A 68,049-nucleotide genomic window follows, 5' to 3' on the forward strand; every position below is an offset into this window, starting at 1 on the left:
ATTTCTAACTTTATAAATATGCTTACGGTCACTTTTGACCAATTTAAAGCAGTCTTGCTAAATAAAAGTATTAATTTCTCTTGAAAATCCCACACTTTTGAACAGAAGTGCATCTCAAAACTGTCTAAAACGGCCTCATATCAAGTACAATTTTAGTCAATTTTTATAAAGCTTTGCATTGGAAGAATATGAAATAACACCAAGCAACAATTTTCATTCAGTCTTAAAACTCTTTATTTATTATTTTCATTGAAGTTACAACGTTGTCCATACTTGTTAGATATTCACAATGAGCTCTTGACAGGAACTACAGCACTGCTGAATGACTCGGAGATGTTTGATGTTTTTCCACAGGGGTGTGTTAAAAACGAAACCTCAAACATTTCCTCAAAAACACTTCTCCCCTCACTCTCATATTGGCACAACACTGACAGTAAAGTGGATGACTGGTAATGATGCAAGGGTCTAAATAAACCTGACGTGATCTTTCTCTTTGAGCCTCGGCATCTAAACGCAATCCAGATCCCACCGGTGACCCAAAGGCAAGATGATGAGAGAATAATGGCTCCCTGAAACCTAGAAATCACAGTATTAATATTCTCCACAGTTCTGAGCAGGAAAAGCTGCGGTCTCAAAGTAACTTCCCACTGTTCTCCCTGTAAGCCTAATATCAAGAACCGTAATATTTGACAACCAAAGCTGCTTTCTGGATTTTAAACACATGCCGTATAGAACACAGCAAATAAACTCGTCTCATCAAATGATTTCAGTCCGACCTTCACCGCAGCAAATGTTCCTCAAGAAAGCAAGGCAGTCACGCTCGGTCTTGTGGAGAAAAGAAGGCAAAACAGAACCGGCTACTACAAACATCTGCAGCAATGTAATGACTAGCATTGAAATGTTCAAAAGGAATGTCTTCAAAAGCACTAAGAAAAGGTTCAGTCTCGAAAGGATATTTGCATGTCACAGGAACGTCACCACAGCACTTATTCAACCAGGAAAATTCCCAGGATTCCTGCACAAACATCAATTTTAGGTGGCCGCTTTTGGGCCGTCTGCCTGCATACTCAATCAATTGTTTGATAAAATTACAGCTTGAAATGAAATAAAAATCAACAACAAAAACTATCAATACAGTATGAAATATCAGAGTTGAAACACCCCCGGTCACATGATCATCACTCTTTTGGTCCGTGATTTTAGTTTAAGTCTTCAATCAAATATACCAGAAATTTTAATCTACGCGGGGCAAATGAATTCAGTCCGACTCTGATGATGGAGTGGGAGATGTTGAGCTGCGTTAGATAAGCTCCACGTAATTTGCCGGGAACATGCCGAAGTGGCCATCCGGACTGTTTCCTCGCCACCAGCCTTCATCAATCATCTCGATGCCGGTGATGATGTCATCTGGGTCAAATGAGATCTCTGTGTCATCAGCTGAGAAGACACGCATAAAGCAGATCAGATCACAGATTAAATGAGTAAAATTACATAAAAGCCATCTAAAGGCCAAAGTCTACTTCTGTTTTGACACTAAAGCTTAGCGGGATTAGAAAAATCAGGTTATGTGCTTAAAGTAGGTGCATATTATGCTGATGATCACATTTGTGCTATACCAGAGTATACATGTACAAAATGTGTAAAAAAAACAGGCCCTCACGTTATCGGAAATTTCCTACGTCCCACTTCTGAAGCTGTAATTATGAGTATGCAATATTCATGTGCTTTGTTGTCAAAGAATAGGAATCATGAAGGTCAGCTCATTCATTAGTTCATTTTTCCTGTTTTTGGGGAAATCCCAGCCAAAAGATATTTAGTCAATATCCAACAGGTTTTGAATAAAATGTAGCGTCCCATTCATTGAGAACTTTATAAACATTCACTGCGCTATCTGGTTTTCAGTATATACAATTTGAACTAAAATATAATTTACATATGTAAATATACATGACTGTGATGACACAAGAAAGCAATGTAGATGTTAGGCAGCCTTTTCTTAGTGCACACAAAGTATTCTCATAGCTTCATAAAATTACGACTGAACCCCTGATGTCACATGGATTATTTAACTGATGTAACTTGATCGTGTAAGGATCTTTGCTGCTTACGCAGGGTCAGAAAGCTCTCAGATTTCATCAAAAAATAAGTTGTTTTTTCCGAAGATGAACAAAGGTCTTACAGGTTTGGAACGACATGAGGGTGAGTAATTAATGACAGAAGTTACGTTTTTGGATGAACTATCCCTTTAAAGGGTGAAAGTAAAGTTAGAATTACCCCATGATTTCCTCACCCTCAAGCCATCCTAGGTGTATATTACTTTCTTCTATCAGACAAATATGTTCTGGCTCTTTCAAGCTTCATAATAGCAGAATGTGTGTCAAGATTTTGTAGCCCATAAAAGTGCATAAATCCATTATAAAAAGTGCTCCACAGGGTTAATAAAGCCTTCAGAAGCAAACTGATGCATTTGTGTAATAATAACATCCATATTTAAAACTTTATAAACCGTAATCTCTAGTTTCCGGGCGAACAGCCATTCACTGCCATTATACATCTGGCAAGAACCAATTTTTTTTTAGATTTTCTGATTTTTTCCACATTTTTTAATATAACTCAGATTGTATTGGTCTGAAAGAAGAACGTCATATACACCTGGGATGACCAGTCAATCGTGGGGTAATTTAATTTTTTCATTTTGAAATGATCTCCAAGTCCCAGTTTTCAAATACGACTTGAGAGGCCATTCATGTCCAATTTCTGACTAGAAAACTATTTAAATTTACAATATAAATAGATACAAAAAAAATCAAATAAATGAGCTGAACAAACCAGATTTGCAGTGATTAGTTAAGAAAAACCTGCAGTCTTGCAATAAACTCTCAATGCACCAAGAATTTGACCTTTTCACATATCAGTTCTGGGGGCAGTTGTAGTCTAATGGTAGAGAGTCAAATTTGTAACCTGAAGTTCATGGGTTCAATTCTCAATACCAACAGGAAATGTAGGTGGGGGGGTGAATGAACAGCACTCTCTTCCACCTTCAATACCCATGACTGAAGTAGCTGCAGTTGCTGCCCACTGCTCCAGGTGTGTGTTCACTACTCACTCACTGCTGTGTGTGTGCACTTGAATGTAAAGGACAAATTCCAAGTATGGGTTACCATACTTGGCACGTCACTTCACTTATTTTGTTTACGTATGTGATGCAAACATGTTAGCCAATAATGTTAATGCAGCATCCAAATCCAAAAAGAGCATTTTTTTGAGTGATTAAACAAACACACACTGGCCTAAATCTGATTTTGATCAGATTTTCTTAAAAGCATGACTGAGAATTCATGCTATGATGATTTTAGTAATAGCAGAATTAGTGCAAATGCAGATGGCAAAGCAGAAGAGAATTGTGTGAAAGGAATGTGCATCTCTATGCATATTCAGGATGCATTGTTGATCATGTATAATCAATACACACCAGCTTGGTAGTCATACAGAGCCCTGGCACAGACACCGCGATCATCTGTTATCTCATCCGTGTTCTGCTCCTCTGCCTGACAGACATTCACAAAACATTCAAGAACAGGCACATTCGAAAAGACAGCATGAAATACAAAATGGATGTCATGATATGAAAATCTTGTGGCTTTTGGTTCATATATATTAGTTTGAGCTCAAATATGCTAAAATAAGTTCCTAAAAATATACACATTTAAAATGTGCGATCTTTCACTTCTAGAAAAACAGACGAACAATAACAATGACTCAAACTGCAGCACACAGAATACTGTCCAATCAAAAGCTCTTTAGAGATGACTTTGTCTATAATTGCTGCCATTATTCAGAACTAGTTAGTTCTGGTTGTGAGTGTCGTACCTGTGCTGGATCCTCATAGATGGCGTCTTGTTCCACTACCGCTTCATATTGTGGCTGCTTTTGTTCTACGGGCATTTCATAATTATCAGCGACTGCTTGTACATCTGTGACATGAACGAAAACAAGAAATCATTTGCTAAGGGTCCTGTAATAGCACACATTCCCCACAAGGTGGTGCTGACAATCAGCTGATTGATTGATGATGATAATATGAGTGAGATGGGATAAAACAGCACAGAGAAACAAATGACAGGAGCTGATAATGTGTGTGTGTGTGTGTGTGTGAATCCCACCTTCATACTCTGGCTCGGGTTCTGGCTCTGGTTCCACATACTGAGATTTGGGTTGTTCCTCAAAACTGGGCTCTACTCAAAACACACACACACACACACATGCATGGAAACACACGGACACACACATGCATGGTAACAAGATTTGTATTCTGACAAACTGCAGGTGGGTAGAGTCAAAGTTTGAGAGCTGCATGACCAAAATATAATCACAATATGCGTGATTTTATATGATAGTAACCATATAGATAACAATATAGTTATTTTGCTGGGAATTCCACCCGAAAATATCAATTAGTAAAGCATTTTTTAATAATAGACTGCACTATATATTTACAAAAGATCATGTCCTTTGATTTTTTTTTCCTTTTGATTTGGAACTTGATTGATGAAAAACAAAAGACCAGATTATTAATAACGTGTAAATCAGTGCAAATGCTTCAACTGATTTAAAAGTAACAATTAAGAAAAGTATCAAAATAGCAATACGTTATAAATCTGAATGGATAAGCTACATTTAAAGCCAAGTAGACTATACAGTACTGCAGTATAAATGTGATATGTTCATGTTTTGGGTCAGTTTTTTTTTTTCCCTGAAAGAAATCAATACTTTTACTGATCAAAGATGCATTAAATTGATCAAAAGTGACAGTAAAGCCTTAAATTGTTATGAAAATGTTCAAATTAATGCTGTTCTTTTAACCTTTCTATTTATCAAAGCATTGATAAATTCCATAAACACTAAGCAGCACAACTGTTTTCAACTATTATAATAATCATAATATTTCTTAAGCATCAAATCAGCATATTAGAATTTCTGTAGGATCGTGACACTGAAGATTTTTCATTTTTAGGTGAACTGCTCCTTTAAGTGCACAAAGCAAACACAGTGTTCACTCACAGCAAACAGCATCCTGGAAATCCCGTTTATTTTGAGGTGTACGGCAGAATTTGACAGCAAGCATGAGGAACGTGTGAGTGGTTAGATGTTAGTTGAGATGCATGAAAACACCACACAAAGATTAGAGAGTGAAAGTGTGTGTGTGAGCATGGAGATGGACGACACACCAAACATTTCCAAGAGAGCGATAAGGAAAGAATTATAAGGTGCTTGTTTGTGTACCTCTGGCTCGTAAAGGTGAGGCCTGACGCACGGGAGAGCGAAATGGCTCTGGGTCACATGACTGCTTGGACAGAAAAGGGCTGTTCAACCGCCCTGAGACACAGAACAGAGAAGGACAAAGAGAGAAACCCAAGCTGACAGATGGCTGACGGAGTTATACAAAGCAGAACAGACCACAAACTTCGTTTTAGACAGAAGAAGTGCAGGCTGCTTAATGACAGTGTCGAATTTCAGACGGACGAACGGGGTTGAAATGCCGGGAGAACAATGGGAGAATGGGAAATACCACAAAACATCGAACAATCATGAGTTAGTTACTGCATGCGCAGGAAAATACGTTCTAATTCACAGACAAGGGCATTCTTTAAACGTGTTTGAACACATTCACTTACATGTGACCCACATAGCAAAAGGGAAGCTAAATATAGCATGCAAATAATGTGGCATCTGTAAATTGTGCTTGTAGAGATCTCATCAGGACATCAGCATGATGAATGTGCATATTTGGGATCTGTATTTGTTATTTATTATCCTGATGAGATATAAACCTTGATATTTATAACCACTAAATTATACTGGTAAATCATCTACATTTTCATGTGCATACCCTATAGTTTTTTATATTTGTAGAGATTTAAACACTACTGTTTATATACTGTTATTCAAATAGTGTCCAAAAGCTTGGGGTCAGTAAATTAAAAAAATATATATTTTTTAAGAAATTAAATATTCTATTCCGCAAGGATGCATTAATTTTGATCAAAAGTGACAGTGAAGTAATGGCAGCTAAAGATTCAGCTTTGCAATCATAATAATAAATTCGATTGAAAACTTGGGTTCTACAGCAGGACAATGATCCAAAACACACCAGCAAATCCACCTCTGAATGGCTGAAGAAAAACAAAATGAAGACTTTGGAGTGGTCTAGTCAAAGTCCTGACCTGAATCCTATTGAGATGCTGTGGCATGACCTTAAAAAGGCGGTTCATGCTCGAAAACCCTCCAATGTGGCTGAATTACAACAATTCTGCCAAGATGAGTGGGCCACAATTCCTCCACAGCGCTGTAACAGACTCATTGCAAGTTATCGCAAACGCTTGATTGCAGTTGTTGCTGCTAAGGGTGGCCCAACCAGTTATTAGGTTTAGGGGGCAAGCACTTTTTCACACAGGGCCATGTGGGTTTGGATTTTGCTTTCCCTTCATAATAAAAAAAACGTCGTATTCTCCTAAAGATGAACTCGAAGGAAATGAAGTGAACCCCTGGCCATATTTATGCTCTATAATTCAGTGTAAGATGTGTTTGCCAAGGGAGACCAAATTAGCAGCTTATAAAATCAAGACATCACCCCTTCGCAAGCAAGTAGAGATAAGGTAAATACTTACATTGTTGGTTAAAATTTAGCTTTGACAGTTTAGCAAAAGGTTTTGCACTAATTAACCAAAAAGACAGTGGTGCAGGGTGTGCGATATCGTAATTGTTGTTTTAACGATGTGCGATTTGACATTATCAGTATTTCGCCAAAAACCAAACAAAACTCTCCTACAGAGTGCAGTGAAGCAGGTTAGACTAGTGCGCGCACGCATTTAGAGTGCATCCGTTAAAATGCATTTAGAATGATCACAAAATTGAAGATATAGGGGCAGAAAATGTATATATTTATATAGTAAATCAATATCACACGAAGAGTGACGTTTATTCTCCAAAAATCAGCATGATTACATATAGATTTTTTACAACAGTTTAAAAAACAAGAAGTTAATTAAGATACTTGCATTTTAGACAACATATTGCCTGTTTTTGCTCTATTTCGACAACAAAAATAATTCCAAACACAGCCACCATAGCAGTTTTGCGTCTCTGAGCAACGTGACAGTGTCGTTCCTGAACGAATCAACCAACCGTTTAAATGATTCGGTTCAATTGCAATGACTCACTTATTAACAAGTGACTTGCTGACACCTACTGGCGGTTTCAATTTCACATTTAAAGTATCTTTTGATTTTTTTATTTTTTTTTATCATTTCAAACGAGTATTCAACCTTTTATGTCTTCTATATCAAAACATTATTTCTGCATTTGTAACTGCAGACTAAATGCATTCATGTCCTGCATTAAACAGTGTGTAAATACATCTAAATGCCACTTCAGATTAAGTTTCTGTGTGTCCTCTGCATTGCAAAAATGAATTTTGTTGATACTGATTTAATTTGCCTGGTAACAGCCCAAATGTCTTATTATTCTAAATAACTGATTCCTTTAATTAAAAACAACTAGTTTGAGATTTATAGGCCTATCCCAGGGGTGTCAAACTCAGTTCCTGGAGAGCTGCAGCCCTGCTCCAACACACATACCATCTAGTTTTCAAATAAGCCTAAATGATTAGATTAGCTGGATCAGATGTTTAATTAGGGTTATATCTAAACTGTGCAGGGCTGTGGCCCTTCAAGAACTGAGTTTGGCACCCTTGGCCTATCCCAGTTTTGCTTCCCTCCTGCTTTTACGCGAGTAGATTTTTAGACTGGTACATTTTCTTGTACTTAAGTAAAATTTCATTAATGTAATGGTACTTTTACTTGAGTAGAATATTTTTGTACTCTTTCCACCTCTGTATGTATGTATGTATGTATGTATGTATGTATGTATACATATATATATATTTCAAAATCATGTTTTTTTATTATGTTATCATATTTTTATTGTGTTAGTTTGCTGTATTTGTTTAGTTATTTTAACCTAATCGAAATAACCCAACTGCAGTTTGATTGAGATTAATTGGAATTGATAAAAACAGAACAAATCTGTTTTTGCAAATCAAATAATTAATAAGTAATAATATTTCTAAATATATTTGACTGTGAATTTAAATTTATATTAAATATAACATTTTAAAATACATATATTGTTGTTTTTGTTTTGACTCGTATAGTGTGTGCATGTGTGGGACACAGAGTATGTATAGATGATCGGTACCTGGTTTTGGACTGGACTGAGTATTGTCTGTGTTAGCAGGGTTGATGCCCATCTCTCGCTGTTTGAACATTTCTCTGGGATTAACGGAGCGCTGGGAGACAAGAGCCGCGGCTTCCTGATACAAATTACAAATATACACACACAGTAGCCATTACTACATCAAGTATCATGACTGATAACAGTACAAGGAGTCTTTTCAGAATATAAGAGCTAGAGATACAAAGTAAGTGGTTATATACTGAAAGAGGAAAAACAGCAAAACAAAAAGGCTGAATCTCAAATTGCATTTCTGTCCTACTGTATGCATGTTTAAAATACTGACAAAAGTGCCTGGATGATGTAATGGATGTCATCACTGCATTATGCGCGTTTTAGGCTAATACTGTACACAACATGTTCAATGGTTGCGACAGTTCTCTGATATGCTATATCTATATGTAATTTGATGACATTTTGCCAAATACTACTACTTCATACTCAACGGTACATACTCCAAGGGAGTATATACTATGAACACTGTCTTGATAAAACAGCATTAGTGACTGAAACCATTGCATTTATAAACTGGGTTTAAGTCAGGGAGAGAGAGAGAGAGAGAGAGAGAAAAAGCCTGTTCAAGGCATTGAGGCATAATGATAAAACAGACATTCATTTGAGCCACAGCAGAGTCAGCAGTAGAGGACACAGCCACACTGTATAATGAAAACAGTTAGAAGGTCATAAGAAAGTTGAAAGAGCCCTGTTGTCCAAGGCCAAAAGAGACGTCTGATGCTTCCTCTCACTCACGTTGGCTTTTTCCACCGACTCTCCGCGTTTAAAGGGTTTCTGTACTGGCTGCTTCCTCTCCTCTTCCTCCTCCTGATGGACATCAGCACACTTTGACTCTCACACACTTCATTCTATTACAAAACCTAGTTAGCTGCATTTGAAGGTATCATATTTGTCTTATTTTGGCTTATCAGAAAAAAATCCACCCAAGATGGCAGACGAGAGAAATGCTGAATATATAAATATTAGTGCTGTCAAACGATTAATCGCGATTAATCGCTTCCAAAATAAGTTTTTGTTTACATAATATATGTATGTGTGCTGTGTATATTTATGATGTATATATAAATACACACACATGCATGTATATATTTAAAAAAAAAATGTTATGTTTATATTAAATATATTATAATATAAATTATATGAATATAAATATGTAAATATTTTCTAAATGTATGCATGCATGTGTGGGTATTTATATATACATAATAAATATACACAGAACACACACAAATATATATTATGCAAACAAAAACACGTCATTTTTGTAAGGAATGTTATGCATAGAGTTGATGCCGATGTTAAATGTTTTAAATTGTTCATTTACAGTACAAAGTGTATATATGACAGCTGCTTATAAGCACAGTTCACAAGGTTTATCTCATAAATGAGGGCTGTGTATCAAATCCTGCTGAGATGCTAAGCCACAGAGCATGCTATCAAGGTAGGTTGGTAATCACAACCATAATCTTGGATTTAATCAGTTGTGGCCCTTGCAGATCGGGCCCTGAGATCTGTGTGAACTATCCATGTGTGGCAGTGTGCCCTGTGCATATGGCCTATATACAAAGCCACAGATTGTCTTCATTTCACTTCTTTGTTTCACAGCATGGGTTGTCAAGAATTTATTTTGGAAATGTGGTTTAAAGATTATCTATGTGTGGATAGAAGTGTTAAGATGATAACTAAAGAACAGGGAGTACAGACAACCACACTATGCTAGTATGTGTTGTCACTGTACACACATTAGCGTTGGCTATTGTGTTTATGCCAATGTAGATGTATTTAAGTGGCTACAAGTGCACCAGACTGTTTGTGAGAATGATAAAGAAACAGGGAGTAATCTGAAAATATAAGTGGCGGTGAGTAAGAAACCTATACATTTTCCTTTGTTCTCAGAATAATGATTATCTGCCATTAACATCCCAAAAAACAAAAATGCTTTACAATTGATCAAACAGTCTCTTCCTGTCCAAGTGTGTGATTTGTAGCGCAAGAAACTGCAAAATGGATGAGATTTTATTTTAATGTTTAAAAGTGTTTTCAAAGGGCTAGTAATTCTAAACTCCTCCCTAAATATTTCTTTGATTTGACCGGTAATTTTCTTGATATTTTACTAAATTTACATGCACGTTTGCAACAAAGAAGAAAAAAATAGCTCAGTGTGTTTTTGTGCTAGTATGAAGGCTTTAAACGCATTGTGGCTTCTCTACAGGAACTATGTCAGAACATGTCCAGAGCGGTGATATGTGGATTTAAATAACCGCACCGGTGTGTGTTTGTGTGTGTGTGGCTCACCCATTGCTGTTTCTGCTGGCCTCGATTTTCTGCCTCCTGCTTCTGCTGGTACTTCCTATAACACAAACACATGAGGTTTAAAATTAACACTCAGCAGACGCTATCCAGTTGGCAGATGACCTTACATCAAACTGCAACATGGTTTAAATCTAATTTTAAAAATGACAGTTTGACAGTTGGTGATCTCATTGATAATCCATCCAAAAATGAAAATCGGGTCATCATTTACTCATGTCATTCTGCTGAACACAAAAGAAGATATTTTTAAAATAATGATGGTAACCAAACAGTTTCAGGCCAATGCAATTCAGTTTTTTGTCAATGGAAGGAACCAAAACTCCAAAAATCAAAAAGTCTTCCACAGAACAAAAGAAGTCATACATGTTTGGAGCAACAGAATTTTCATTTTTGGGTGGACTATCCATCCCTTCAAGGACACTCAAATGCACAAGATGTTTATTTGTTCAAATGCCTCTGACCTTTGATCATCTATCTGTGATGCCCTCTCTTTTGATTTCTTTTCCCGTAATTCTGCCTCCTTAACCTCTCTGTCCTTCCTCTCTTTCTCTAGGCATTGCCTCTCTTCTGCCGCCCTTCTCTTCTCTTCCTGAAGACGCTTCTCCTCATCTTTCTGCAAAAGAGACAAAAGCATTAAGCAAAACAAAGACAGACTCAATCAATCATCGCAACTCAAAAGTGTAGACATGGTAATGTATATGACAACGTTAATGTATTTGGCCTTGGTGCACTAGATCTGCTAAACGCTGCTGCTGCAGAGCAAGTATGGACTTGACATTGCCAATAAATACTCAGACATGCTGCTGAAAGCACATAAGATATACTGCTACTGCTGCATGAATATGCATACATAAATCCAGTAGCAGACCTAGACAGGTGGTGCTGGGGGAGGTGGAGGGTTTCAGAGGAACTCAAATAGCAAATATTGAACCAGACTATTTAAATGTCGAGCAAGCAATCTCATGGGCTGCAGAATCTGCAGGGTCAATCTGCTTGTACCATGTACTAAATTACATGATTGCCAGCAGATTGCATGTAAATGAGCCTGTGCAATCTACAGTTTCATGCCTGAACTAGATACCTGTTTATGATTAATAATTTATCTTCTTATCTGTAAATAAATATAATTAAACAATGTTAAAACAACGGTTCTCAATCAGGGGGCCTGAGCAAACTTCTAAGGTGGCCTCAAGATGACTTAATTTAAATTAGGACACATCCACGGCCTCAACAACTTTTTATTCTTTGAAGAAACAGGATTCACATGATCTAGAAAAAACCTGGATAAATGAGGTAGCAAAATTATAATTTCTTTAAATTAACACCCTTATAACTATATAAGCATTTACAAAATAAATATATTTTTTATGAATGTACATTTTTCAATATGAAAGCTTGAGCATATTTTAATGGGTAGAGTCGTGAGTAAATATATTTTAAGTTCTTATACTTAATCATAAACCAGAAAGCTGAACACTGTTGTGGATCATGGGGAATCACGGAGCCAAAAGGTTTGAGAACTGCATTAAAATGCTTATTTTTCCTTAGGAAACTGCACACTATTTTGCAAGTAAAAACGTTTGACGCATATATGCTGTATTACCTCTGCTTGGGCCCAGAAAGTGTCTTTGTTGGTTCTCTTGATTTCAGACATGGCGTTAGTCTTCTGGTAGACAGATCCCTATATGGAAAAAAAAAACGAGGGGTAAATTATGACTAAGCCCAGAGAGGATATTTAGACTTTGCATTTTCTGTGCTTATTTTAGCACAATCAAACGGAACATGTTAAAATACAAAAAAAAAAAAAAGAGCTGAGAGTATGATACTCCTATAGTAAACGCCCATGCAAGGGGGTGGGGGATCTCCCACAGCTTTCTCTGGAGTCCATGTGGGCCTGATTATACTCAAAACAAGACTTGAAAACGACTAACCTCAAGCATACCAATATATGAAAATACATCAAAATTTATTGTTTTTAAATTTACGCATTCACAATGCACTATAGATAAATGACTCAACTGCAGTTTGTGGGTACATTTGGAGCTCAGCAGAGAAATTATTCCAAACCACCATAACAGTTTCCACATTCCGAGCATTCTAGCTCATTCCCTGTGAAATTCCTGACGCAGCACTCTGAAAGAGTGTTTGAGATAAACAAGCAGCATATTGGCACTGACCCTGGCACCACTGTGCCATCATAAGACCTGTCTGATGCCTTCTGCTGCTGACCACAAACTAAACTTACCAAAGATTTAAATAACAAAAATAGCAGTTTTTTTAAAACCAATGTAAAAGCCAAACTAGATGATTACATCTTCTGAAGAAAACATGCATGCATGAGACCATGCACAACTCATGAACTCAAAATAATGTTAGTAATAGTAATTATGATAACTGTTTTGCACCAAAAACTGCTTTAATAAATGTACATGCATGACTATTGCTACTGTACCTTTTAGAAAATGACCTCTGTTATGATTATCTAAGACTGCGTGAGAATTAGGATGCATGAACGTAACACATTTTGTATTCAAAGAGCAATTAAAGTCCCATTGTCCAAGATGAATGTACACTACCGTTCAAAAGTTTGGATTTAACTTGTTTTGAGGATTTTAAAATGTTTTTATGCTTATCAAAAGTCTCTTATGCTCACCAAAACAACATTTATCTGACCAAAACTGAGAAATATTATTTCAATTTAAAAGTACTGTTTACTATTTTAAAATATTATCAAATGTAATTTATTCCTGTGATCAAAGCTGAATTTTCAGCATTATTACTCCAGTTTTCAGTGTCACTTGATCCTTCAGAAATCATCCTAATATGCTGATTTGCTGCTCAAAAACATTTCTTATTACTATCAGTGTTGAAAACAGTTGTGCTGCATAATATTTTTCTGGAAATTGAAATTTATTCTGACATTATAAATGTCCTGGTAACATTTTACAATAAGGTGTCATTCATTAACATTAGTTAACGTATTAATTAAGATGAACAATGAACACTACATTACAGTATTTTAGTTAATAAAAATACAGTCGTTCATTGTTTGTTTATGTTAGTTCACACACAGTGCATTAATATTTTAATAATGCATTAGTAAATGCTGAAATTAACATTAACTAAGATTAATAAATGCTGTAGAAGTATTGTTCATTCTTAGTTCATGTTAACTAATGAACCTTATTGTAAAGTGTTACCAATGTCCTTATTGCCTCTTTTGATCAATTTAATGCATCCTTGCTGACTAAAAAACAGATTACAGACCCCAAAGTTTTAAATGGAAATGTATGTTTGATCAAGGACGCTGGACACTACTCTGTTGCAATATGGGCAAGGTATGTGTGTGTGAACGGACCACAGGCCCCTGCGGCCCGCTGTCTCTGAAGCGATTGGACTCTTTGTGAAAGCTGTAGTTGGCTCCTGAGGCTTTGGCCACTTTCTGCATGATGGCTTCAGGCTCCGCGTCCTCCTCCGCCCGTGCATTTATCGTCACATGAGCTCCCTGCAGAAACAGCGCTGTCAGTTTTTTTAGTCCCACACACATTCACATTCTCAAAACTCAGTTTAAATATGCATACGAAACCATCAGACGGAAGCGTCAAGATTCACAGATTTCAAGTGAAACATGCCCACGCACACACTTTTGTCAGTTTATATATTAGCAACCTTCGGCTGTGTGTAAGCTCGTACTGAAAACCGCTAGCTTAGGACGACTACCAAACAAACAAACACCTTCTAATGAAGAGGAGGCCTCCATCCATTTCCCTTGTTTACACCAATGCGTCTGATGCAAGCGATTGGCTCAAATAAACAGGAATCTTGATTCAAACATCTTTTCTCTTTCATCGTCTCTCAAACAACAACTTTAAGCACTTTAATGTCCAAGGGGTTGATTTTTATCTAATTCCGCATGATAAAGAAATTCAACTTATTTAATTTCTAAATGCATCTGTACGTGTTTAACTTTTTTGACCTCTTTTGGCCACTAAAATTGATACAAATGCACCAGAAATTTAATATATAAGGGCAAATAAAATAAAAACGTTCAATAAACAGTTGGTTTGGCCGATATTCCTAAGATTTGATATATCGATATATCTTTTAAAATTTTTACAATATTTTTGTTTTTGCTCTAGAAAAAGGTGATGTTCTTTTGCTGGTTTCTGATTTAAGACATGCTCTGTGTCATGACTTTTTTGGAGTGATTCTTCTTTCACACCCACATCGCTTGCTGTCGACATTTTGATAATGACAAGGTACGCTTTGTACTACTCGAGAGACATAAGGTGGAGAAGGTGGAGTGAAACCAGCGATTGGTGCAGTCTTTGGCACATTAATCTTAAAGGGGACCTATTATGCCCCTTTTTACAAGATGTAAAATAAGTCTCTGATGTCTCCAGAGTGTATGTGTGAAGTTTTAGCTCAATATACCCCACAGATATATTTTTACAGCATGTTAAAATTGCCACTTTTAGGGTGTGAGCCAAAATGCGCTGTTTTGAGTATGTTGCTTCAAATGCGAGTGAGCTGTTGCTCCCGGAGAAGATGGAGGAGCTTCAAGAGCTCACGCTCTGCATTAGCAGTGCTAGCCTTTGCAAATAAACATTCCACTATTAATACAAGCCTGTTATTGTTACAGAAAACTACTCGGTTTCGAAGCCAGTCATCTGAAGTCAGACGTTCGTGCACGAAGCGTTGGTATTAATTCCTAAACATATAGGGGACGTTACCGATTTTTTCCGGGATATTTCCTTCGAAAATGAAACTTAACCACAGTGTCTTTGGCTCAGATGGAGGGAGTCTATGGAGACTCCTATGTTCATTAGTGCATCCCAAAACAACACTTGTAAAGCCTCTTTGGTGCTGGCATTGTCTCCACTAATGGCGGACCGCAGCTTCTCACTCAGGGCTGTGTTTATGCTAACAGAGCAGAGAGCGTCACAAATGGGTGGGACTTTTTCCCCTCGGTGATGTGCACAGAGGGAGAATCTGAAACAGCTTGTTTTGAGAGACTGTTTATGATTTATTGGTTTTATATAAAAAAAAGAAAAAAAAAAAAAAGAAAAAAAAAAGTGTTGGTGGATTTTTTTAAATTATAGTCTGGTTGTTTTCACACACTGCGGCCACACAACTGTGTTCAAACAGCTTATAAAAGTGATTTTTGCATAATAGGCCCCCTTTAATTTTCAACAATATCTGATATACGTCGCCGCACTAACAGTGCAACTGTGCTCGCGGTGACCCGATTTCGATTCCCATCTGGCCCTTTGCCGATCCCACTCCTCTCTCTCCACCCAATACTTTCCTGTCATTTCTCTACTCTCCTAACCAATAAAGCATAAAAGTAGGGTGACCATACGTCCTCTTTTCCCCAGACATGTCCTCTTTGTGGACCTAAAGACAAATCTTTTTGGATTTCTAAATGGCCCAAAATGTCTGGGATTTTTGCTTTCTATAATTGCCATTCATTGAGTGCATTTTTGTATTAAAGCCCTGCGCGGGATTGTTTTCTTAATCCTGCTCCCAATTTCTGACCACTACCACCTGCTCCCGCAAACATTCTAATGTTGAATATAATTTTCAATAAGCCGCTATCAATATGCTGAGTATTTTTCATTTCATTTTTCCACAATATATTGCATAAATTACATTTGACTGAAATGGTTGTATTGAAACATTTTGTATTCTACCTATAACAACTGTGATAGATGTTACGTTTTGTGAAGGATGGCCACTGGTAGGAAGCCTTTTAGCCGTTTATGAACAATCTGCAAAATGGTGACTATAAAATATGTAATTTAAGTAGTCTGCGTCCTGCCCCGACTGTCCTCTTTTTTTGAAAACGAAAACACTCATCACAAAAATATAACTTTAAAAAAACAATATTCAATATTAATGATATTCTTTCATTTTATAGTGATTATCATGATAATATGGTTAATATTTGATGTATCATCCAGCTCCTAATAAACAGGAAATTAATATTAAGTGTTAATATAAATTTACATTTTAGACAAAATGCTGTCATTGTTATCTGTATTTTGCCAACAGTTCCAACCAAAGCCACAGCAGAACACAGAAGTTTTTAAACAAATAGTTTAGGTGAATTATTCAATGACTCATTTGTGAACAGTTACTTGCTTCATTTCTTAATAATCAGATGTTTGTTTCATATTTTAAAAATGAATGCAAGTTTTCCCCATATTTTATATTTCTACAATACCAATTTTATTTAAAAAATGAATCTCATACCATTACTAATGAAAATGTAATCGCAGTGTAAATGCCTCTGAGCTGCATTAAACAAGTCTGTCTCTAGTGCAAAGATGGATTTTGTAGAATTTTTCTCAATTTTAGTCAGTGTGTATGTTTGGGCATAAAATCTCAAAGTCCACTCCAAAGGGAGATATTTCGTTTTTAAAAAATCCCTTTTCAAGAACTACAACGAACGGCTCGTTTGGACTACAAAGTAGTTTTCCTGTATTTGTGACATCACAAATTGTAAATCCCGCCTACGGAAATTTAAATGGTTGGCAGGTGGGGAGAAGGCTTGGTTGAGCACTGCATGTTTCAAAATAGAGTGCGGGTGTTTTTATATCACTGTATTTCTGATGGAAACCAACTGTTTTCAGAAAATTTTGGATGTCATTTTCATTTCATCTTGCATATAATGTCTGATAAAGCAGTGTTTGTGAGCGGAGCTCTGTCTCCCGCTCCAACAGCGCCTCCTGCTGGCAGATAATTAATTTGCATATATATGCCGTCACAAATTGTGTAAATCTGTGGGACTATGATATAAATAAATTCAACTGTATAACAGTTTCAGTGCAATTCATGTTATAATGTTAGAATTAAAGAACAATAAACATAATACATATTACTGTTGCACTTATCTGTACATAGTCAATGCAGTTATTTTTAACATCCTATCTAAAACGTGATTTAGCAAAAAAAAAACAACAACTATAACATTACCACTTTAATATGTCTTGCAATATCCGTGTGTGCAAAGGTTCTGCGCGATCCTCTTGTTCAATATTCTCGAGGTCTGAACTGATATGGCAATATTGACGAACTTGCTGTTCTGGCAAGGGGGCGGGGCAATACTGAAACACCATATAAGCTGTTCACCAATCACAACGCACTGGGACAGCTAACCAATCACAACACATTTCGCTTTTCGGAAGGCGGGCCTTCATCAAACCCGGAACTAATCGAGTCGTTTGTGTCAGGCTGGAGAGAAAGGTATTGTAATAATGTAAATTGTGTGAAAAATAATGCGATTTTCCAACCACCAAGCATGAGAGCATGTTCAAGTACACCCCCCAAAACAAAATCAAGACTTTGTAAGAGCATAATAGGACCCCTTTAATTGATAACAGCCCTATAGTGTATTATTCTGATCGATTCACTTTAAGAATTTAACATGAAAGACTCATACATTTAATTAAAGCTAAAAATGCCATTATAAAGGTAAAAAAGCTCCTAGAAATCTATTTAATTTGGTAATTATCACTTCTCATTTCTGCTTTAAATTTGGACAGCCATAAGTCTTTTTTAGACACAGTGAGAGTTTGAGGTCGGATGTTGTCACGCTCTGCATAACTACCAACAAAGCCAAACCAAATGTGTCTGGATATAGCCCATGTCATATCCTGTTGTGTGAGTGATAGTCAGAGTTCACAGACCATTAACTCAATCACACAAGCAAACACACTGTTCACAACACACACACACTGAAAAGAACAACAAAATAGTACAGTTACCTTAAGGAAGTTGGCAATGGAGCTCACATGGTTCGCACACTGGCCTTTTCTGGCATCTTTAACACCCTCACCGGTCTGAAAAAAATGAAAAAAAGAAATGTCAATACCTGTAAACTTGAACAAAACATGGCTGTAAACATGCATGTTAAGGGTGGCTAATGACCAAAATATTTATTTAACATTATGGTAATGGCATTTATCACAATATAGTTATATAACAGCAAAAAAATAGTTTATAAATCAAATAGCCAAGTGGCAATACCCGATTTAAAATAATCGTGTGAATAAATAAAATATACCATCATGCCGTTTAGTCCTGATTAATTTTTTATATCGGATTTAGTGAATAGGAGCTAATATGAATCATATTTGACAGAGGCACTTTACTAGGGCAATATGGTCAGTAAATCCTAAGGGCACCTCTGTGGTTCTATACAGTCAAGAAACAAAATCAATGCGATGAGATACAGAAGGAACGAAACCCACCCAGTTGATGAGGACGTATTTGGGAAGGCCGGAGTTGGGGTCTTGAACACGGCAGAAAGCGTACATCACCTTCCCGCTGTTCAGCTCCTCGACCAATTCCTCCAGACCACCATCTGAAAACACACACACACAAGAAAACAAAAAAATCATGATGCTATCCTACTACAATCACTAACGAACTCAAGAAGAATTTTAGGTAAATGAAGAAATACAGTAATAGCATAGTACCATTCAAAGCGTTGACATTTTTGTTGTTGATCCAAAACAATATGGTTTTAGTTGAATAGATGTGTATGTATATATACATACTAGGGGTGTAACGGTACACGTATTCGTACTGAACTGTTTCGGTATGGGTCTTTCAGTTCGGTACGCATGTTTACCGAACGAATACATAATAAATGGCGTCTTTGATGTGGCATGACCGATAGCTGTATAAACGCCTTGGAGAGCCGCTTCAGAAACGTTCTGGTATAAACACAACACAAGCATTGACTTGAGCGGCCGCGATCAGCTCCTCTTTCTCACACGCTACATACCACATGATACTAATGTAAACAACTGTACTTCACTAAATGAGTCTCCACATGATCAAGAAAACCCACCTCCTTTCTCTGCCAGCCTGATGTCATTGGTGTTTCCCTCATAGGTGAAGAGAGCCCTGCAGAGACATCAAATGCATTACATAAGCATTAAACAGCCAGGTCAGTGAAGGCTAAGAGCAACACTGCTCTGGCATTCAAATTAAAGTCAACATGAAACGCCGTTCACAAGCAACTTGACTTCCCTAATCTGATTTTGAAAGAAAAATTAAATAGGGTGAGACTTCTTATCCATCAGGAACTGGTTGGATCTGTCATTTAAGCCAGAAAGGAAAGTCATTTTCTGAGGTGGAGCAAGTTATTACATTACAACACATACATTTGAATTCATATTTTTGGCACAAGCTTTTATCTAAAGTGACTGAAGGTATATGTTTTTATCAGTTCTCACATTACCTGGAAATCAAACCAGTTTGGCGTCCTAAATCAGACTTCTATCTTATCTGTTTAGTAACCATTGTGATTTTAGTTCATATTTCGGTTCCAATATCAAACTTTATTCATTATTCACCCTCATGTCATTCCAAACCTGTATACGATTCTTTCTTCTACAGAACATAAAAGCAGATATTTTAAAGAACGTTGGCAATCAAGCAATATTGGAACCCATGGACAAAAAAAAAAAAAACACTCAAAATATCTTCTTTTATCTTCCACCTAAGAAAAAACCTCACGGAAAAACATGAGGGTGTGTAAATGTTGCCTTTTTTTTAATCGACAATTTTTGGATAGTAATTCTGTAAAACAGCACCATCAAAATAAATTGGGCCAAATGTTGACCAGGGTTACTAACTAAAAATCAAATCAGAAAAAATATTTGTTACTTGTACTAAAATAAAATATAAAATCAAAAAAAAAAAAAAAACTGCCAATGCAACATTTCTCATTTTTATTTTATCTTGCAATGAAACTAAAATTTAAAATAAATAAAAACTATATAAAAAAACTAAAAATTAATAAAAACTATAAATGCATACTAAAAACAAAAATAAACTAATAAAAATAAAATATATAAAAAAACGAATTCAAAATATTAATATAATAGTATATCGATGATACTAAAATACACAGTTTGAGTTTTTTTCACAGTTTGAAGTGTACTGAGGTGACACTCTGTGTGTGATTCTCTCTAAACAAAGACATGTGTACAGCAAGGAAGCTGTGTCAACTTCCTCTTTGAAACACAGAGCCCAAGTCAACAGAAATCTGAAACAGGAAGTGCTGTAATGAGGAATAAGAACTTTCTAGAAGATCTCTCAGGTCAGATCCTCCTGTGACATTCATGCTCTGTTGTGGTTTGATATGGAAATGAAAGTCACAGTTGTTAAGACAAAGCTGCTTCTTTAATAGGAGATGATTGGTCGAGCCCGTTCCTTCCGGGGATTTGTGATGACTCATCAAAACTGTTGATTTTGTGACATTTCGTCTGTCAAAATACCCTCTTTAACAGCAAACATGCAGATGCAATATCTCTCAGCAAATTCCTTCAACAACAGCAGCAGAAGCACAAACCAATCTCAAGAAGTGCTTGACAGGGCTTTTTTTAAAATGCCAATTTCATATAGACCTGCGAGAACCGACGATGAGGTTCAATAATCCAACAGGAAGTCGACAGTGAAAGTGCTTCTAATTTTGAATTACAAAAAGCACAAGAGTTAGATTTGATGTTTATATGTAATCCAGCAAGATTTACAAATGTATCGAAATCGAAACAAAGATTTCGGAATCATTTGACAAGTTTTCTTTCATTTTATTTTTTTTTTTTTGTAAAAACCCTCGTTTATTTTTGGAATTATATGGGTTAAAATGAAGAGTTTAAAATCCAAACTATAGATGAATTAATAAAATTGAATGACAGATAAATAGATTTACACATTACTTAATTATCTTTAAAAAAAGAGGAAGTAAGACTAGCACAATATGATGTGGTCCATGTTTAAGAAGCCAAAAAAGTACAAAATATACCAAATTACAGCATAAATCTAAAGTGACAAAAACTGGCAGATAAATTTGAAAAAAAAAAAACAACAGTAACTACAGAGATTAAGTATTTTATGCTCACTGAGGCTGCAAAAACACAGTAAAATAGTAATATTATTGCAATTTAAAATAACAGTTTTGTATTTTAATACATTTTAAAATGCAATTTATTCCTGTGATGCAAAACTGGATTTTCAGCATCATTACTCCAGTATGCTCTCATTCTAATAAACATTTCTTCTTCTCACGGCTTATTATCTTGTTCAAATTATTAATATGTTGAATCTTCTATAACATGATAAAAGTCTTTACTGTCACTTTTGATCAATTTAATGCATCACTGTTAAATAAAATTATTAAAAATAATAAAATGTAAATAAAAAATAAAAAAAATACATCCTTTATGAACGGTAATGTACTGTTGCATCTCATTAGGTAATGTAATGTTATTCAGGAGTGCCTGGCACTTCTTGAAACTGAAAGTCACTTACACTTCTAGGTACAAAGCTACAGGACTTTGGTCTGGTGTCAACCTGTCAAACATTAATATCATTTCTCTATACAATTGGCATTTGACACTCATACTTGTGAGGTAACATTCTGACTACAAAGAGCAATTATTTTTGATAAAGACAATGAGATTGCATGTAAATTGAGTCACAAATAGTAGGCAGGGTTTGTCAGCCCCTGCAGCCATATATGGACAAAAACTACAGGAAAATAAGGAGGTAGGAGTGGTTCAACATGAGCACACTTCTCAAACCCCATGTTCTCCAGAAGTTGGGATGCTTATGATCTCATACATGCAAGCATGCAACACTGCACTGAGGTCAAAGCATGTGTATAATTTAATATAAACTTTCATCGTTGTCCAGAGAGCAACAGTGTATTACTGGGAGGAAATCATTTCTGGAAGATTCAGTGTTTTTGTGCATGAGCTGTTAATAGATGATGATCTCGCTAACATCAATAACGGTCACTGGATTGATTCAAATGAGGATTTATGTTGTGCTAAACACAAGCAGGGCGACTAAAATGCCAAATGAGCCGCTAACATGCTAAACATGAGGATGTCAGTGAGTGTAACAGAGACACTACCTTTGAGTCAATACTCACCAGTTAGTCTCTGACTTCTCATCCACCACCTCCTTATAGGCCGCGGTAAGAGCTGGGCCGTTTTTGCTCAGGTTCACAGCCATGATGGGGAAATCTGTGGGGACAAACGCTGCAGAGAACTCCGGGGGTAGATGGGGATCTCTCGGCTCTACGCAGACAGGAAGCGCGCAGCGCCACATCACGTAGCTCTCACTCCTCCCTGGAGCGACGTTACGAACCCTACTATGGCGAAGGCGTAGCTCATGAATATTAATTACGCAAAGCGAGGTTCGCCCAGTAAGCCTTCCTGATTCGCTGCAGAGCTGACGCTAGCGTGTGGGCGGATGTCAGCTGGCGAATGATGAATCGGCTGATGAATATTAATGAGGTTAAGCGACTTCTGAAGGTTACTTCGTCGTAGTAGACTTTTGTAAAGCAAGCGGCAGCGACATCTTCTGGACAGGCATGATAATAATAATTCAATGAAGTAGCGCTCCTAAACACAACTTTACACTTCAAATATGTTTTGACCAAAACAGCACATTTCTGCCTTTGTTTCTTAAGAGAAGGGATGGTCAGAATTAGAAATATGCATATAATTATAATAAAAAAAATGCCGCAGCATTTTTCTGCCCTTTTTCAGGATTCTGTGATGGACAAAGACCATTTTTAAAAAGACAAATCTTTGGAATTATTATTATTATTTTTTACTACCTTCATGGTAGTATTTTATGGTTTAAAAAATTATTTTCAACAATAGCAGTGCTGGAATTTTCTTTTTTTCTCTTTTTTGAGTCCATTTTTAAAAAATATAAATCTTTGGAAATTGTATTTATGTATTTATTTCTTAGTTTGTTTGCCCCAAAATTGTGAATGGTAGTATTTTATGCTTTAAAATATTAAAGGGCAAAACTGTATTTAACGCTTACAATATTAAGAAATGTTTCTTGAGCATCAAATCAGCATCTTTGATTCCTGAAGGATCATGTGACACCGAGTCTAAAACTTCATCATTGCATCACAGGAATAAATTATATTTTTACATTTATTGGGGAAAATAATATGTTTTTTTACACTGAACAAAATCTTAAATATCATAAATAAAAATAACAAATCTTTTGATCTTGGGGTAAAATATGACTGTACTTTGTGTGTGTGTATATGTGAGATTCCTCCATTAGATAATAAAATGTAATTATTATGTGAATTAAGTCAGTGGAGTAGATTAAGAGTAAATTCTGAAAGTCTGTGCTGTTGTCTAACAATAAATCCAAGAGAACGTATTAGACAAAAGGAGCTTTATTCACTAAAATGGACACCTTGGAGGTTAGTCTCAGCTGTACTGAGTCTGAGGAGAGAGCTGGTTAGATGAAAGGGTTTTCTAGCACAAACAGTTAGCAGGAGAGGTCATTGTGGCTCTGTGTACGTGTGTATGTGATACACAAAGTAGTACAGTACCAATCAACAGTTAAAACACAAAGTAAACAGTACAGTACAGTTGCTTATACATTGATGGTTAAGGCTAAGGTTTTACTGAGGGTCTTGAGGGAGGTGGGAGAATGGAAAAAAGATCCCTGATATCTTGCAAATTGCTGCGGAAAAAAGTTTGTAGCCTACCAGAGTGCAAAGCATGCTATACCGCCTTAGCACAATCTCAAAAAGGGTTGCAGCTCGACCGGCTGCTTCAGACGAAGCAACTCGTAATTCCCGGCTGATGACTGGAAGACGACAAATAAATAGCAAATAAATAAATAAATAAAACAAACATTCTACTTCCAGATGCACAACGTATCGTCGGTCTTTAAATCAAAGTTAGGAGAAGTTGGCATACGATTTTACATTCAATTCAATTTAGAAGAAAAAAGGAAGGATGAAAGAAAAATTCTATTATCATTTACACAATATCACGTTTTCCAAATCCAACCGCTGACTTTTTTTTTCTTCTGTAAAACACAAAAGGAGCAATTTTGAAGTATGTTCACGCTGTACTCTTCCACACAATGACAGTGAATGGTGACCACAGCTGTCAATAGCAAAGTTTTCCAATAAACAGATACTAAAAATTCAGTTAAAACAACTTTTATGGCACTTTTTATTCAGAGCTTGAAAGTTCACGGTCCCCATCCGCTATCACTGTATGGAAAACAGCAGCGTGAACATACTTCAAAATGTCTCCTTTTGTGTTTTACAGAAGAAAGTGATCAATTCTGTTTGGAAAAGTGAGTAAATGATTGCAGAATTCACATTTTGGGAAAAACTATCCCTTTAAAAGCATATCCAAAGCTATACTGGACACAAAATATCAATTCCCTTGGTGAAAGTACACGTATATGGTGCTAAATATAATTCTGGCAATATTTAGCCCTTTTCAGGGAGTCTTGAGCCATGGGCTTGTGAAGAGCAGCACCAGGAGGTGAAAGTGAGGAGATGTTCACACGTCCAACCCCCCCCCGAGCTCCAGTTCAGACGAGGGGAGAAATATTTTTTCATTCTGCTCCGCCGTGTAAACATCTTGATCATCCACCTCTAAATAGGCAGCCACGAGTTAATGAGTGCGTTTACAAAAATTAATTTACAGTAAAAGAACTTGAGTCCAGCACCTGCGCTGGTCAAACATCAAACGTACCATCTACTCTGTCAAAAGTTAGTAATATTAGTGACTACAGGAACAAGAGTATCTAAAGATTATTAAGGATTACACTCTTGAAGACAGATTTGTAGAATAGATAAATGCTAAACAGCCGAACAATATTGCATTCATACGCTATGACATGCCCACTGCCTGCAAATCTGAAAGGGGCATAATCACGTTTGGCAGAAATGGTGGCATTTGTTTGTTTTGCACACAGTCCCACCGTTCAGTATTTTTGCTCCCTCTTTTTTTCTGCAAGCAAATTGGGTGAATTTTTAAGACGAGTATAAAAATCTGCCTTGATTCCTAAAGCAACTTCACAATACTTATCAAAACAAATACTAACACATCTGCCATATCATGCACATGCGGCTGAGGTGAATTAAATTCAGTGGCCGTTCGCATAAGACGCGTTTTTACCTAAAAAACAGGTTGACGGAGCTTTCCATGTACACTTGTTGGACAATGCGTTTATGTACAGTAAATATGGTTAACGTGCCCCCAGAGCAATCCGAGTGGTCCATTCTTTTAAACTGCGCATCAAACGATTAACAAAATAGTGTTTGGAAAAAAACATCCGTCTAGTGCATGTTTACAGAGCAACATTAAAAATACAGCGTGAATAGAAAGCAAGAGCATGTCCTGTGTGAACGGCCAGCTTCATTCTGAAAACGACACTTAAGATTAAATAAAGAATATGTCAAAAGGAGATATGATAACCAAATCAAAATGTAAAAAATGTTATGTCTAATTAATAAAAATAACACTGTGTCCTAATGAGATGCAATGCAACACGAAACAAGATAAAAGGTTTGTTTTCCATTTTGCTTTTGTCCGAATCAACAGTGATAGCGATAAGCGACACGTGATTCTATTCATTTTAAAAAATATATATTTTTCAATTTCTGCTACCTCGTGGCTGACAATGATTAGACCAATCTGAGGAACGCACGTGTTTTGTACAAAATTCAAAGTTTCATTTGTGTTATCATTTTGGTATGAATTTAACGCCATAATGAAAGCGACAATGGATAATTAAAAACACCTTGAAATACACAAGAACGTTCAAACAAGTGTATTTCACAACAAAATTGATTCGTTTTAAAGATTGTTAAAACTGTTCATTTGAATGAAATTACATATTTATTAGTTGCACAGTGAGAGAGCACTGAGCTTTCTGAGAGCTCCGCCCACACTCTTCTGATTGGCTGTGATTTGCGATTGATCTTGCTTGTCTGTGTCTGATATCGCCCCCTATACCCTTAAAAGCTCACTATTTGTAGTGGTGTCCTAAACCAAAGTGGACATTATTGAGCTCACTCACTCAATCCCATGATGCACAACTAGTGTACAACCAGCTAGAAAACATGTGAGGGTCGAGCCAAAGGAATTCCCGTGTGTACTCAGTGTCCAAATTTGCACACTTGTTTTCATTCGCTCCTGAAAGTGGACTGTATTAGTGAAGTAACGTAGGGAATAGTGAATGAGGGTATAGGGGGTGATTGTCGCTGGAATCTCATTGCATTGTTAGGACATGGTGTTATGTTTCATTTTTTTTATAGCACAAAGATATGGACTCACTTGACAATTTTTATGACCTCCATATGTTCAAAAATCAAATCACATTTTCTCATTAGGGACACAACCTTTTCCTAATCCCATTCGTAGTGTTTTATGGGATAACACTGAAACGGCAGGAAGTTGGACGGCGGAGACTACAGTAAGGTCTTTCTGACGCTTGATTTGTTTTACATTCCATCGCAAACTGTTAAAAATGAAAGCGCACAGACAACTACGGTTTCTACAAGGACTCCGATGGTTCAGATATAATCGATCCTGTCTCGCCGCCGTTCCAACTTCAGCCCAAAGTTTCCTCATTCAGTGATGACAAGAGTAAGAACGCCAACAGTAACATCACAATGACAGTAATAAGAGAACTAACAGTAGTACAAGTCTAACTTCCTGGGTTGTGGTTTCCCGAGGTTTGTCCGGTTTTACAGTTTTCCTGTTTTTTTCCAGGCTAAGCCTTTGTGATGGCGGATCTGGGAGAACAGCTCATGACAGCGGATTCAGCACATACTGGCCAACGTGAACCAGCGGCTCTCACCTCCTCCTTCTGCTTCCCTTTCAAGGGTCTGGTGTTTAGACGTCCCCTCCCCTCAACATTCACTTCTTTTGACTCCTCTTGTTCAAAGTAAAAACAGGTTTCTCTGTCCGTTTGATTTTGTAGTGTTTTAGTGGCAAGCACTCTCACATGGCGTACTTTTGCGTCCATTCTCTCGCTAGTCTGTTGTACCTACGAGTAAAAAAAAAATACATTCATATGATGCAATTCAAGCTACATTTCTGTTTTATTTATCAGTGGGCAGGAATGCTTTACATAAAGTGGATTTAATGTGATACTTTACATGCTCTAGACATGTCAAATATCCATGTTTCACATCATTAATGACTGCTTCAATAACATAATTGTGTATGTGTTACATCATTGAGTGCTTATGTTAACAAACTAATGAATCAGTATCAAATATGAATCAGACTTCCCTATTTGCCTGAGGCTCTGGAGGTAATAATGTTCGGTTTCTTGCACAGACCAATCATTTTGCTTCATAAGACCACGATGTATCCTCAGGAGTCACGGGTAATAATGCTGTGTTGCCTGATGCTTTTGTTTTACTCTCAAAGTGACGGTAGCTGTTGACTTGCATTTTTGCTAAACGTTTTTCACGATTCTTTGATGAAGTTCAAAAGAACAGCATTTATTTCAAGTAGAAATTGTTCGTAACATTATACATGTTCACGCTGTCATTTGTGATCAATTTAATGCATGAATTAAAGTATTAATTTCATAAAAAGAAACTAATTATCCAAACTTGGATAACCTACATATTGGATGGCCTGAGGGTGAGTGAATTAACAGGAAATGATCATTTTTGGCTAAACTATCTCTTTAACCATGTTAGTAACTTGCGACTATAGTTGGCTAACAATGTCTGGAACATGTACCCGCCTCTAAACATGATGCTGAACAAAGCAAACTAATGTTATTGGTCACTTTACTGTACATGTCAATCGGAGGGCCTCCTTCTACAAAACTGAGCAGCCCTTGGTCAATCAAAGTGGCTACAGAGATGAGACTTTACACCGTCAGTCAAAGCTCTGAATACACAAGACTAACATGCCCCAAACAAGCCAAGATGAGGAAGAGCATATTATTAATGGGTGTAATATGGAGAGGAGTTTGGGTTGCAATGTGACAACTAACCTGGCAGACTCATGCAGAATTTAACTCTCACCTGTGCATGTATTGGCTATTTTAGAACAGCTCTGAATGTGGCTCATCCAATCAGAGTGAACAATCTGCAGTTTAACAGTTCTACTGTTCTTTTGTTGGGATGCACCGAAATGAAAATTCTTGATTGAAATGAAACACTGGGTCGAAGGCCGAATACCGAACATGTTTTTTTGGGTTTTTTCCCCCATGTATTTTGCCATTTTTTCCACCATTGCATAAATTAAATAGCCAAAATGTGCTTTTTACTGTTTTGTTTTGCTTTTTTTCATATAAAAAAAAAATCAATTACAAAACAACTATTTAAAAATATTTACTTAACACTGAACATTTTTTTTTTTTACATTATAGCAGACATTATACCATGTATACTATACCAAAGCATAATTTAACTTAAAATTAATAAGTTGGTAAAATAATATTTTTTAGCCATTTTTGAGACCTTCTTGAATCAGGCAAGTTTTTCTTACTGTACAAATAAATGCAGCCTTGCTGAGCAGAAGAGACTTCTTTTAAAACATTAGAATATAGTACAGATCCCAATTTTAACACTATGTGTGAATGTTATAATAAATGTATTAATCGAGCTGTAGGGTAAATTTTATTATCATTATTATTGTCTTTTTTATTGTACAGAACAACAGTAAAATTACAATACTGACATTTATGAATGTTGATGGAGCTTTTATTTTGGCAGAAACCTGCAGGAAGATCTCAGTGCTTCTTTTTGTTAACAACAGCAGATTTATAAATGACTCTCATTACGAATTTGGGAAGATGTTTGTCGAACATATCACATGCCTTTAAAAAAATGTATAAAAATGTTACTGAGAAACTGACAAGTAACACTGTTTCGGCGTAGACTTTGGGACTTTGGTTGCCGAACATTCGGTGCATCCCAAGTCTTTTGTTCTCAACCCAAATGTTACATAAAGCTGCATAAAGTTACATATTAAATTTTCCAAAAAGAGGCATTTGATCAAGAAATGTGCATGTAAGGGTCACTCACTTTTCTCTGTCTGCTTTATATGTATGTGCGATCTCAGGTACCAGCGGGTCATCTGGGTTCGGGTCACATAACAGGGAGCAGATGGACAACAAGACTAAAAAAAAAGGGAACACATTAAAAACATTTAATACCAAATCATCCTGATCGCCTCTACTGCTGGAATGAGGAGCTTCTCTCACACTGCCTTGTGTTTGTTTGTCATATAACACAAACCCATTCCCGTGGAGAGATCCGAACTAGGTCATTGCTTAGAACAAAGAGTAATAACTGCAGTCTGACGACACCACCCACACCAGGCTCAGCGCTCAGAAACACAGAGGCTATACAGTACTCAAAACAAACAGTCGGTCCAACAAGTGCTCAATTATAACGATCATCTGTCGGATTGAACATGTACTGTAAGTTCTACGGGCCAATGCAATTAACCTGTACACCAACAGCATGTTATAATTTGGTAATATAATTAAGTCATGTTTAAAATATTTAACAATACAATAACATTTTACTGATGTAGTAATATATTAATTCTAATCATAATTGAATTGACACGCAAATTAAAATATTTTCATAGAAAAAAGTAGAGTTGGTAGTTTTATGATTTTTTTTATTTCAAAGTGCTTATTTATCTTGCATTGAGACATTGCCTGAATCTTACCTTTGGATACAGTAAGTGCAGGTGACCACTGAGATCGCAGGATGTCCAGACAAATACTTCCATTACTGTTAATATTGGGGTGGTAGATTTTTGTTGTGAATGCGACCTGTCAATCAATGCAGAGAATATTGATTACAGCATGATAAGCCATTAGGTACATTTGCCTAATATCACAAACAACTGACCTTTGGTGGTTTAAAGGGGTAGTCTGTTGGGAAATGAATCGTAAGGAAGAAAACCCCTCCTTGATATGGACTGTCATTCTAAAAACCAAGAACACAGCTTTGCTAAAACAGGCAATATTTCAACAAGTCACAATAATTTGATGTATTATATGGACAAATTAATTAATTCACAGTGCAAAATGTATGTACTGTGATTGCATGTGGAGATCAGCCAATCAGAACAGATGCTATTTACATATAGAAGTGTTAAAGGTACAGTATTTGATTATTTCACTAAACTTTTTCTGGTACAAGCTACATTTCATTAACATTGTAAGTGGACCTCTAACAGAAAATAAAATACTACAAATGTGTTAAACGTCCCTTTTAAATAATTTAAAAACCTTTCTTAAAGGGATAGTTCGCCCAAAAATGAAAATTACCCCATCCTAGGTGTATACAGAGTTATATATTAAAAATGTCCTGGCTCTTCCAAGCTTTATAACAGCTGTGAATGGGTGTCAAAATTTTGTGTCAACATCCATCCATCATCAAAAGTGCTTCACACGGCTCTGAGGTTAATAAAGGCCTTCTGAAGCGAATAGATGCATTTGTGTAAGAAAAATATATCCATATTTAAAACTTTATAAACCGTATTCTCCAGCTTCCGCTAACTGTCGTACACGCGTTCACGAGAGAGTGGCGTTCCAGCAGAAGACGAATGATGTGTAGCGTAAGCTCTGGTGAGAAGTGAAGAAACCCGGAAGCACAGACGAGAGAGCAAAACAAAAACATTGGTCATGAATTTGAAGTACGAAACGAGGATATGGAAAGAAAAATGTCAGAGGATTTCGATATAAGCCAAGGGAAGACTGGTTTTGCTTTGCTGTAACCGGAGCTTACACTGCACCTCTAGTGAATGTGTGTACGACAGTTAGCAGAAGCTAGATATTACAGTTTATAAAGTTTTAAATAAGGCTATTTTTCTTACACAAACACATCTCTTCACTTCAGAAGCCAGAGCTGTGTGGAGCTTTTTATGATGGATGGATGCACTTTTTTGTGTTTCAAAATCTCGACCCCTATTCACTGCCATTATAAAGCTTGAAAGAGCCAGGACAATTTTTTTTATATATAACTCCGACTGTATTCGTCTGAAAGAAGAAAGTCACACACACCTAGGATGGCTTGAGAGTGAGAAAATCATGGGGTAATTTTCATTTTTGTGTGAACTATCCCTTGCACTAATTTAAGGGTTACCACACATTTTGACCAATGAATTTCCATGATTTCCCCATGAGATTTTAAAGTGCCGCTATTATGGATTTTTGAAAATTGCCTTTCATGCAGAGAGTAACACAGCTCTAAGTGAATGAAAACATCCTGCAAAGTTTTAAATTTGAAAGTGTGTAACGTTATTGTCTCTCAAAAGAAAGAGTCGACTCTGAATCATTGAAAAGAGTCGTTTTTAAAACTAATCCCAACATGAAACATTAGCATATTGCCCACCCACTTGTTGGTTTTTTCACATTGGTCTGAATGAAAATGTAAATTCATTCTTTGCCACTAGGTGCTGCTTTTGGAGCAGTAAAAATAGCAGTTTCCCCAGTAACGCTGTACATAAAGCAGTACTACGCTCACAAACGCTGTTTTTTCAGGCATTACAGGCATGATGCAATGAAAATGAGACCAATCGGACCAATCACCGCAGATTAGCGTCACACAAAGGAGGGGTTTGGAAAAATTAATCGTTGAGCGAATCGTTTGGGAGTCATTGAGCAAGTAAGGTAAAAATAAATGCATATTATAAGACAATGAAAGTGTTTTTTTGACCTTGCATGCATGTCAGCCTGTTGTTGGGGACTCCCAAAATCTAAATATGAACCTTTCATTACCCATAATAGGGGCACTTTAAGATTTTTATTAATCTTAAGTGTATTTTTCTTTCCAGGACTGGAAATCACAATTCCCTGATATTTCATGACTGTGGGAACCCTGTAATTTGAAAAGAATAAGGCAGAAAAATGGCTGCTTACCGGCCCCATTATTGTTGCCTGCCAGTGAAACACTGAAAAACATGATTCATTATATAAAATCAATATGCAGTATTGAAGCAGAGCAAGAACTGATCCAGTGGATGCTGAGAACGGTAGTTAGTGTTGGATCACTTCTAGAGTCAATAAATGTGAATATTTATATATATCTATAGAAACATTTACTCACAGTCCTCTCCGACTGGACCTGCTGAACACTGAGCTGGTGGATCTCTCTGTAGGTCTGTCAGTTCCTGAAGGAAACAAAATGGCCTTGTCATGTAAAACAGCATTTCTTTGTGCAATAACCTTGATTATAAGTGTACTTCAGCGAAAATTGATAAAAGACACAAGTAACACAAAGGATTCTTGGTCTGATCAAAATGTTATCAGCACCAGGATACTTCATTTACTCAAAATGCTTTCTAAAAACAGAATTTGGCTGATGTTAGTGAAATGTGGTTGCCAACACATACTCCTAATGCTTTGGCTCTGAGGTTTGTTATATTGAGAACTGCATATCAGGAGCACTGCCAGCACAACCAACGCTACGGCAGTCATCTCATAGTACCTCACAAACAGGTCTGAGAATGAAATATGGCTGTATAAACAAAGGGTGTGACTGAAAATATCAGGGCGTACAGAAATATCAGTTGTGGAAAACAGGCTATTCGTATGTGCTACTTTTACAAGATAATCTTACATTTTTCAAAATGTGAAAACAATGTGTGAATCTCCAAATAAAAAAATTATATATTTCATAAAGACAAAAAGTGTGCTAATAAATCAGCAATAATTCAAGGTTGTACAACTAACATGATGCATTTCTTTGTTTTTGAAAGAAGTCTCAACGCTCAATGTATTCCTGTTATGTCAAACTTGAATTTTCAGCTTTATTAGTCTTCAGTGTCACATGATCCTTCAGAAATCATTCCAATATGCTGATTTGATGCTCAAGAAACATTTCATATAAGCCTATTCTTTTCTTTTCATTAATGTGTAATAATTGACATTTAATATTTTGGTGCAAACTGTGTTGCTTTTTGTTTTTAAAGAATCTTTGATGAATATAACGCTGAAAAGCATTTATTTATTTACAAATAATTACAACATTATAAATGTCTTCATTTTCACTTTTGATCAATTTATTGCATCTTTCTAAAAATAATTTAAGAAAAAGACTTTTTGAACGGTAGTGGATATACATTATATTTTAAACTGCATTAACTGATTTTCTTTTAATTTGCGGGTAAAATTGGAGCTAAATATGTTCTTGATTCACCATGTGTATTTTTATTAATGCTTTAATAATGTTAAATCTGTGCAGGCATTTGAACACGTTTCTAACTTACAGCTGTCTTTCAACAATAATATAACTGTTGCTAAAATGTTAATCTGAATTATAGAAACTGAATCTCCACTTCTTCTTTTCATACAAGCGCTGGACAATATTTAGTGTCCTTTTCGTCAGTCACACACCAACTTCTCTACTGAGGTTAGTTAGTTCCATGCACCGATTGTATTCTGACAGTGTGGCTCAGTATTTGGCATCGTTCACCTGAATTATGTCATATCTCATCCTCATTGTCATGTTACCTCGGTAATTCACCTCTAGAGTGGCTGTTTGTATTGCTAGAAGTTGCTGTCTGACTCACAGCGCCTGAAAACACCTCTCTAAAGATAGACGCAGAGCGGTCAGCTGTTCACCGACAGCACTTTCAATAACTTTAACTCTCAACACACTAAAAAAAACATAATAAATGGCTTTAATGGATCAGTCCATCATACCTAACACTGTACACAACAACAGATCGACATTAAAAGTCATTCTTTGATATCAGAGCAAGAAATAAAAGAATGAACCGCCCCTCAAACTATCTGACCAAATAAAACTATATGCTGAATTTAGGGACAGTTATAAAATATATGGATTGTAGGTTTATGGCATGACATGTATCATACCATAAGCATGCAATCCAGTGTATTGGTTTTTCCTTCCCAGACAAGACTGTATAGTTTAGATAAAATCAATGTGCACTGTAAGGTAAAAATTGTCTCAAAAATGTAATTATATTTTTCTTCAATGGTGGAGTCCAACATGCAGCCTGTATTCACACATGCTATTACATATACTTACATGCGTAAATACACATAAACAGGTTTTAATTTCTGATATCGTTGCACAAGACTGATCTTTATAAAACGACCTCTGGCAGGAGCAGCACAACAACACACCAGATACTGTGTTACATCTGTGCTGCTTTTAAAGGGGGCGGAGCTTTACAGTCTATTGTTGATCTGTTGTTGGCACTCTTTCTTGACCCTTTGTTGATGAAACATGGCATTCGGCACAAGTTAAATGTCTGATTTCGAACATTTGTCATGGGTCTATGCATTTTAATACAATATCTAAAAATGTGCATCCAATATTTTTTTTATAAATGGATCAACTCATGCATTATTTCAAAGGACCTCTCAGACTTTATAGCAGGGTTCCTCAAATCTTTCCCTGGAGGGCCAATCTGCTGCAGAGTTTAGCTCCAACCCTGATCAAACTCACCTACCTGTGATTTTCTAATGATCTTGAAGACTCTGATTAGCAGCTCAGGTGTGTTTGATTAGGGTTAGAGCTAGTGGGCCGGATTTGAGGATCCCGGCCTTAAAGGGATAGTTCACTCAGAAACGAAAATTCTGTAGTTTATTCACCTTCAAGACAATCCTGTAAATTGTTATTTTGGCTTCAAAAGTGACTTTTTTCCCATACAAGCACAATTTATGGTGGCCATGGCTGTCAAGCTCCAAAATGTACAGATCACACCGTGAAGTATCCTAATATGCTAACCAGTTGCAATGTGATAAGATTCCAGGTAGAAGTACATTTATCTGTCCATGTCAGATGTGAAAAAAATCTATCACAAATTACAGCCAATCAGAAGAGCGTGTGGGCAGGGCTCGCTAAGGTCATAATCAATTTATTAAAAATCAATGATTTTAACATTCAAAATATATACTCATTAAACCATGTTTATTCACAGTTTGAACATTCTTGCTTCCTTTAAGTTTTTTTTTTCACGATCTGAGGTGAATTATCAGTTGCCGTGTTTATTATAGCAATTAAGTCACAAATTACACTCAAACTCAAAAGATTTTAATATTGTACACAACGCAAGTACTTGAGATAATCTTTAATATAAGCTGTATATTCCGAGTCAGTTATACGATAGCTTTTGAATTAGAAACAGGCCCACATTTACGCCGTTATTTCTTCTGCTGAACACAAAAGATGTTTCAAAGAACCAAAAGTTGATGCATTCCACTGACGTCCATAATATGGACAAAAACACTAAGTGCAGTCTTTAAAATATCTTCTTTTGTGTTCAGCAGAAGAAATAAATTCATACGGTTTGGAACGACATGATGACAATTTTCATTTTGGGTGAACTATGTCTTTAAATTTTGGGCTGTTCCTGACAAGAAGACTCTGAATATAGCACACAAGTCAATAGGGATAGATATATATATATTATACTGCGTTTTGGAGCTGGTCATTAAAAATGTTGGAGATTTTTCAAATTTCTCCTCATTTAGAAAAACAAAACATGAGGGTGAGTAAAGAAGGCCAAAATTCGACTCGTTTATTATAAAACACTCAGATTATGGAATCCCTGACAGAAGTACACAGACTCTAAATGATTTTTTTCTGTGATTAAAGTCGTTGGCTATGCGGACAGGGTGGAGAATCTGTTAAAAATACCCTCCGCTGTCCTAGTGCCCTATTTGCCAAGCCATATATGGACACACTGACACTGGGCTTCAGCATTTGGCAACTTGAAAGCAGTCGTCGCCCATCACGCATGCGCACCAGCGGCGCTTCGCTCATTCATGCTGACTGACAACAGAAAAGATACATTATAACAATGTTTCCAGCGCCCACGCACTTACATGCCACAAATCTGTCACAATAGCACCCGTCAACCCCAAAATCATGCGTTATTACGCGCACAGATCCAACATCGCATAACGACAATAGCTTTGTAGTTCACATATTGCGCAAAACAAACACTCACGATTAGCCTTATCTAAGGGACGGTGACTGTTTATAACAGCATGTGTGTGAATCTGTAACGATCAGAAAGACACCGACTGCATGTATCCACCATTGGCCATCCGTCTTTGTCTTGACCAGATGGGGACAAAATGAGAAAAGTGCGACCGCTTTACTTCACAACAACATTAGAAGATGATGAGCAGGATATTGACAGAGGCTGTGAGGTTATGCGATGCACACAGACTCACCTTTTGGATTCTTTTCAACGCCATTTACTCGCTGTATTACAGCACTGTTTGATCCAGTTCAGAGACTGTTGGCCTGAACGAGAACGCTGCCGTTTCTCTCCTCGGTGTCACACGTTACGTTTGTAGTAACACCAAAACACAGATTTGGACATTCACACCGCTGTTCGAATGGCAGTCGCCGATTTGAAAAATTCGTACCCCCTCTAACCTCACTGACAGTTTTTAGTGCTGTATTAGACAGCAGGAAGGTAATCTCGCGATACAAAGCAAAGGATTTCAAATAATATCGCGATACTAGAGCGTGCGCTTGGGATGCTGGGAAATGTAGTTCTGTGAGTGTTACGCTCGTAATTTGCATAAAGGGTAAATTAGTTGTAATAATTGAAGATTTACTTAATTTAAATTAATGATTTCTTTAAGAATATTTTTAATCTATTTTTGTTAGATTCATTTTAAATAGGCTATCAGACTAATTCAAAACCTAATTTTGCTCATTATCAAACAGCCTTTAAAGTTTAAAATCTGTAAAGTAAAAAAAATCCCCAAGAACGGTTTTTGTTAAATGAATTTAACATAATATGTGACCCTGGACCACAAAACGAGTCTTAAATATCAATTTTTCGAAATTGTGATTTATACATCATATGGAAGCTGAATTAATAAGCTTTCCATTGATGTAAGGTTTGTTAGGACAATATTTGGCTGAAAATCAGGAATCTGAGGGTGCAAAAAAATAATTGATAAAATCACCTTTAAAGTTGTCCAAATGAAGTTCTTAACAATGCATATTACAAGTTTTGATATATTTACGGTAATAAATTTACTAAATATCTTCATGGAACATGATCTTTATTTAATATCCTAATGATTTTTGGCATAAAAGAAAAATTGATAATTTTGACTCATACAATGTATTTTTGGCTATTGCTACAAATATACCCCAGCGACTGGTTTTATGGTCCAGGGTCACATATGTTTGTGAAAGAAAAAGAAAGACAGACGCAAATAACACAGTGGAGTAAACTGTAAAACTGTTTGCACTATGACAGCGAGTTTATGATTATAATGATTTAGTTTAGCTTTTAAGTTCTGGCGCTTTTATTTAGGCTTCAAAAACATTCATAAAAGTTATATTATTTTGTGAGAATTATGATAGACAAACGTGTAACTTTCACAAACTATGATTGAATACAGAGCTTATTTTTTTGTGATAATCCAAAAGCCTATACAAATCCTATTGGCTTTTTGTTGAGGGAACCAGATGCTAACAGCCGATTGGCCTACAAAGTGACGTCATAGTTCCCCCACTCAACCTTACTGTTACTAAGTGCAATAAACTTATTATTCTAACTTATTGTTACAATTAAAAAATGTAAAGAACACACCGTCAACGGACTGCCCACCCCAGTGCTGACTTTCTTTGGGTTCTAGCCCTCAGATTATCCTCTGTCACTGTTTGCTTTACTCTCGGAGTCAGGCCTGACCCTCGGCTGGAATCCGGTGGCACACTTCTGGATGGGCTCACCGAGGACCTTAAAGGTGAGATGTCGTGGCAGTTCTGTGTCCCAAATAATGCGCCCCCTCATGATGCCATCTTGCCCTCAGGTGTGGTGGGGGCTATAACCTGGGACATTGAGGGTCATGTCAGGTGAGCCCTGGCTGGAGTTGAGGTGCCTGGGGGGCTTGCTTTACTTCCTTGGCCGGTTCACCTTGGCATCTTGCAGTGGTGTCACACTTTCAAAATGTTGTCCCACCCAGGTGTGAGCGGTCAGTGGCAGAGTTTTGGTGTCCGGCGATGGCAGATGATGATTATCTGTTTATGGCTGTTGGCTTAATATCCGTTGGTAAGGTGGTCAGTTTAAATTTCAAAGTTATCTCTATAATTTCTCTCTGCTTCACCCAATGGCCAACACGAGCATGTGAATCAGGGGGTACTGTGTTTTTGTTTTCCGCTTCACAATCAGCAATGCCGCTCATTATCTCTCAGCCGTTTCCGCTCTACTCTTGATTTCTGTGCTATATTGGGTGAAGCGGTCATAGCTGTGCTTTATCGCAAATAAAACACAGCTGATGACCAATCAGAAGTGAGCACTGGAACTAACCATTTTATAATAATTTCATAATAGTTTTTCACACTTAAATCATGATAACATGCATATTGATTACGTCTTGTGTCTATATTATTGAAACAGTGAGTATTTGAGGTGTTTAGTTGGAACTGAGCGGGGTGCAAGTAGAGATTGTTTAATGATGATTTATAGGGGAATTATTAGGGCTAATATTGATTACGGATGCATGATATATAAATTAGCATCAGAATCTGTTTTAAAGAAATTGGGAGTAGTACAAGCGAAAGCATTAAGAATATGTGGAGGAGCAATGAGTACTACTCCACTTAATGCTTTGTTAATTGAAATGGGTGAGACTTCGTTAGAGCTGCGATGGAACAAACTCTCTCTGTATTACTGGACTAAGTTACAAAGTTATAATTGTTCTAACCCTGCTAGGATTTTTTTAGAAGAACACTGGGAATTGCAGAGAAGGGATGGAAGTAAAAGAGAGAGTAGAAAGACTTCATTAGGTAAGAGAGCTCAGGAAATAGGAGTGAATGATATTAAGATTGCACCAGTAGTTATTTGGTCTCCAGTACCTTCATAGTTACTGACGCGTTCCAAAAGTAGACCTCAGTATTTTAGATCAAATAAAGAAAGATGAAGGTAGTCCTGTGGATATGGTTTTTAATCATTTGAAGAGAAATTGGTCAGAATAAATCCAGTTATTTACAGATGGTTCAATGAATTCAAGTAGTGGAAAAGCAGCAATAGGAATACGTATTCCTCAGTTAAATTTAAAGAGTGGAAAACGATTAACGGATTATGTCAGCCATTACTGCAGAGTTAGTGGCTATTTTATTGGCCTTGGAGTGGGTGGAGGAAAATGGTCCGGGGAAAATAATAATTTGTTCAGATTCAGCTGCAGCGTTATTGGCATCAAAGGGAAGGAAAAGTGAAGCTAAGTCAGACTTAATAGTAGAATTATTAGTAACATTGAATTGAGTAAATAATGGGGAATATAGTGGGATTTCTTTGGGTGTTCAGGGAAATGAGGAGGCAGATGAAATGGCAAGAAAGGCTGTAAATAGAAGTGAAGTAGAGTTGGAAGTTTTGTATGGTAGAGTTGAGTGTAAAAGTATTATCCAAGAAGGAACAGTAAAATTGTGGCAAAAGGAATAGACTGAAGGATACAAAGGCAGGCATTACTATTCTGTTCAGCCAATAGTAGGGCATTCTAGTACAATAAGGTCAGAAAGAAAGGATAGTGTTGTTTTAACTAGACTAAGGTTGGGTCATTGTGTGTTGAATTTTGGGTTAGCAAGGACTGGAAAACATCCAGATGGGAGATGTAGATGTGGACTGGAAGAAACCATGTAATAATGGAGTGTGTCATTCATCATGCAGCAAGACGTCGCATGTTTTCAGAGTTATTTGAATGTGGAGTCACGAATGCTTGTATAAAATCTATTCTAAGAATAAAGGACTATAAGTCAGCGAAAGTCGTTATCAATTTTTTGCATATGACTGGACTTTACACAAGGATCTAAGTGTTAAGTGGAGTATCCCAAGGTTATTATAGATTTGATTTTTAAAAATCAAACGGTTCTGGTCTGGTATCCTTGCACAGTAACTTGGTTGAGCAACCACATCATTTCACTATGAATTGCTGGATAACTCTTTGTTTGTGACAAATTATCTTTGTATCATTCAATATTAATGGAAAGATCACATAATGATTGTCAATGTTTGTTTGTCATGTTTTACAGCATTCTATGCATTTTTGGTCCTAGCCTGATGCAGAACAGTTCTGCTGGGATGAGGGGTTCCTGCTGCAGTTTCAACAGTAAAGAAAGGTATGGAGGAACGGTGGGAGCATTTCTCTAGATATTGTAGTGATTGATTTTTGTGGTTTAAAATCATAAATATTCTTGTATGCAGAATGATGAGGTAAATGATGAGGTAAATTCTATTTAGTGGACCAACACACACGTATTCTGTATTTTTAACAGGAGTGCCAAGAGGACATAAAGTGGAAGTTTGTAAGCAGTGTTGTGCTGGATACAGAGTCACCCTGAGTTATTCTGTGGGGAGGTGAAAGGGTCTGCCTTACTCCAGATGGATGGTAAAAATCAACAAAATGCCATCAAAGACTACCTGGGGTCGAATCGGATGAAGCAAGAGATGTCTTTCTTTTTGTTAACAATTTTTTATTACATTTTCTTCCTGAAACATCACTACAACAAAAAAAAAAACAACTGTGCAAATTCAGAACCAACCCCAACCCACAGTAAAATAATTTTCACATGGATTCCAGAAAAGATGACACAACATCAAACACTGAATGACACAAACTTATAGTTTCCACACTAGATCCATGCACACGAGAAGTAGAGAGTTCCATCGAGACAATGTCCAACAAACACACCGTCCAGGTTCATCCATCCATTGTGTGAGGAGGACTCCAATGGTTGATTAGCAATTTTTTGCTGCTGTGAGAGCAGCTAACAGTAAAGATCTTTGTTGGATGGACAAGTCCCAAAAGTCATTCATGAAAAAATGGCGCGGAGTCAAACATATCTCAGTACCCAACAAATATAACAGGTCCTGTGAGAGCTGAGTCCAAAAAGATGAGAGAGAAGGGCACTCCCAAAAAAACTATGCGAATACGTGCTTAAAGATCCTTGCGAACAGAGATTACCCTTAGGAGAAGATAACAGATTCATATTCATTAGACATTACAGAATTCATATCTGCATCCAATACAATTTCAAAATCCGAAATTTTCAAGAGATAGGTTGACAAAACTGAGAAAAAAGTAGGGTCAGGAGTACAAGGGGCATAAACTGAAAGAAATACACTATTCCTGTTCTCCACTATTGTTTTTATATGTGTTATTCTACCATCTGTATCACAACCTTTGTCTAAATTAGTAATATTTAAAGTCTTCCGCACCAATATTAGGACACCCTTGGTTTTAGTATCCGAAGATGAGTGAGATACCACTTTATAAAACTTATTATTACACCTGTGTTTATCCTCCTCTTTCAAATGGGATTCTTGAACTAACACTATATCAATCTTTCTTCTTCGCAAAAAATCCAGAAAACCTGTACGTTTGTGAGGGCCATTTAGGCCATTAATATTACAACTCAGAATATTAAAGTCAGTCATAGGTATCGAACATAATTACTGCATAATAAGACAAAATACAAGTTTGAAAATAAAACCAGTTGAGTCTACCATTAAACCACCCCCCACCCTTCCCATCACTATTCAAAAAAACATAAACACATTCCCATGAACTATGGCAGATCAAACCAAGAACAAACCTTGATCTGCCAGCACCCCTTAATATGGTCCGTGGCATCAACAAAACCCTGCACATTACTGAAGCACCAACATTTGCCCCATAGTCACATACTGACTTGGTAGTATTTCTATTTAAAAAATAAATAAATATATAAATTTAAAAAAGGGAGAGAGAAGGAATACTGCTAGAAACAAATAAAATAACATCATAATCAGTAAAAATAGTACTGTATGCACAATGAAAGCTTCTAGTAACTATGAATTAAGAAGTGAACAGTGAAAGACACAGTCACCTAACCATTTAGAGCATCTCTTCTCCGATTAGACAGCAAATTTCCAGCTGAAGTTCACTGAGTTGGTGGATGAAAGGGATCTGAGAAAAACTCTTGCCTCTTCTGGGGAGTGTAGCATTTTAGGTTCACCTTGATTGAGAATGACCTTCAGTGTTGCAGGATAAAGGAGAAAATTCTGGATGCCAGCGTCTCTCATCTCCTTCCTAACTGGCGCAAATGTACTTCTTCTTTTTGTGGTGACTGGAGAAAAATCTGGAAAGAAAGACAGCTTTGCTCTGTCAGAAGTTTTCACCGGGGCATGAAGTCTGGTGGCCCACAGAATGAGGTCCCTGTCCGTGTACCGCAGCAGTGGTTTAGCGCGATCTGAGGAGAGTCTTGTGTATACACGATGCACTCGCTCCACTTCAATCTCTTTGCCCGCCAGAGACGGGAGCCACGTCGGTAGTGATCTTTTCAAAAAGCCCATAGGGTCGTTCTTTTCGGAACCTTCAGACAATCCAACCAGATGCAGATTGCTGCGCCTATTGCGATCCTGTAAGTCCACAACCTGTTTCTCGAGCGCGGCAACGCGCCTATCGTGATCTGTAACAACTTTCTATTGTTCTCTCATCTCCCCTGTAAGAAGATCCAGTTTAGAGCATAGCGACTGAACAACTGGCATGTGAGAAGCGAATTCGTTCCCCATCGCCGTCAACTCTGTTCTTAGAATGTCCTCAAAGTGTGTAACAATGTTCACCATCTTGTCCATCATATCGCTTGAGTTCGGTGACTTGGATTTCTTCTTAATCGGAGAAGCCGACGGAGACAACTCCTGCTGTTTCCGATTGTATGCCATCAGTAAAAGTATTATTATACTTTATTATACTATCAGAAGCCAACATCTCAGACAATTGATAGTCTTTGCATTACAGCTTCACTTATCACAGAGATTGATGAAGCACCTCAGTGGGTGACCGATGGGCCTCTGTGTTCAGTTTCCCGTGGGATCGCTGTCTTGGATGGTGATGTTGAGTGGTGTCCCTCTACACCATATCTACGGGAAGGATCAGGGCGTCCGGTGGTGTGACGCTCTCACTCACCCTTGCTCAGCTGAGTCACTCTTACCATAGCAAATACCTGGTTTATATCTCTCACTGACAGTGAAGATCAATAGTGTTGCCTCGCTCGGTGGGTGACGGTTGGGGTCCAATTCAGCTTCTCACGGGAGGCTGACTGTGCTGTGGTGCATGAGAAATAACAACAATAATAATAATACAGTATATTTGCAATTAAGATGTGATGCAGCAACTACCAGTGGGAGAAAAGAAAGTGGCCTGCCACCTGATAGAGCTGGATACGGAAGAAAAAGACAAATAAATAAGAACTAATAAAGAATAAGAATAACAGAGGAAACTAAAATCATAATAAATCATAATGAAATGTTTTTATAGTAATAGTAGTAAATAGTACATGTAAATAATAATTATAAATTGTATAACAATAAAATAACAAGTTGTATAATTATATGTAAAAACAAAATAAAAAATAATTGACTTTTTCAAAATATAAAAATGATTAATAATTTAAAATAATTCATATTAATATACTCAAACTTTTATGGTTATTTATGTTAACCATAACCATGTTGAGTGTGTGGCTGTTTAACATCTCATATACTAAATTTTCACCAGCAACACAATCTCTTTTGTTAAAAGCATTGCAACAAGAAGGTTTAGTTGAATCCAAAGCATATTTATTAACAGATGGATATATGCAGATATCGGAAATGGTACAATGGAAGGCAAAGCAAGTGAATAAATCAGATTAGAAAACACAACACAGCAGGTGTGAAAAATGGTGGGATAAACATGGAAGTAATTAAGCTGATAAACTGAGGTAGGTAAACCAAAAGCTTTGAGCATGAAATGCTCCAATAAACAGTCCAGTGCAGTAGTGACCAGGAGAGAGACAGAGAATGCTGGAGACTCAGAGGTGTGTATAGGAGATCACTGGAGACTCAACAGTGAGTATAGGAGATCACTGGAGCCTTGGAGGTGAGTGTAGGGCATCGCTGGAGATGTGGTGGTGAGTATAGGAGATCGCTGGAGACTCAGCAGTAAGTATAGGAGATCGCTGGAGACTCAGAGGTGTGTATAGGAGATCACTGGAGACTCAGCAGTGAGTGTAGGGCATCGCTGGAGATGTGGTGGTGAGTATAGGAGATCGCTGGAGACTCAGCAGTAAGTATAGGAGATCGCTGGAGACTCAGAGGTGTGTATAGGAGATCACTGGAGACTCAGCAGTGAGTGTAGGGCATCGCTGGAGATGTGGTGGTGAGTATAGGAGATCGCTGGAGACTCAGCAGTGAGTATAGGAGATCACTGGAGCCTTGGAGGTGAGTGTAGGGCATCGCTGGAGATGTGGTGGTGAGTATAGGAGATCGCTGGAGACTCAACAGTGAGTATAGGAGATCACTGGAGCCTTGGAGGTGAGTGTAGGGCATCGCTGGAGATGTGGTGGTGAGTATAGGAGATCGCTGGAGACTCAGAGATGAGATAGGAGACCGCTGGAGACTCAGCAGTGAGTATAGGAGATCACTGGAGCCTTGGAGGTGAGTGTAGGGCATCGCTGGAGATGTGGTGGTGAGTATAGGAGATCGCTGGAGACTCAACAGTGAGTTTAGGAGATCGCTGGAGACTCAGAGATGAGATAGGAGATCGCTGGAGACTCAGAGGTGAGTATAGGAGATCGCTGAAGACCCAGCAGTGAGTATAGGAGATCGCTGGAGACTCAGAGGTGAATGTAGGAGATCCCTGGAGACTCAGCATTGAGTATAGGAGATCGCTGGAGACTCAGAGGTGAGTATAGGAGATCACTGGAGACTCCCAGTTGAGTATAGGAGATCATTGAGAACTCAGAGGTGAGTACAGGAGATTACTGGAGACTTGAAGGTGAGTATAGGAGATCACTGGATACTCACAGGTGAGTATAGGAGATCGCTGAAGACTCAGCAGTGAGTATAGGAGATCGCTGGAGACTCAGAGATGAGATAGGAGATCACTGGAGACTTGAAGGTGAGTATAGGAGATCGCTGGAGACTCAACAGTGAGTATAGGAGATCGCTGGAGACTCAGAGATGAGATAGGAGATCGCTGGAGACTCAGAGATGAGATAGGAGATCGCTGGAGACTCAGAGATGAGATAGGAGATCGCTGGAGACTCAGAGGTGAATGTAGGAGATCCCTGGAGACTCAGCATTGAGTATAGGAGATCACTGGAGACTTGAAGGTGAGTATAGGAGATCACTGGATACTCACAGGTGAGTATAGGAGATCACTGGAGACTCCCAGTTGAGTATAGGAGATCATTGAGAACTCAGAGGTGAGTACAGGAGATTACTGGAGACTTGAAGGTGAGTATAGGAGATTGCTGGATACTCACAGGTGAGTATAGGAGATCGCTGAAGACTCAGCAGTGAGTATAGGAGATCGCTGAAGACTCAGCAGTGAGTATAGGAGATCACTGGAGACTTGAAGGTGAGTATAGGAGATCGCTGGAGACTCAACAGTGAGTATAGGAGATCGCTGGAGACTCAGAGATGAATGTAGGAGATCCCTGGAGACTCAGCATTGAGTATAGGAGATCACTGGAGACTTGAAAGTGAGTATAGGAGATCACTGGAGACTCCCAGGTGAGTATAGGAGATCATTGGGAACTCAGAGGCGAGTATAAGAGATTACTGGAGACTTGCAATGGAACAGGTAAGACTTCGATGAAGGTAAAATCACTTGAGGATTCTTTACAGGCACAAGGAGCAGTCTGAGAGTCCATAAGGGCGACCGGACAATGGGTGCTTCTCAAATGGAAGGACACTTCTTTATAAGGCTGCATATCTAAGCTGCCACAACATCAAGCTCCATCAAAGGATCTCTCAGTGTCAAGGATCCTAAGTATGCAGTCTAATTTACAACAGAAGCCTGAGTGGGGCAAGACTTTGTGTTGGAAATTTTTTTAAAATTCAGACAGTTTCAAAACTATAACCATAAAACATATACAATGTACGTGTTAACATAAAACTTTATAAAAAAAATGGTTACTAACCATATGAGCAGCGTTATATTCATTTTTAACTGCTGTGATGACGATGTAAATCTGGTAATTTCGCATGACACGTGTGGATACTAGAAACGGCCTTTATGTTTACATACAGAAAACTGTCCTTTTTACATTACATTATCTCACAGAAGTGAGTACACCCCTCACATTTTTGTAAATATTTTATTATATATTTTCATGTTACAACACTGAAGAAATGCACTCTGCTATCAGGAATAAATAAAATTTTAATATATAAAACTGTTATTTTAAATTCTAATAATAGTTTGCAGTATGTCTGTTTTGCTGTATTTTTGATCAAATAGCCTTGGTGAACATTAAAGAAAAAACGACATTAAAAATCTTACCGACCCCAAACTTTTGAATGGTTGTGTGTGTGTGTGTGTGTGTGTCTGTGTGTGTGTGTGTGTGTCTGTGTGTGTGTGTGTGTGTGTGTGTGTGTGTGTCTGTGTGTGTGTGTCTGTGTGTGTGTGTGTCTGTGTGTACAATAATTCATTCAGAATATCTTTGTAGGACAGAGTTCTGAAGCACAAACTCGTTGGGTTGAAGTGCTCGCTCTCTCTCTCATAAAATGAATTAAATTGTATTTTGTTTTTTATGTTTTCTAGGCACAGTTTGACCGCAGGTGGACAAAGATTGCCAAACTAATCGGCACTAGAACAGTTCTACAGGTGAAGAGCTATGTTAGGCAGAACTTCAAAAATAAGGTATGACTTTAGTCCATTTCCACATTACCATATGAAAATACATACGCTTTTGGTTCAGATGTGCTTTAAAATTTATTCATTTATAAGGAAATAATTTGGGGGTATTTTTAAAATCTAAATGTTTCATTTTTTTTTATAAATAATATATTTTCTTTAGACCTTAAAAAATATATGTTTTATATTTGCCTGATCTACAACAGTCATCTAATGTTGCTTACATCACTTAAATTATTACGTTCTGCTGTGATCATGGAAAGATCTGTGAGTATTGGGTTTACATCACTTTGGGTGTATCTGAGAAACTGTAAATTAGTGAGTTGGTAATTAGATGCTAATGAAATTACGAGCATGCGATGTCCTATTTACGTTGTCAGTTAGTAAGTAATGAAATGACCAAAAAGTACCAATAAGTTACATAACTGGTACGTCGTGTGTTAGCTGGGTAACAAATACTATACCGGTTTGCAATATTAAACAGCATAACAGACTGTTTTTTACAGGTAAAATAACTGGAAGCAAATGGCACCAGAAGCCTCGCACATTCAAGTTACAAATGGCCCGTTTAAGTTCAAAATAAGGAGGGTAACCATAATATTGACCATAATCCTTACAAATGATGCTTATCTTATTTAGCCACACTAGAACATGATTTGTTTTTTATTTCTTGCTATTTATATGCCCATTATACCCTACAATACGTTATATTTAAATGATATATATTATAGGCTATCTAAAATAGGCTATAAAGTATAGCCTATCTAAATTATATTTATAATACATGCGCATCTATTCAACAAATACACATTTTTGCCTATAAAATACAAATCCCTGAAAATGCTGTGGTGTCTCTATGCACAAGATGGCGATGTTTGTCCATTTAAGTTGACAGAAAATCCTAAATATTCATGTCTTTCCTTTAGCACTTGCAGAAAAGCACAGCATATACATTTCCATTATGTGACATTTCCCATAAAGCACATGTCAACAGCATCGGGAAGCTGAAAACATAATGAAAAGCAATGTTCTGTGAAAAAAAAGGATAATTATATACCTTTTTTGTGTGAATTTCATTCTCCAAACTAAAATTAAGCATCATATTGTTGCTGTAGCTTTTGGCTAACATGTAAATCCACGCCATTCAGATAAAAATCAAAGAAATAATGGAGTTAGGCCTTTTTAACTTAAAACTTGAACTGTTTTCAAAAGTATTTCTTATGGGGTTGGGTCAGATTGTCATTTTAAACATTTTATACAATTAATAATTATAGTATATGATGGCCATAACATGGTTTCATGAACTGTTCTGTTGTAACTGTTTGTCTCTAGCAAGGCCTATAATTTTAAAGACCATTATAAGCTTTAGAATAGGCTTTAATAGGTGGGTTCCCCTTGTGACAACCTTGTGTTTAATGAACTGTATCTTGTTTCCTGGGCAATAACAGTGGAAATGTTCAATAGCTGTTTTGTAGCCGAGACTTATACAGAAATAAACCTACCCTGAGAAATATTCACTGGAGTAAAAGTCTGCTTTCACAAAAACACCGACAGTGAGCAATAATTTATGTGGGTAGAAATGTTATTTGCATCATATTTTGAGAATTATTTCAATTTTATAGTGGGTTATAACATTTCATACTACTCAATACTCAGTGATCAGTTTCTTTATCATCTGCCACGTGCATGAGTATCAGATGGCCTTGATGAATCTAGTGTAAGATATTGTATTGTGTTGTAAAAGGCTGTATTTCGTCTCAGGTTTATCCAGTATAACTGTGACACTAATAGCTTCTCTGTCAGCCTGAGGATCTCTCTGAGTGAATTTTATTCCAGCTGCTTAACATTGACAGCTCCTCTCCTGTAAAGGTGCCCCTATTGTGTGCTTAAAGTGAGTAAGGCAGGGTTTATAGTCGCTTTAACAATGAGAAACTCTCCTAAAATTACATTATGTGCTGTTAGGTCAGCGAGTAAACGGCTGAAACGACCTCAAAAACATTTCATAATTTAGCAGTTCTAAGTGTTATGTTTATAGTAACATGGTATGAGAGAACAGGTCTTTATTTACAGTTCTAAAGCATATTGTTTCGATCCTCAATGCCTATTGCCCAAGATAGTGTTCTTGCAGAGCTAAATACAATTGTTTAAAGGAACACTCCACTTTTTTTGGAAATGGACTCATTTTACAACTCCCCTAGAGTTAAACAGTTGAGTTTTACCGTTTTTTTGAATCCATTCAGTCGATCTCCGGGTCTGGCGGTAGCACTTTTAGCTTAGCTTAGCATAGATAATTGAATCAGATTAGACCGTTAGCATCTCGCCCAAAAATGACCAAAGAGTTTTGATAATTTTACTATTTAAAGATTGATTCTTCTGTAGTTACATCGTGTACTACGACCGACGGAAAATGAAAAGATGCGATTTTCTAGGCCGATATGACTAGGATAATCAAGGAAGTTTGCTGCCGTACCATGGGTGCAGCTGGCGCAATGACATTGTGCAGTGCCTGAAAGTATATCCAAAGTCTCTTTATGGTATTCTATAGTCTTTGTTCGGTATATCATAACTAGTTATCTAGCTGGGGACTACTTTCAGGCGCTGCGTAATTTCATTGTGCCTGCTGCACCCATAGTAAATCGCAACTTTTCATTTTCCGTCAGTCTTAGTACACGATGTAACTACAGAAGAGTCAAGCTTTAAATGGGAAAATTATCGAAACTCTTTGATGACCAAATGCTAACGGTCTAATCTGATTCAATGATCTATGCTAAGCTAAGATAAAAGTGCTACCGTCAGACCAGGGGATTGGCTGAATGGATTAAAAAACGGTAAAACTCAACTGTTTATCTCTAGGGGAGTTGTAAAATGAGCCTATTTCCAAAAAAAGTGGAGCGTTCCTTTAAAGGAATATTTATACACTCTTAAAGAAAGATGGCTGTTTAAAGGTTTTTTTACATATAGTAATAGTTGTATATTGAACCGGATCGTCTGTTTTAGAGTTTATGATTATTTTTTCCCCATTCTTTTGGTGTTTAAATCTGTAAATTCTGCCAAAGCTGCCTCAGCATTGATTTTCTGGAGCTCAACATTCGCATTCTTAAAATGTCTCCAGAGTTTAACTTTCAAATTGTAACTTTGGTTAAAAGCTTTCAAATTGTAACTGGTTTCTTACCAGTCATGTCCTTTTTTCTTTTTTGAATTTGAACAGAGCTTTTTAAAAGAGCGACCAGCACTGTTTCCTTGAGGATATTTCTCTCCTCTTCTCCACTAATCAAGTAAGTGACAGAAAGATTGAATTTATGATACATATTGTTAAAATCCTTTTTTTTTTTCATTTTAACATTGAATGGCTCGCATACTATCTGTTCATAATGGCTACTTTTGGCCTTGGTAAACATAAAAGCTCTTACTTAACAATTAGAAGTTAACAACAAAAATAGTTCCAACCCTCGTTTTCTTAAAAGACAAGGCGGTTATAATCAAAGTAAATGGAGCGATTTTTTGAGAATTTACAAGCAGAAAAGTGAAGCTTATATTTTTATGAAAATATTTACATTTACTCTTCTGATAAAACTTATATATACATTATAAGATGTTCTTGACATTCTGGTCATTTTAGAGTTTCATGGCATGTCATATTATTGGCATGTTTTCATGGAAAGTTGTAAAATTGGAGGCCACTTGACACAGAAAATTTGATCTTTACATTAAAATCATGTAAACATGCATATTGCTTATTTCTTTTGACTATACTATTGAAACAGTGAAAACTGATTTTTTTTTTATTTATTTTTTAAAGAACATTAAAAAGTGGAAATTCGTTTTTGTGTTGTTGTCAATTCAGCTGAACTTTTATTCAACCCAGAAAATTCCTGTTGTTTTTAAATTATAATAAATAATAATGTTTAAATTGAGTTTTTTAAATAATATTTTATTACTAGTTTTTAATTTTTTTAAATGTTTATTTTAGTCTTTATGAATGACATGATGGTGAGTAAATTATGACAAGTTGTTTCTGGGTGAACTATCCATTTAACAAAATCTGTTATCTATGAATATGGATCTCATATTGCCACATGACTTGTGTTAGCTGACATTCCTGCCGCTTATTTAATGCCAGACATCCAGGTTGTTACTTTTAACCAATGATATTCGGTTTCAAATTCCATCAGCAATAACTCTCTTAAGATTCCCCAGACGACTCAATGCGATTTGTACATTTTTCGAATGACATAAGTGCGTATCTGAACGATGTTTTTCAGATCAAGTGTTGCCAATCAACAGCACAGATGCGTGTATCGTCTCTCAGCCAGCGCGGATAATAGCCTGTCTTCCATTAGTTAGCGAGGCCGGCGATACTTCATTTCATTATCTGTTTAGGCTAGTGCACTGCTGCTGATAAACCGGGGGATTGTGAGGGTGATTACTTTATCATTGTGCTGCCTCTATTCATGTGTGAGTCAGCTGGCTGCTCGAGTTTCTGCACTGCCTTGTCTCTCGGACCCTCATGAGTTTCCCTCTCTGTGTTTTAAACAAGGCGAGGACAGAAGAGTGGCCATTCTCTTCACAGGCCCGCATGAATAGCTGGCACTGTTCAGTGCTCTTAAATGGCTCTCCTCAGTGTCAGGTTTAGGGATCTCTCTTCGGTCTGACACTGAGAAGGAGTATTTTCCTTTTGCAGACCTAGAGATTCCAGCTGATAATATGGCATTGTCAGGGCTCATCCCTGCTCTTTGAATAACTCCAGTGTCCTGAAGGAGTCAGATGCAGTGCAGAGCGGCCTGTCACTTCTTTAAGGCACAGTTGGAAGGAACAGGAAGTCCGCATGAGTCTCTGAGCATTATTGTTATTTCCACTGGAAATGAAATCACAATTGAAATCACTACAGTCTCAGTTGTGTTTCCTAGAAGGCCTCAAACCTCAGTAATCTCACGTGTGTCTTCTGCAGAGATTTAGAGGAGATTTCTTAATGGGTCCAAAAGTCTTCAATCAAAAACCGCATTTGAAATATTTCCACATTTTTTGGGACATGCTATTATAACTTTTGGGACTTGCAGAGGTCTGTGTGTGTCTGATTTTTAATCAGATTTTTGTGGTTATTATGTTTCAGTGTTATTAGTTTGAAGAAAATCGTTTGAGTAATTTTAGGATTATAACATATTTTAAAAAACAGTCAAATTAACGCATTATGTAAAATTAAGTCAAGTATTTATATACTACCATTCAAAAGTTTGGGGTCAGTAAGAAGTTTTTTTTAAGAAATAATAAGTGTTATTCAGCAAGGATGCTTTAAATTGATCAAAAGTGACAGTAAAGACATTTATAATGTTTCAAATGATTTCTATTTCCTATAAATGCTATTCCAAAAAAACTTTTCAACATTGATAATAATTAGAAATGTTTCTTGAGCAGCAAGATATAGCAGTATATTAGAATGATTTCTGAAGGATCATGTGACGCTGAAGTCTGGTGTAATATTGCTGAAAATTCAGCTTTACGTGACAGGAATAAATGAAATTTTGAAATATAGTCAAATAGAAAATAGCTATTTTGAATGAAAATAATATTTCACAATATTGCTGTTTGTACTGTATTTTTGTTCAGATAACTGCAGCCTCGGGGAGCTGTTGATGAGCTTACGAGACTTACTTTTTCAAAAACATTTAAAAATATATATCTTATCAACCTCAAACTTTTTAAGGGCCACCAACCCTTTGTTTTGATGTCTATCAGGAGTTTGAAGCTTTAATTTGGCTGGTCACACCATCAGAAATAAATTGCACTCAGGTTATAAATGAAGATGAAATATTTAATATTCTGCACTATTTCTGCTGTCTAATCAAATAATTGATCACGTGACTCTTTGTACAGACGGACAGATTCTCCAGCTTCTATTGAAGCACAAGATGCTCTTTGGATAATCTTAAATCATGCTGGAGAACACGATTAATTTTAAAAATTTTATATTTCAATTCAATATCTCACAAATTATGTTGATAATAAAGCATGTAATGAAAAAAGACGGGCTGAAGCACTTGCCAGGCTTGTGTTTATCAGGGAATTCTTTGCGCTTGTGGCTGATTTCAGTAGCGCTTCAGGCCTGGGTCGGGGGCAAGAGAAGTGTGAGTGAGCGTGTGAGCGCTCATAAAATTAGAGAGTCTCACACTCGCTCTCTGCCAGTGTTGGGTTACCCTAGACCAAACACGTTGCAGTATTTTAGAGTGTCTACTTTCACCACCCTAGTAATGATGGATGCCCCCATGTCCTGGGGTGCTGTATGAGTGTGTGTGTGTGTGTGTTATAGGAGAGGCCTGACCTCTCTCACACTGAACACAATTGAAAGTGGTACTGTAATGTGAGCAGAAGGGCCTGTGGGTGATCTTGGCCCATTGGTCATATCTGAGTGAGAAAGCCCCATTTATAACTTTCAGAGACCTTAAAGTTCTACACTCAAATGATATAGCTGTCCTCATGTCTACTTGTTTGTTGTAGTAGCATTATTGTTTGAAGATCTTTCAAAGATTTGTTATGGAACCATGCTTGCTGGTGAATGCATTTCATTTAACTAAATCAACGTACAAATGAAATAAGTATTATTAAATGATATAAGTACGTATGTGCCATGCGAATACGCTTTCTACATTGTTTATGCTTCGATTTGAACGAAAACTACGTATCCGCATGGCGCAGCTGACACAGAACAGCATACACTGTTTAAGCTGATACTCCAAAATGGTGCTAGGGTGACTCAGAGGAGGCGAATTTTTGAATAAAGTCGTTATTTCTGTTTTCTTTGCGCACAAAAAGTATTCTCGTAGCTTCGTAAAATTACGGTTGAACCCCTGATGCCACATTTTACCGATCTCCTTGCTACGTTTCTGAACCTTGATCGTGGTAATTGCTGTCTATAGGAGGTTCAGAAAGCTCTCAGATTTTATCAAAAATATCTTCATTTGTGTTCCGAAGATGAACGAAGGTCTTGCTGGTTTGGAGTGACATGAGGGTGAGTAATGACACAATTTAAATACCCTAACACTTTAATTATTTTTATTTTATTTTTATACACTTCTTTTTTGTGAGGAACTTTTTTTGTTTTGTCCTTTATTGTGGACAGTCTTATTCATCTTTAACCTTTGGGTAGATTTGGAACTTGTTTGGTGACTAGATGTTAAAAGAATATACTGTTGCTTTTACCTAAACATAGTTTCATTACTCTAAACAGAGCTCACGAGTTCACAATCATTGATATAAGCTTGAACTGAGCCTTAGTGATCTAGTCAAACTGACAATGTCAAATGACAAACGCTCCTTCAGTAGAAATGTCTAGACTCCAGCAATCTCCAAACTCTTGGGCTGCTTTGTAAATGCCATTACATTTGATTAAGCTAATATATCCCAAGCTTCACATAAGCAAGAAAACCTGTGGGAAAATCATATTTTATTTGGCATCTTGTGCATTGGTTTTAATGGTGGCTTGATTAAATTGGGCCCATTGTCATGCCAGCGGAGAAGAGCAGCTACAGCGTCTTTGTTCTGCGTCCACACTGAGAGGTCTGTCCACAGCTCTTATCAATGAGACTGATTTGATTATGAGCTCATAAGAGCAAGAGCAGTTCTCATGTTTATGGTGCGCTCAGCAGCTCACAGCACAATGTCAGCCTGTCCGCAGGGCACTTCATGAAGAGGCTTCATTCTCTGAACTGCAGGCATGCCTGCACAACCTATTTCCTTTATCTGTGATTTAATTGTGTTTGCTGGAGCTCGTGTGTGTATGTCTAGACCTTTGTCCTGCCCATGACCGAGCTGAGCCATAGGAAACATAGATCAACACACTCATAGCACTCAATAATAAAAGATAAAAATAAAAACGAAATGACTTTCTCTCATATGCAAATCACAGAAGTAAACGTTTTGAAGAATGTTCATGCTGCTCTTTTCAGAAAGGCATCATGGCCTGATGTATCGAGTTTGAATGGCCATCTCACAGATGAGATTTCATAAGAAGATTATTGATAGTGCCTTGTCTCTGTATGTGTTGTATTGGAAAGAGCAGTGTGAACTATTTTTGATGATTATCTATGTGTTGTGTTTGCAGCTAAATGTGAGGCTTTTATTGTGTCATAATCACTAGAAAGATCACTATGACTGAAAACAATCCCTGTAGAGAGCCAGTATCAAATGACCAGGAAACATAGTCAAACAGAATCCAATCTAGCCTGATAATCTCTATTATTTTGAAGCTCCTTTCCTCATCAGACATTGAGTTTTTTGCCTGGATCTATGAATTAAAAAACAAAACAACAACATTAAATATGCAGTTGATGCAGTCATACATACTTACCTAAAAATGTCTATCCTGATATCATAATTAAGAAAAAACGAGTTCTTGAAAAGAAAACCCTCATTAAATAGTATTAATAATCTTTTATAATAATAATTATTATTATTATTGTTATTATTAATGTTATTATTATTTTACAATTAAATTATTACTTCATGATCATTTTTCTTAATTAATTATATATATATATATATATATATATATATATATATATATATATATATATATATATATATATATATATATAAATGTATATATTAATTAATAATTAAAATAAGTATTTTATAGGCTATTATTGATGTTTCATAGGTTATAATTCATGCTTTTTTGCCAAAACTGTTAAAAACTTTGGGGTCCGTAAGAAATATATATTTCTTATATATATTTTCTGTGATGCAAAGCATTTCAGCATCATTCCTCCAGTCTTCAGTGTCACATGATGCTTCAGAAATCATTCTAATATGTTGATTTAATGCTCATGAAATAATATAATGTATAACATAATATTTTTATGAAAACCATAAATAATTTTTTCAGGATTTTCTGATGAGTTTAAAGTTCAAAAGAACATTTATTTGATGTTTTAAAAATTTATTTTCATTTATTTAAAAAGTTTTTTTTACAATATACGAGTCTTTACTGTCACTTTAATGCCTCCTTGCTGAATAAAGTATTATTTTCTTTTAAGCAAGTATATGTTCATAATGTAGTCCTGGAAGCCAGAGTGTATGTTGTATAAATCTAATGAGTATATCGTGTCCACATATTTTTCTTTTCTTTTTTGTTTTTTTGTTACTTGATTTGCTTTGTCAAGGCCCAAAAGGAATAAAAAAAACAACACAAAATAAACCCAAGTAATCAACATAACTTCTGCTGTGTTTTACACATAATCTAGTAGAGTAGAAGAAAAATCTGCTACACTGATTTTTATGGTCCACAGAGGGCGGCGATGGCCTGAGGCATGCTGGGAACTGTAGTCCTATAGCGTTGTGAATGAGCTCCAGCGGCCCCTCACAGCATGCTGATGAGTCAAGCCAATTAAACACACTCAGCCCGGGGCGTCCTGCCCACTTAAACTACACTGCTCAGCTTTAACAACCAGCACAACCAATTCCACCCACTGCTTAATTGCCTTAAGTGGTTGAGAGCTGAGAAAGGGAGCTGATTTAGCGGCGGGGGGTCGTCACTTAATAACTCCTCATTTCCTTCATTTTACACAATTAGCATGAGTTATGTGCTCTATAAGGAGGCGACGTAGATGGCCGGCCTTTCATGAATGTCAGCACTATGCCAAAGAGCCTCGGCCAAGAATTTGACCCTTGTGTTTAATATATGACTTAGTGCGAGCTAATGATAATTGTGGAGTACTTGATTATGCGTCAGAGTTTCTGACGTGCATGTGATTTAACGTACAGTAAACCAGCGTCTTTGTGCCTAATAAAGGATGTATTGTCACAAATGACCGGCCACCAATAACCCTCATTAAAGTGTCTGAGATACTTTGCGAGCGATTGTTATGTTCTGATGGGAAACCTACAACAGCTGGAATTTGTGAATCACTGCACAGACAAAATAAACATGGAATAACTAAGCATGGTTTTAACATGCACCACTGTTGATATGAGTAAGCCGTGTAAACCTTCAAATAGACTGTTGTGCAGTGATCTACCCAAAACAGTGACTCGCAGGTCTGTTGTACAAGAGTTGCAGATTGCATGGAAAAAACAAATGCTAGATGCAAATAATACAAAACAGCTATATAGTAAGCAAAAGACAGCAAAAGAAGGAAATGCTTTTTAACATCGAAGACGATTTTGGTGAAAATTCATTTGTCATTTAGTAGAAGTCAGACAAATTAGACAGCTACTAAGGTTGCTTGAAATTGACAAAAAACAAAACTTAGCGAGGTAAAGGTAAATTTATGACCCATATTATATTCTTCAAAATATACAAAAAAATGGCCTCAAATATTTTGCTATTTTTTATCAACTTTAGTCACATATATTTCCTCATATATGTTTTTTTGGGCTTGTTGATTTATATATATTTAGACTGTTGAATGTTTAAATAAAATATATTTTCACTTTGAAAAATATTTTCATAAAGCCATACTCTTTAAGTCATATTAGAAATATTTTTTTGTCCAGAAAATACATACTTTTGTGGTATTGCCATCAATATATGTAAATGACGTCACTCTGTGAAAGTTAGAGTTGCAGTAAAGTCACAGTTGCAACGTATAAAGTTATGAAGTCACAATCGCATGATTTAAAATCACATTTTTAGCAAAACCACTTGAGGACCATTACTGTACAACTCCAGAGATGAGTGAAGGGAGGAAGAGAGCTTCAAGACAGGGAGAATTATACCATATATAGCCACCAACATTTATTAGGATGTGATCATCAGCTTCAATATGTTTGATAAGAACATTCAGAGATGAATTTTGGACTGAATAAACATGTGTTTTAGTGTACATTTCTCTGAGGCGCCAGAGGCGACAGTAAAACTGTAAAAAGATGGAAGTTTATTGCGGCGTCCAGCCCAAACAGCTCTATAGGGAAAACTTTTAACACCTTACTGGCTCATACAGAGCCCTATTGTCTTCCTCTCGCTTACATAATCACTGACATCATCAAGAAGAGACTATAACAGCGGTCTGAGTCTTTTCTCGCACACGTTCTCACTCATCCAGTCGCTCATTAATTTGTTCACTCCCTGCTTTACTCAGCGACTCATGAACTGTGTGACTCAGTCTTTCTCAGAGAAGACGATCATTTGGCTTTTGGCTCTGGCTGAGGAGCAGGTATGAACATGTGAAAAAGGAAATGCAACACCCTCTAACATAAGCTTTATTACGGCTTCTTTTCAAATCCATCATGACATGTGCAGTAAACATTGCAAAGCAGAGTAAATTATCATAGCAGACATAATGAGGGAGGGCGTGATTGTTTATTTAGCTATTAGGGTGTTTGATTATGTGACAATTAGTTTGAACTCGCTGCTGTACACCCTTCAGATTTATCACAATATACTTAAGTGTGCTTCACTTATACTTTTTGGATGCTTAATTGCTTGTTATTTACAAATAAATGAAAAGGTATTGTTTACATTGATATTAACTGCAATTAGTTGCATACACCTAAGTATGACTTAAGTACATCTTTATTTAATTTCATAATTACTTGTCTTTGAAATATGATTCAAGTGTACTGATGAATCTACTAACAAGCATTGTAAACTAATTTAAGTAAACTAAAGTATACTTTATTGTCATTTCTATTGAAATTTGTATGTCATGTATTTTAATAATATTCACTCTAAAAAATGCTGGGTTATTTTTTTAACCAAAATGCTGGGTTCAGCCTGTTGGGTCATTTTATTGGGTTATTTTTAATATTTTTACCTAGGTTGTCATGAATCTGGTCTATGAACTTCCGTTAACTCCCCGCCAGAGGTCACTCACTCACCACATGGACTCTTTCACTACACTAACTGTTGCACGCCACCTCAGACTACAATTCCCATCATCCATTGCACTGACAACACACACAGCTGATTGCACTGATCACACACCCTACATAAACCATGGACTTCCTCTTCCTCTCTTCCAAGTATTGTTTAGCGTATATCCTAGCGATAGCAACTCTACGGAGCCCACTCAGTTAGTCTTTCCTTGCTAGTTTTCTCGTGTTTTGATTCCTGCCCATGTTTCCTGGATTAACCCTTTGCCTTGCCCTGTTGGATATTGTTCGCCGATCGTCGACCCACGCTTGCCCTAGGATTACTCTTTGTCTTGCCATATATATTCCTGTTTGCCAATGTTTGACCCCATGCTTGTTTCCGACCACTCCTTTTAATAAAGCCTTGCAAATGGATCCCCATGACTCACATGTCATTACATAGGTGCTGGGTTATTATATTTTTTAACCCAAATGCTGGGTTCAGCTTGGGTCATTTTACTGGGTAATTTAAATAAAATGACCCAGCACCTGGGTAAAAATAACGCTGGGTTATTTTTTTTCTACCTAAGTCCTGGGTTGACCCTGTCTCTGGTGAAACTTCTCAAAGCAGCTGCTGTGTGCTCGTGTTTCTTAAAGTCCACAGGAGAGAGCGGTTCTCAGCGCCGCTGCCACCGATTTGGTGCACTCTTTCAGGGAAATAAAGGTTTGTTTACATTTTATTTAATTTATAAAGTCTTTAATGTGGTGTAAATTATATTTTACGCAACGCAACATAAGCACGAGATGTCAGTCAGCTGCTGTCATCGTTTCGTGCTGGAAATGCCTTTGCCTTGCATAACATAAATGGATTTTATTTGTTATAATACTGAGTGCAATTTAATTTGATGTTAAAATATGTTCTCTAATTTCATTATTGTTTGTTTATGAGCAGGTTTTGGAGTCAGTCACGCCGTCTCTCATCTATGAGTGAAATGCAAGGCTGCGGTCTAAAGTTCGATTTCGGCGACTCACCTGCACGAGAATTAGCACTATTTCGGTAAAAAGCGATTACAGAGAACGGTTGAATACACTTAAATTAAAATACTAGCTCTAAATATGCCTTTTTATTTCTAAAATGTATGTACTATTGTGAACTATGCTGTATTCACCCAAATAAATTAAATTTGTCTTATTTTGTCCATGGGTGTTCTTGCTTAATAATATATGTTCATCTTTTGATTATTGCTGTTGCCTCTGGTAATTCTGTATGTGATTTTATTTTAATTTCCAGCCTTCCAGATTTCCATTTTCCAGCATTTTAAGCCAGCAATATGATAACTTTTAAACAATAGATGACTTGAAATTAAACAACCCAGCATGGTGGGTAAAAACGTTTAACCCAACCGGCTGGGTCAAAATAACTCAGCATGTGTTCTGTTCAATATTTATCCAGCGCTGGGTTGCCAAATAACCCAAATTGGGTTGTTTTTAACACAGCATTTTTTAGAGTGTTGTATGTCATGTAATATATTTAGTACAATTAAAATATATTAACTTTAAATGTAATACTGAAAAACAATACAGTCAAAGATCTGTGTTAAAAACAACCCAATTTGGGTTATTTGGCAACATATGCTGGGTTATTTTGACCCAGCCGGTTGGGTTAAATGTTTTTTGCTGGGTTGTTTTATTTAAGTCAACTATTGTTTAAAAATTATTATATTGCTGGCTTAAAATGGACTGAAAAAAAAAAACAGAATTACTAGAGGTAACAGCAATAATCAAAAGATGAACATTTATTATTAAGCAAGAACACCCATGGACAAAATACAAGACAAATTGCATTTATTTTGAATATAGCAGAGTTTACAATATTACACGCATTCAAACTCGTTTAAAAAGCATTTTAAACATTAAAAATGTAACATTTAAAAATAGCATTTTAATTTACGTTTATTCATCCGTTTTCTGTCATCGCTTTTTACCCAAATAGTGCTAAATCTTGTTCCGGTGTGTCGCTGAAATCTGAGCCAGGGAAGGGCTGCTATTCGCGAGGGAACGGCGAACTTCAGACCGCGGCTTGACGTTTCACTCGTAGCTGAGAGAGGCCGTGACTGACTCCAAAACCTGCTCATAAACAAACAGTACTGAGATTAGAGAACATATTTTAATGTCAAATTAAATCAGCATTATAATGAATTAAACAGAATAAAATTATAACGAATAAAAACTAATGTTATGCAAGGCAAAAGGCCTTTCCATCATGCTAAGCGACCGCTGCTGACGCAGCTGACCGACACCTCATCCTTATGTTGTGTTGCATAAAATAATACAATTTACAGCACAGTAAAGACGAATATGAAATAAAATGTATACAAACCTTTATTTCGCTGAAGAAGTGCACCAAATCGGTGGCGCTGAGAACCGCTCTCCCCTGTACATTTTTCGTTGTCAAATTGTACTATCTACTGTTTTAATGGAAGGTAGGAAAATCTAGGTACCACAAATCGACAGAACACCAGGTTGTTTTGTCAGAGACAGGCATAACCCAGCGGTTGGGTCGAAAAAATAACCCAGCACCTCTGTAAAAATATTAAAAATAACCCAATAAAATGGCCCAACGGGCTGAACCCAGCATTTGGGTTAAAAAAAAGAGTGTATATTTTAGAGTGTATAATCAAGTACCTTAGTTGTTAGTCAACATATTCAAACAAGTGTACTTCTTTAAAGCACAACCAAAGATTATAATTTGGCATTATTGCAAGAAGTGAACTTGAGTGTGTTAAGAAACAGTCATGAAAGTATTCTGTCTTTATATACACTTAAGTGGCCTTTTATTTCATCAATATTATATTATCTAGAAGTAGAGCTTTATATACCTACATACAGACACACACACATTTATTTATAAGATTTGAAGTACAGTCTTTATAAGCGTACACTCACAATTATATGCACTTCTCTTTCACAAGAAATCTCAATGATGCTCTAACTAACTGTATAGTATTTCTGCCGCTCAGCTCTTTGAGTGACAGATCATCCAGAGAGCTCATACAGTCTGTTAGCTTCCTCAAGAAACAAAAGCGGGAAATCCTCCTCCGCGCACAAACACACACACACACACACACACACAAGCTGCAGCATAAAACAAAACACTCATTCATTACAGTAACGCAATTACACATGATCAAACATTTGCAGTCCACATGTGTGGTCACGTCGCTTTTAAAATTTGGGGAAGACGCACAGATTACGAGTATAACATTCATTGAACGGAAACTCTGTAATGTAATGAACTCCAGCGGGCCTGGCGCTCTGAACAAGCCATGAAACTGTACTTCAGTGAAAGGCGGTGTTTATGTGGCACTCTGTATTCTGAAAGGGTTCTGCACTGTTCCTTTCATCAGAGGGAAGAGGGGCTCTGTACAAAAACAAGCTTTATGTGTGGATAAAAGACATGAATGCCCTTTTGACTGTGCCCTTGAAATCCAGAACGGATGGAGAGAGACTTTTGTGCTTTATTAGATATAGTCAACAAAAGAGGACGATAGAGACAGAGAAAGATTTTACTCATTAAATCAACCACTGACAAAAGAGCAGATTTATAAGGCAACAAGAAAGCCAAATTCCTTTCCTTAAAGTCGCAATCCATTGCTGTTATAAATACATTTATATATAGCTTTAGCTATAAGGTCATGTCACATGAGAATTGACTCTTTGACCTGCAAGCTGTGTGTATAGTGCAGATATTTTATTTGTTTCTCACAAACATGCAGCTTTTCGCTTCACAAGACATGATGGCCTGGAGTGATTACTTGTGGATTATTATGATGCTTTTATCAGCTGTTTGGACTCTCATTCTGACGGCACCCATTCGAGGATCCACTGGTGAGCAAGTGATCCCAGATAGCACAGGTACGTCTGCAAGATCTGTTAAAGACCTCTTGATCTGGAAAGCATCTGCTGTCTACAAACGTCTGGCAGACGTCTTTCAGATGTCAGTTTTAAATCATAAACATCTTGAAGACATCTAATAGACGTCTATTTGACATCTAAAAGGAAACGTCCTATAGACGTATTGCAGATGAGCAAACACCATAAAAAATAGCTGTTTTAAATGAGCCATTTGTATTAGTCGTTTTGTCGTAGGCCTACTTGTTTTATAATAGCCATCATCTATTAGTCATTTTGTATTAGCTGTTATGTATTAGTCATTTTGTTGCGGTTTGTTATTAGCCTTTATATACATTTGCATTAGCCATTATATAGATTAATTAGACAGTTGCGCCAATTTGTATTAGCATGCTTTGTATGCTTTTTGTTTTCATTAGCCATTTTGTGTTCTAAAGCTGTTTTTATTAGCTGTTTTTCTTAACCATAGACATTAAATACTAGGCATTTTTTATTAGCTGTTTTGTGTTAGCAATTACATATTAGCTGGTTTGTATTGCTAGTTTGTAATTGCTTTATATTAAAAAAAATTATTAGCAATACTGTATTAGCCATTTTGTATTAACAGTTTTGTAGCTGTTTTGTTATTAGGCTGTATTAGATATATGTGATCCTGGACCACAAAACCAGTCATAAGGGTCAATTTTTCAAAATTGAGATTTATACATCATCTGAAAGCTGAATAAATAAGCTTTCCATTGGTGTATGGTTTGTTAGGAGAGGATAATATTTGGCCGAGATACAACTATTTGAAAATCTGGAATCTGACGGTGCAAAAAAATCTAAGTATTGAGAAAATCACCTTTAAAGTTACCCAAATGAAGTCCTTAGGAATGCATATTATTAATCAAAAATTAAGTTTTGATTTATTTACAGTAGGAAATTTACAAAATATCTTCATGGAACATGATCTTTACTTAATATCCTCATGATTTTTGACATAAAAGAAGAGTCTGTAATTTTGACCCATACAAAGTATTTTTGGCTATTTCTACAAATATAGCCTACCCCTGGTACTTAAGACTGGTTTTGTGGTCTGGTGTGCTTTTTATTAGCCATTGATTAACCATTTTATGTGGGCAGTATATTAGCTGGTTTGTATTGTTGGTTATGAAAATTAAGCATGGTTTTACTACATCCCCCCACCCCCCAAAAAACATGGTTAATATAGTAAAACCATGGTAACCACAACTTAACCATAGTTTCCTTACACCAACCATAGTTTGCCCTTAGTATTTGTAGTAAAACTGTTGTTATACAAATGATAATCAAAATTCACAAAAAAATATGGATACTTCACTTTTACTATAAACCATGGTAAATTTTGTGTATAATTGCTTTTAGCCATTGTATATTGGCCATTTTGTAATGCGTTTTTGTTTTTTATAGTGCTGTCAAACGATTAATCGCATCCAAAATAAAAGTTTTTGTTTACATAATGTGTGTGTGTGTGTGTGTGTATATTTATTTATATATAAATACACATACATACAGCATAAATTTTTAAAATATTTACATACATTTATATGCATATATTTATTTGCACATAATTTATATCATATAGCCTATAAATATATTTAATATATAAATGTAATATATTTTTCTTAAATATCTACATGCATGTGTGTGTATTTATATATACATAATAAATTTACACAGTGCACACACATATATTAAGTTAACCAAAACGTTTACTTTGGATTTGATTAATCGCGATTAATCATTAAAGGAACACTACACTTTTTTGGAAATAGGCTCATTTTACAACTCCCCAAGAGTTATTATATATCAAACAGTTGAGTTGGACCGTTTTTGAATCCATTCAGCTCGTGCATGCGCTGTTGTACGCGAACAGCCGCGCACCCCGTTCGCGTTCAGGCAATTTTTTGAGAAGCAAATTTAATGGCTTTATTTGCTATTATGTATTTATGTATAATTAGCTATATTTTGTTAGCTATTGTGTGTTAGCTGTTTTTATTTAGACACTACTTGCCCTATTTCAACGATCTAAGCACATGGTCTAAAGCGCACGGCGCAGGTGCACTTAGGGCGTGTCTGAATACACTTTTGCTAGATTAATGATGGGAAAAATTGTCTAAAAGTGTTGACCCTATTCTCTTAATGAGTAATGGGTGTGTTTTGGGCATAACGTGAAATAAACCAATCAGAGTCTCATCTCCCATTCCCTTTAAGAGCCAGTTGCATTTGCGCCATGGCGGATTCGCTGTTTATACGCTATTACACGGCGGAATTTGCAAGCGCAAAGACTGAACACATCTCCAGAGAGGAAACAGAGCTGCTCGTGTGGAAGCAAAGTCAAGACCAAAAATATCGGCACCCTTGGTAAATATGATCAAAGAAGGCTGTGAAAATTAATCTGCATTGTTAATCCTTTTGATCTTTTATTTAAAACATTCACAAAAATCTAACCTTTCATTGGATAATAAGAATTTAAAATGGGGGGAAATATCATTATGAAATAAATGTTTTTCTCTAAAACACGTTGGACACAATTATTGACACCCCTAGAAATTCTTATGAGTAAAATATCTCTGAAGTATTTCCCCATTCATATTCCCAATTTTGAGCACTCCAGGGTGATTATGAACATGAAATTATCCAGCCATAGCTTCCTGTTTCACAGAAATATAAATAGGAGTGAAAACAAAGCCCAAATTCCCTTAATCATCCATCACAATGAGAAAAACCAAAGTATATATTTCTGATGTTCAGCAAAAGATAATTGAGCTTCACAAATTAGTGAAGTGGCTTTAAGAAAAGAGCTAGAGCAGTGAAAATTCCCATTTCCACCATCAGGGCAATAATTAAGAATTTCCAATTAACAGAAAATGTTATGAATCTGCCTGGAAGAGGACGTGTGTCTATATCGTCCTAATGCACGGTGAGAAGGACAGTTTGAGTGGCTAAAGACTCTCCAAGGACCACAGTGTCAGGGAACTGTCGTGTGTATCATGTGTTTCTTGCCCCTTGTGTCCATATTTGGTTTGTTTCCTGTCCTTGTTAAATGTAATCATCAGTTAATTCTTGTCCAGCCATGTTCGTCTCATTTTCTATGATTTACCTGTGTATATTAGTCCTGTCTGTTCAGTTAAACTTCGTCTGGTCTACTCGTTAACCCCGGTGTGTGATGTCCGTGTCTGCCTTGCCTTGTCCTGCCATGCCATGCCCTGTCCTGATGTCTTGATGTTCAGTAAAGTCTGTTATTTGAGTTTCTATCCTCGTCTGCGTGTTCCTGGTTCCTCCCTCGTGTGTGCACCGTGACACACAGCTGGTGAATTGCAGAAAATAGTTGAGTCTCGGGGACAGAAAACCTTAAAAAAGAAATGGTCAAACAGCACCTGCATCACCACATGTTGTTAGGGAGGGTTTGAAGAAAATTTTTCCTCACTCATCCAAAAACAAACTCCAGCATATTCAGTTATCAGACACGACTGGAACTTGAAATGGGACTGGCTTCTATGGTCAGATGAAACAAAAGAATTAGCTTTTTAGCAGCAAACACTCAAGATGGGTTTGGTGAACACAGGGATAAAAAGTACCCCATGTGTACAATGAAATATAATACTGCTGTATTTTTGATGTTGTGGGCCTATATTTCTGCTGGAGGTCCTGGACATCTTGTTTAGACACATGGCATCATGGATTCTATCAAATACCAACAGATAAAAAAATCAATAAGTGACTGACTCTGTTAGAAATCTTATTATGGACCATGTTTGGATCTTCCAACCGGACAATAATCCAAACACAAACCTCAAAAACAACACAAAAATGGGTCACTGAGCACAAAACCCAGCTTCTGCTGGCCATTCCAGTCCTCTGACCTGAACCCTGTAGAAAATGAGTGAGGTGAACTGAAGAGAAGAAGCACCAACATGAGCTGTGAATCTGAAGGATCTGGAGTGATTCTGGATGAAGGAATGGTCTCTGATCTCTTGTCAGGTGTTCTCTAACCTCATCAGGCATTACAGGAGAACATTTAGAGCTGTTAAACTGGCAAATGGAGGTTTCGAAAAGTATTGAATAAAAGGGTGCCGTTAATTGTGGCCAATGTGTGTTAGAGAAAAACATTTATTTCATAATGATATTTCCCCCCATTTTAAATTCTTATCCAATGAAAGATTAGATTTTTGTGATTTTTTTTAAATAAAAGATCAAAAGGATTAGCAATGCAGATTAATTTTTACAGCCTTCTTTGATCATATTTACCAAGGGTGCCGATATTTTTGGCCATGACTGTAGGTAGGCTAATTCTGATTTTTATATTTATGTAGTCTACACAATAATAATATTTTACATTTTTAATATTTTACATGTTTGTGTGCTCCTGTGCATCTCTGTGTGTGCATTAAGCAGTGTAAGCGCGTTGTCGACCCGCCTATAGGCGCATATTACTAACGTGCTCTTTAAATAACAAAAAATACTGCAGTCTATTTCAGTTGCCTCAAAATAGCAATGTGCCAACAATGCGCCTGAACACACCTCATTTTCAAACCAGCATGCCCAAATGGGCGCAAACGCATTTGCTATTTAAACAACGTGGTGCAGGACATGAAAATGATAACTGGCTCGGACTGAGACTAGCAAAAAACACTTTGTGCCTGGCACCGTATTGCACTGGGTGTATGATAGGGCCCTACATACTGTATTAGACATTTTGTATTATCCATTATAAATGAACAGCTTTTTAGGTGTTTTATTAGCAGTGTTGTGCAAGTTACTTCCAAATTGTAATACATTACAGATTAAATGTTACTGTTATTTAAAAGTATTTCCTTACATTACAATATTACTGTCTCAGAATTGTAATGCGTTAGATGACTCCTGTATTACTTGTGTGCAAAGTGTGTTGTAACCAAGCGTTACTGAACATCTACCGAGTAAAATATTACAGGAAATTGATTAGTAATGCCTTACACTACTGCGTTACAGCAAAAAGTAATACGTTACTGTAATGCATTACTTTTGTAACGCGTTACTCCCAACACTGCTTATTAGCCATTATGCATAAGCCATTATATTAGTCATTTTGTATTAGCTATTTTATATTCGCTATTATTATCTAGCCATTATATATTTGTTTTGTAGCTGTGTTGTATTAGCCATTGATATCAACTGTTTAGTTTGCAAAAGTGTGTTTAGACGTGTGCGTGTAAAAGAGGTCTTCTCATCCTGTCTCACAGTAAACAGTTGCTTTCCCATGAGCAC

At 36.7% G+C, this 68,049-nt stretch overlaps 2 protein-coding genes across 3 annotated transcripts; both read right to left on the reverse strand.

Moving 5' to 3' along the window:
- Nucleotides 1-214: 214 nt before the first annotated feature.
- LOC306849819 (drebrin-like protein B) lies at nucleotides 215-22,766 on the reverse strand. 2 transcript variants are annotated; one of them, XM_079385144.1, is made up of 15 exons: nucleotides 22,574-22,766; nucleotides 19,481-19,536; nucleotides 18,876-18,988; nucleotides 18,390-18,464; nucleotides 13,979-14,125; nucleotides 12,224-12,301; nucleotides 11,082-11,233; nucleotides 10,603-10,657; nucleotides 9,043-9,114; nucleotides 8,257-8,371; nucleotides 5,284-5,376; nucleotides 4,164-4,235; nucleotides 3,871-3,974; nucleotides 3,473-3,548; nucleotides 215-1,437 (listed from the first exon to the last, which is right to left on the reverse strand). In XM_079385144.1, the coding sequence occupies exons 1-15, from the start codon at nucleotides 22,750-22,752 to the stop codon at nucleotides 1,301-1,303; spliced, it is 1,524 nt and encodes a 507-aa protein (XP_079241270.1). In that variant the 5' UTR covers nucleotides 22,753-22,766; the 3' UTR covers nucleotides 215-1,300. The 2 variants fall into 2 exon arrangements, with proteins under 2 accessions (XP_079241270.1, XP_079241271.1); XM_079385145.1 differs by lacking the exon at nucleotides 5,284-5,376.
- A 1,071-nt stretch (nucleotides 22,767-23,837) lies between these two features.
- LOC306848964 (ubiquitin-conjugating enzyme E2 D4) lies at nucleotides 23,838-36,883 on the reverse strand. Its single transcript, XM_079383758.1, has 7 exons — nucleotides 36,634-36,883; nucleotides 32,528-32,591; nucleotides 32,341-32,372; nucleotides 30,326-30,403; nucleotides 30,141-30,246; nucleotides 29,486-29,579; nucleotides 23,838-27,480 (listed from the first exon to the last, which is right to left on the reverse strand). The coding sequence occupies exons 1-7, from the start codon at nucleotides 36,655-36,657 to the stop codon at nucleotides 27,435-27,437; spliced, it is 444 nt and encodes a 147-aa protein (XP_079239884.1). The 5' UTR covers nucleotides 36,658-36,883; the 3' UTR covers nucleotides 23,838-27,434.
- Nucleotides 36,884-68,049: the final 31,166 nt, after the last annotated feature.

Source organism: Barbus barbus (genome assembly GCF_936440315.1).
Source record: "Barbus barbus genome assembly, chromosome: 29".
Taxonomy (NCBI): Eukaryota; Metazoa; Chordata; class Actinopteri; order Cypriniformes; family Cyprinidae; genus Barbus; species Barbus barbus.

Excerpts from the sequence above, each read along its gene's own strand:
- LOC306849819 (XM_079385144.1), bottom strand. The coding sequence starts at position 22,752 with ATGTGGCGCTGCGCGCTTCCTGTCTGCGTAGAGCCGAGAGATCCCCAT. Across the intron at positions 14,126-18,389 it reads CCATTGCCAACTTCCTTAAG|GGAGCTCATGTGACGATAAA; the intron begins GTAACTGTACTA and ends CTGTTTCTGCAG. Across the intron at positions 10,658-11,081 it reads TCACAGATAGATGATCAAAG|GAAGTACCAGCAGAAGCAGG; the intron begins GTCAGAGGCATT and ends TTTGTGTTATAG.
- LOC306848964 (XM_079383758.1), bottom strand. The coding sequence starts at position 36,657 with ATGGCGTTGAAAAGAATCCAAAAG. Across the intron at positions 30,404-32,340 it reads AGGCAACAATAATGGGGCCG|AATGACAGTCCATATCAAGG; the intron begins GTAAGCAGCCAT and ends CTTGGTTTTTAG. Across the intron at positions 27,481-29,485 it reads TATAAAGCAGACAGAGAAAA|GTACAACAGACTAGCGAGAG; the intron begins GTGAGTGACCCT and ends TTTTACTCGTAG.